At 38.3% G+C, this 72,089-nt stretch overlaps 1 protein-coding gene across 1 annotated transcript; it reads right to left on the minus strand.

Moving 5' to 3' along the window:
- Positions 1 to 8,356: 8,356 nt before the first annotated feature.
- On the minus strand, positions 8,357 to 45,038 carry Rab11fip2 (RAB11 family interacting protein 2). Its single transcript, XM_053743404.1, is given in 12 exon segments — positions 8,357 to 11,768; positions 17,162 to 17,206; positions 38,367 to 38,406; positions 38,409 to 38,459; positions 38,462 to 38,488; positions 38,491 to 38,694; positions 38,697 to 38,834; positions 39,542 to 39,683; positions 39,685 to 39,947; positions 39,950 to 39,984; positions 44,669 to 44,795; positions 44,798 to 45,038. Coding segments are annotated over 12 exon segments (1,527 nt in total). The 5' UTR covers positions 45,021 to 45,038; the 3' UTR covers positions 8,357 to 11,536.
- Between the last annotated feature and the right edge of the window lie 27,051 nt (positions 45,039 to 72,089).

The raw sequence follows: 72,089 nt of genomic DNA on the forward strand, positions 1-72,089 counted from the left end.
TCTTCAGAGTGTGCACAGTATTCAAATATTCCCAACGGATGGTCTCAAGTGCTACATATTATATAGCATTAAAGGAATAGCTTGGTAAACAAATGAGTCAAGGATTAAAATATTTTACAGCTTATAAATCATGAAAGATGCTCAATAACAGTACATTAATTTAAAAAAGTCTTCAAATATAAACATGAAAACATTAAATGTCACTATTGGATTAGTCAACTGTTCATGGCAAATGAATTATTTCTTTAAAAGAAGTGGATCTCATAGACTAGAACCTAAAATAATCAGGTCGATGGCTGGGTTCCCTTCTCCACCCAACTCCTGTGTCTTTCTCCGCCATTTTCCCCTCATTAATGCCACCTTAATAATTAGGAGAGGAAACGAAACTCATGAGCCAATTTTGTTCTCTTAAGATTATCTTCAATAAAATGCCCCAGACATGATTCCACCAATGAATAGAAACCCCTGACCTTCTCCCATGGGAGGTCCTGGCGTACACTTCCGTCACTTAATCTAAAGCACAATGACCTTCTCCTAATTGCTTGGTGTCTTCAATATCGGATGCAAGACCTACATTTTAAATTTCATTGTTCCATAGAAATGAGACCTCAACAGTCTTGACTGTGAAGAGAACATAAGCTCTTCATGAACCAGTCCTTTGACCCAAGAATGGCATAGCAAAGTTAGAAAGTGGCCACTGAGTGAAGCCTCCCGCCTCAGTCACAGGTGGCCTCACTTGGTAATTTAAGGTCCACTACACAGTGGCAGGCGCACACTCTTACCCCTGCCCTACCACACTGCACACGGGCTGCATCCGCAATTTCCTTCTCTACACTGTCACGTAAGCACCCTGTGAGACTGGGGAAGGGCCCGAGAATTCACTCTAATAAGTTCAGGAGCTGCTTGAGGGGCCAACACTTTGTGAGAGCCAGTGATCCAACTTTCTTTCCTGATCTAGCAGGGATCAAAAAGTCTGGCTGAATTCCTAAAGTACAGAATCAAAAAATCACATAGAAAATTCCAGAAAAAAAAAATCATGTTTTAAATTGCCCACTCTTCTGAGCAGTGTGATAAAAGCTCCCTCTAGTTCCTTTCATCCCTCTTGGGACATGAATCATCCTTGCCCAGGTGCCACCTGCCCCTCAGTCACATGGTAGCCATCTCAGTTATCAGACCAGCTGTCACAGTATTCTGGTGCTTGTGGTCAAGTAACCCATGTTTACATAACAATGGCCCCAAAGTGCAAGAGTGGTAATGCTGACAATCTTATTATAATGTATTGTTAACATGGTTTATTATAGATTATTATTGTTAATCCTTTACTTTGCCTAAATTATAAACTTTATCATAGATATGTATATGTATAGAGGGAAAGCATAGTAGGTAGTGTTAAGAACTGTCTGGAAAATCAGGCATCTACTAAGAGTCTTGGAACATATCCCCAGTGGATAAGAGGCCACTACATACCTAAGTCACAGGAATACTTCCATTTTCTATTGCTGAAAATTATCATATGCTGTATGCAGCACAATATTATGTACACTGATCTTTGCTTAATGATCTCTATACAATTTTTAACAAAAAAGTTAAGAGTGCCACCAATAAGACCTTGAAAAGTCACACCACAGAGAGTACGTCTGGGTTCCGGGATACCACTCCAGAATGCTCGAAACCCCAGGGCAGCAGGCCTCGGACCATACCTCTGGTTATCAGCACTGCTGTCTTTCTCCTAAGCAACAGCACAGCCAGGCTGAGGGATGGGCAACCCAGAGAAAGGCTTTTTCTTTTTTTAGTTAAAAAAAAATGTCTTTATTGTGTTAAAATGTTGAACATGAAATCTGCACATCTTGAATTTTAAGTGTACAAGGCAGTATCACTAACTGCAGACACAATGTGGCAGAGTGGCTCTCATCCTGTGGAACCAAAGTTCTACACCCAGAGCCTACTCACTCCATTTGCTCCCCTCCCAGGCACCCCAACCCGCCCCCATGACGTATGTGATGTTCCGTATCACACACGCGGCACACGCCACTCCACCAGCCCCGTTTCTGAGCAGACACGAGATCATTTCTGGCACAAGCACACAACACTGTACTCTGAATTGTTCTTACCCTCAGGACAGTGACAAAGATCATGGAGATGATGCCCGATGGTACATCAGAAATACTAAGAGACAGTCAGTTAATAGTGCCAGGGTTTGGTTTTTTAAAATGAATTAGCTGCCAACATTTGGAAATCACTTGACACAACAATCTGTGTTGTTTTAAGCTTCTCTAAGATGGGGTTAAGCGACCTGGCCTTGCATTCATTTCCACATGGCCACAGTGAGCAGCGGCTGGACGGTTGTTGCTCCCTTTTAGTGGGAACAAGTTCTGGATTGCCACTGTCCTGCAGTCCCTTCTTTACACCTGAGCTGTCCTCTCTCAATACCCGCACCTAATGCACCTGTTGGAGTCTGTAATCCCCCCCACCGAGGGTGGCAGCACAGTGCTCCCGTTGGCTACAACCTGCTGTCTCTTGTACTTTTATGTCACTCACCAGAGCGTAACAGAATGTGAGCTGATGTTAAGTAGCAGTAATCTTTACTGCTCTAATTTACACAAACATTTACAAACTTTGGTAGTCATGTCAGTAATAAGCCAGACTTCACAGTTCACAGCGATACACCAGATCTGAAACCCCAACAAAGGAACTCGATGTCTTGCTCCCAGCACAAATCCTTACTTCTCAGCAGGACCAACAAATGACGAAAACAGTGAACATTTTAAAATCGAATTTCAGGGTGCCAGTAGTGTAAGGAAAAAATAAAGCCCTTTTAGGTCATGTAATTAAGGCACATAAGAATCTTGCTTTGTAAGTGACAAAACAGCTGAAAGGGAAATGAGGAAAACAACTCCATTTGCAATAGCCTCAAAAAAAATAAAATAAAATACTTGGGAATCAATCAAACCAAAGAGGTAAAAGATCTCTACAATGAAAACTACAAAACATTGAAGAAAGAAATTGAGGAAGACCTTAGAAGATGGAAAGATCTCCCACGTTCTTGAATAGGCAGAATTAATATTGTCAAAATGGCCATACTACCAAAAGTGCTATACAGATTCAATGCAATTCCAATTAAAATCCCAATGATGTACCTTACAGAAATAGAGCAAGCAATCATGAAATTCATCTGGAAGAATAAGAAACCCAGAATAGCTAAAGCAATCCTTAGCAGGAAGAATGAAACAGGGGGTATCGCAATACCAGAACTTCAACTGTACTACAAAGCAATAGTAACAAAAATGGCATGGTATTGGCACCAAAATAGACAGGTAGATCAAAGGTACAGAATAGAGGACACGACACAAACTCAAATAAATACAATTTTCTCATACTAGAAAAAGGAGCCAAAAATATGCAATGAAGAAAAGATAGCCTCTTCAACAAATGGTGCTGGGAAAACTGGAAATCCATATGCAACAGAACTATAGTTTACAATGAAACTAAACCCCTATCTCTCACCCTGCACAAAACTCAACTCGCAATGGATCAAGGACCTTGAAATCAGACCAGAGACCCTGCATCTTATAGAAGAAAAAGTAGGTCCAAATCTTCACCTTGTTGGCTTAGGATCAGATTTCCTTAACAGGACTCCCACAGCACAAGAAATAAAAGGAAGAATCAATAACTGGGATAGATTCAAACTAAATAGCTTTCTCTCGGCAAAGCAAACTATCAGCAATGTGAAGAGAGAGCCGACAGAGTGGGAGAATATCATACTTCACTCATACTTCAGATAGAGCACTAATTTCCAGAATATATAAAGAACTCAAAAAACTCTACACCAAGAATACAAATAACCCAATCAACAAATGGGCTAAGGATATGAACAGACGCTTCACAGAAGATCTACAAGCAATCAACAAACATATGAAAAAATGTTCACCATCTTTAGCAATAAGAGAAATGCAAATCAAAACTACCTTAAGATTCCATCTCACCCCAATTAGAATGGCGATTATCAAGACTATAAGCGACAATAGGTGTTGGAGAGAATGTGGGGAAAAAGGTACACTCATACATTGCTGGTGGGGTTGCAAATTAGTGCAGCCACTCTGGAAAGCAGTGTGGAGATTCCTTAGAAAACTTGGAATGGACCCACCATTTAACCCAGCTATCCCACTCCTCAGCTTATACCCAAAGGACTTAAAATCAGCATAATACAGAGATACAGTCACATCAATGTTCATAGCTGCTCAATTCACAATAGCCAGACTGTGGAACCAACCTAGATGTCCTTCAACTGATGAATGCATAAAGAAACTGTGAGATATATATATATCTCACAATATATATATATATATATATATATATTCCATTATATATAATGGAATATTACTCAGCTATAAAGAATAATAAAATTATGGCATTTGCAGGCAAATGGATGAAATTGGAGAATATTATGCTAAGTGAGATAAGCCAATCTCAAAAATCCAAAGGACAAATGATCTCACTGATAAGTGGATGATGACACATAAAGCGGGGTGGGAGGGGGGCAAGAATGGAGGAAGGAGGGACTGTATAGTGGGAAAAGAGGGGTGGGAAGGGTGGGGGGGAAGGAAAAAATAACAGAATGAATCAAACATCATTACCCTATGTAAATGTATGATTACGCAAATGGTATGCTGTTACTCCATGTACAAACAGAAACAACATGTATCCCATTTGTTTACAATAAAAATAAATTTAAAAAAAAAAGAACCCCTCCCTCACAGAGAGACGTTGTGAATATCAATGCAACAAAATGGTTTACTAAGTGAGACCCAACATCTGAAAAGAAATAATTTTGTCTGGGTAAATTAAATTAGGGGATATATAATATATGCTTATTTTCTGGCTTGGGATCGATAATCATTTTTTCTGTCCAAATTGGGATCACGGCAACTTTTAATGATTTCTGTGTCACCACTAATGCTAGGACACTGTCACCACCCCAGAAGAGGTGCATAGTTACTCCACTCCCCTCTTCCAGTGCAGGGATAAGTCCCACGTGTTCACAGCACACAGGCAACAACTGTTTTTGGCCTCTATGCAGTTGGTTCTGTAGACAGAACCACACAATATGTGGCCTCCTTGTCTGGCTCCTTTCGCTTGGCGTGGTGTTGCCGAGGCCATTCCACATTACAGCACGCATGGGCACTTGGTTCCTTTTTATTCCCAATTAGCATTACAATGTCTTTTAATCTGGTCACCATTTGGTGATCATTTGGATCATTTTCAGCTTGGAAATTATGAATAATGTTGCTATGAATACTTGAATAATTATTTGTGTGGATATACATTTCTATTTCTCTTGGCCAATACCTAGTGTGGAATTGCTGGGTCAAATGGTAAATTAGGTTTGATTTTTAAAGAAACAGCTACACTGTTTTCCATGGTGGTCACATGCCCACCAGCAGCCTGGGAAGGTTCCAGTGTCTCCTCATCCTCATCATCTTTTTGAATATGAATATCCAATTTTCTTAGAAGCATTTTAAAAAAGATTACCCTTTTCCCCATTAGATTTGACAAAAATGAATTGATCATAAATACAAGTATTTATGTATTCTGTTTTGTTCCACTGTTCTATGCCTATCCTTACACAAGTTCCAAATCTTCATTACTATCACTTTATACTAAAATCCAAAATCAGGAGGCTTAAGTAGTATAATTTCATTCTTCTTTTTCTAAGATTGTTTGGACAATTCCACAACCATTTTATTTCCATGTAAGTTTTAAGATAATTCTTTTAACTGAAAAAATTAAAAATCCAATTGGAGTTTGATAGCACTCACACTGAATACATGGATTAATTTGGAGAAAACTGCATCTCAACAATGTTGAGTTCTCCAATCCATGAATATGGAATGTCTCTTCATTACATCTCCTTTAATTTCTTTTAAGTGTTTTATAATTTTCAGTGTACAATTCTGGCACTTCTTCAGTTAATTTATTCCTAGGCATTTTATTATTTTGATGCTATTAGAATGGAATTGTGTTCTGAAGTTCATTTCAATGCTAGTTTACAAAAATATAATTTTGTATACTGATCTTAAATAAAAAAAAGAATCTTGCTTTGTGAGTCTTTACTAGATAACCATAAAAGCATGAAGTCGTGTCACTGTGTACAGTATTTGAGGAGAAATGTAAGATGTTGGGTGTTTAGATGACAAGCCCATTGAAAAACAAACATTTCTTGAGACAGGAATGAAAATAAAACCTAGAATACATAAATACTTGTATTTATGATCAATTCATTTTTGTCAAATCTAATGGGGAAAAGGGTAATCTTTTTTAAAATGCTTCTAAGAAAATTGGATATTCATATTCAAAAAGATGATGAGGATGAGGAGACACTGGAACCTTCCCAGGCTGCTGGTGGGCATGTGACCACCATGGAAAACAGTGTAGCTGTTTCTTTAAAAATCAAACCTAATTTAAGAGAATAATATGTTCTATTCCCAGGTTACTCCAAATGTCTTTGTCTCAGCAGACCCAGAAAGAAGTGCGTATGCTGGGGATGGGTACAAAGGGGGACAATGTGGAGAAGATTCACTGGGGGTCCGGAGGGGTAGGCTCAATGGGCCCTCCAAAGTTGAGAGCAGTAAGAGAGCAGGAAAGCCTTCCAGTCTGCAGAAATGCTGTGCTCCAAACGTGTGTAACTTAGATCTGAAGTGACACGTGGGTCACGTGTCACCACCTACAACAGCACAGGTCACCCGTACGGTGCCATCCACACGGCACCTGCACACGCGTTCACACATCAGACCCATGTGGCCCTCTGATGGCCTCTCAGATGGACGGGCGTACTGGGATTGCTATTTTAAGGGGACTGGACATGTTGACCCCTGACCCTAGCTGGAGAATATGTGGTGAGAAATCAAAGGGTTTGCAGACCCCACTCCACTCTTTCTCCAGTACCATCGTTTGTTTGTTTGTTTTTCCATTTAACTTTCCTCCAAATCTTTTTATGTTCCTTACCTGGCGTAGGCCTGGGCCTACATGTAAATACTCAAATATCATTTTCCACCACACTGTAAGCACCACCCCTATGAGGACATGTCGGGTACGTAGAAGGCATTCACGTCTGTTGAAGAACGCTCACTCCCAGTTACTTAGAAACTCCTCCTCTGCACGTCTTTCCAGGGTGGTTTTCATAGGGGTGCACGTTTGCAGGTCTGAGAGAATACTGGCTACAATACCCCAGACAAGGTGCATCCAGCATTCACTAGCTGACAAGGAAGGCTGGGCACAGAGAGGCACAACTGTAATCCCAGCTACTCGGAGGCTGAGGCAGGAGGGTTGCGAGTTTGAGGCCAGCTTCAGCAACTCAGTGAGACCCTGTTTCAAAAATTAAAAGGGCTGGAGATGTAGCTCAGTGGTAGAGCACCCCTGGGTCCAATCCCCAGTACTGCAAAAAAAAATAAAAAAAAAAAAAAGACAAGGAGGACTCGTGCAAATGTATCACGGTAACACCATTTTACCTACAATAAGAAATTCTGACAAATGAATTGCGTTTTAAACATTTTAATCACCTACAATAAATCAACAATAATATATATATAAAAATTCTGATTCATGCAACAGATTACATAAATTATACAACTGCTGCGTTATACAATTTACATACTTCTGAGTTTGTACCTGCAAAAAATGTATGCAAGTTACTAGAGCATTTACTTAAGAAGGTAAGTGTAATACTCTCAGTTATAAATAATGCTTATATCATTCAAATACCTGCTAAATACAGACATTTCTAGATCTGCAGCATTTTTTTTGTACCTCAAAATACAAACCATCTGGAAGCTTCAGAGATTAATAGGCCCAAATGTATCATTCGTTAGATTTCAATTCCACTGTATCAGTGGATTTTTTACAGAGAAATAAATAAGATGGCAACTCTGTTTAATTCTGGAAAAGCTTCTACCCTTCTTATTAAATACATCGGAAATCCTTCATATGCAGATTAATTAGTTAAGGTGCTACTATTGCATATTAAATACTTTCAACAACTGCATCTGGATTATTAAAGTTCTGACTCTGTGAAGACAGGGGCTTCGATGTCTTGCCGGCGGCCCTCGCCTCCCCCGCGAGCCCGCGGTGTGATCCTTTCCGTCCTCCTCAAAGAGCTTGGTGAACCGGCGAGCGAGTATTTAACTCACCTGTGCAGGTGAGCCTACCAGATCTGTAAGACATGGTCCACGACATCAAAAACTTTCAGCTTGCTTTACAAATCCAAGGGTAGGAAGCTTTCTAAAAAGCCGCAGAGGAAAATAAAAGCTCTAGTGTGACAATTATTGTAGATACATTAAAAGACAGCAAGGTGGTTTTTTTAAAGATTTCCTTGTCAAGGAATAAGCACCCTTATAGGGGTGGTAGGCAGGGGGACACTGGGGTTAAGGGGGATGGTGAAGGAAGGATGTGAGGAAAGCAAGTCTGTCACTAATGAGCTGAGTCTCACTTAGGTTCCATTCGTGAAACCCTTTTAAATACAAGGCAACATTTTCACAGCTGGAAAATTACAACTAAATCTTGATTTACTGCCAAGAGCAAGAGATGTAGTTATGTAAAATCTATGGATAACACTACCCTCCATGGGAGGATGCAAGGCGAGGCTCAATACAGAAGACAGCAGCAAAAGCAGTACTCCAACACTTCTCGTAAATGAACTACACGATAAAGTATATACAATTCTCTAACAACCCTGGTACTCAGTAAGTGAAACTTGAAGCCCAAGTGGTAGGACATTTTGGTCAATATTTTCAAAGCTGTTTTGTAGAACTGGGAGGCAAAATGGTTGTAAAACAATACTGGTTTTAAAATAAGAGCAGATAGAGTTTAATAACAAAACAGACGTATATCAGCATAAGATAGACCAGATAACATCAATTCTGTAATTTTAAAAAATCCTCTTGTTGATGGAAGTGTTTTTGCACATGCACTTTTTAAGCATAAAAGCAGAAAGTAAAATCTGCTTATACATCTATTGTACTGTGCATTATTTAATGAGCACATGTATTTTGTTCCATTTCTAAGCTACTAATAAAATATATCATTAGAATGCTTAGAGTTACATTTTGGAAAAATAAACTAAAGTGATCTTTTGGCCTTTCCTTAGAATGCCAGAAAATTAAAACGACACTGTTTGCACTTCTGCTCAAACACAGGAAACACTGACAGGTTTACCTTGGAAACTCATTTTACTTTTTGTTTTTAGCTTGTTTTATTGATTGATTATGAAAATATGTAGTAAGTTTACATCTGGGTCATGAGTGAAAATTCATAAACAATGGAACAGAATATTTTCAGGCAGTGGTAAATGTAGATTTAGTTTTAAATACAACACATTAGATTTTAAAGATAAAATAATGATTCAGTTACAAACAACCACTCATGGACAATAAGTCTACTCTTAAATTTTAATAGAGGGAAAGAATGGCTCCTCAAAAATAAATTTCCTCATAAAAACAACAGCACTTCTTGAACCTACTTTTAAATGTGCCTTGCTTATGGAAAGCATATTGCCAATACAAAACTGGCATCTCGGTTCATTCCAGAATAAACAAATTTGGCAAAAGCATATCAGTTATCTGCAGGTATCTGTCATAATCTTGAAACACATGGATTTTGGTGTTTTGAAAAAATTAAGCAAGAGTTTCAACAATACTATCAGAAAAAACTGCTAAGAGCAATGTTTGTAACACTTAATAAATGTTACTTTTAAATGGCACCAAGATAAGATAATAATTACCAAGAACTCAAATGGAAAATAAAATCCTAGGTTATGAGGTTTATCAGAGAAATTTAATAATGAGTGGAGGGGAAAATTGATGGAAGCTATATTTCTTTCTTCATTTCCTAATTTTAGAAAAGTATAATTTTTGTATTGGGAAAAATTTTTACAATTTCAAAATGTATGTCCTTATAGGAAAATTAAAGAAACTCTGAAAATACAAATAACAAAGGGTTTTAGCTTATGAATATAAGCGTGGCTAAGTATTCTCTGATTCAAAATATTACAATAACAAAACTATTATGTCCTGCTTTTCCTTTAACTTTCGATGATGTCTTAACAGAGGTTAAGTATTAGAAAATGCCGTTCATTAAAGGGCTGGAGAATATTATCAGTCTCCATTTGGAGATGGACTTTCCATTTAATGACACAGATACTCTTTCATAGTATTGTAAATTTTTAAAGCGGAAAAGTTAAACAGAAGTTTAGCAACATTCTTATATCACTTTTTTCCACTTAAATTTCAGAATAGTTTGTACAAAAAATAGAGCTAAACCATGGAAGAAATCGACATTTTAGGGGAGTGGACTTAAAAAAGAACCCCTAATTTTGTGATAAATCAATTCTAGAGAGTGGATGTAGGTACTATGTAATGACATGCTAGTAAACATCTGCTCTAAAAATTCACTCCTTTCTAGTAAGTCTTATTTTGTTCAAAACCCAAAGACAACCATCTGTTCTATTATTGATGAAACTTGAAACCAAGTCTAATTCTTCATTCCTAGAAATTGGCCATTTCCTTGGTTATCAGGCACCGATGATACCTACTTTTTTCCCATTATTTTCAGATATAACTTCATAATATTTTCTGTGCTAATCATTTAAAGGCATGCAGGATTCAACAAAACAAATTGCATTAGCTTATCTTCTGCTTATACCTCAAACAAAACTCATGTTAGGTAAAAAAGCAAAGAAATTCATGCTGCTGTGAGGTTAATGAAGTTTCCTAAAATTGTCATTCTTTAAAAAAAGGACCTTAGACCACAATTTTGGAAAAAGAGCAAAAGTGTGATGCTGGGTCATATACAGCAGCTCACTCTGAAGCCAGGCTCACAGTCAAGAGCAATTTGAAGCAGGCCTGTCTAGAGGGACCATAGTGGTAGTAATGACGACTTGTCTTGCATCAATACAGCAAATGTACCATTTCCAACTCAGAAATTGGTATCCGTACCTTAGAGGCAACCAGTTGCTTTTCAATGTTCTAAAAACACATGTATATATGAGGTATATGCATGTATTTTATACACAAAGATACACGAACATATATTCATGTATGTATATAAAATATGAACTGACTTTTAGTAGTGTTTATAATGAGCTGTATTCATGAAGCTAAGTAAGTCTGTAAATTGACTTCTGAGAATCCAACCACAGTCTCCATCTGCTTAATGAAAAATTCTATTCCTGAGGAGTAACTCGTAGACTTGAGAAGATATTTCTTGGCCTATGGCAGATTAGTGGGCCAGGCACCAGCACCCAGGTGAATCCTACAGAACTGCTTATTCAATGAGAATCTGGCCCATGTTCACTTAAAGGTTGAAAGCATTTTGCTCACTTCCAAGGTCCCTCTTGATAGTCCATGCTAGTACTGAAAGGTACGACCATTTTTTCTCAATGGAGAGAGCATGCAATGAAACCTGATAGAGGGGCCTCTTCCATAACAGGTTTTTTCTTCATTTTTCTTCCTCTCTCTCTTTCAAATATAAATGCAGTAGACTGGCTTTACGAACTATTGGCGAACTTGCCAGCTTTCCTAGATGGTTCATATGGCACTCTGAGAATACTGGGCGTTTCCTCCATTACCCTGACTAGGAGGTTGTCAATGTAGTCCTCCAGTTCCCGGATATGGGTGTCTTTCCTCCGAAGGAGTTCTTTGTGTTTCACCAGCTCCTGTAGTACCTCTTCATAGGTCAGACTGCGGTACCCTGCAGTGGCATCAAAAGGATTGCTGTTCCTGGAACAGGATATACAGACTGTCACATTAGCAGGCAGAGTATTAGGGACAGACCTTTAGAATTACTTAGAACTTTGAGTTCTAATTTTTCAAACCCTGATGAAGTTTTCTTCCATCCTCACCTATAACTAATGTGCCAGTTCAAAGATTGGCCAGCCAGTTCTGAGGCAGGAACTAAAGGCAGATGCACCAAAGCCTGCTCTATAACTCTTATGCTGTAAATCCCTTTTCACACCGTGAACAATTCTTAACATAAGAGACTGACCAAATAATTGAAGACTGAATAAAGGAATGAAATGTTTTGTAATTTAGAATTTAAGTTAGTTGGTCTAACTAAAATAGGGTAACATGAAAGCACTCCAAGAATTAACTCAGAGGAACTATAAGAAGCCACTGAAAACTACCCATTTGGATATCAGTCCTCATCGAATTGCTTCCACTGAACTGTGGTTTAACATTACACCTTGGCTTTTTATTGAAGATGGTTACAAGCAGCAGCAACGTCAAATCTGCTTCTCCAATTTGCTGTGACGTGTTGAAGGCACTTGGAATTAAATCAATGAGCATCCTTATAAAAAGCTGCAAGGGAATAACTTCTGTTTTAATTTAGAGGCTGTCAGGGCCTCTCCTCCCCTGCATAACTGGTCTGTTTCCTTCTCTACAAACAATACCTATCTGATTTACCTCATTTCCCTTTTGCCTTACTTATTTCAGCTACAATCATGTTAATACGTAGGATTATTGTATCTGCATTCTCTCCCATTTTCATTGCTTATAAGCTTATTCTATTTATAAGTTAATTTTAATAAAAGAATAAACAAAAAGAAAGAAAAGGGTACTAATTAATTGCTTTTGTGTAAAGAATTCTAGTATTAATATGATGGCAAAAGCCAAAGAAAAATATTTCCCAGTAATCAGGTAAAGCACCTCAGAGAGACTCTGCCGGCAGAAATGCATCCTGGGCATTCCCAGCCGTGGAGTCTGCTAGGTCCATTAGGGAATGAGGTTCCAAGCCAGTGGCCACACAGAGGCATAGTGGAGCCAGGCTGGAAAATAAGGTATGAACTAGGGAGCAGGGAGCTGAAAATGGTCGGTCCCAACTACACCAAAGGTGTTAAAAGCTGTGATTAAGGATTTTTTAGACTCTTTGCTAAAGGAAATAAGAAACCAAGAGTTCTAAACAGAGACAGATGATGTGGTCGAAGCTATGTTCTAGGAAAATTAAAATTGGCAAAGTGGGTGAGATTGTTTGGAGGAGCTGAAAGTAGTTCCAGGGCTACTGAAATACTTAGTGACAAGAGTTAACAAAAATGAACAGAAAGACATCATAGGGAAAGGAGTTTAAATTCTATAAGCCGTATTTAAAGCAAGTTATTTTATTTTGGCATTAGAAACTGGGAAAAGATGCAAGTTTATTAATTAATATTATCTTTGTCCCTAAAAAACTTTCAAGTATTGATCTAAAACCACTGAAGGAAGAGGTTAAGTGTTTAAATTTTTACTCTTTTCTCTCTCAGATGAAGTCCACACACATGCTTATATAGTTACTAGTTTAATGGTCATAAGTAGTGTAAAGGTATATATCTTATTCTACATTTATACACATTTATTGTTCTAATTAGCTATACATGACAGTAGAATGCATCTGTGCATTTTGATAATCATACATAAATGAAGATATAATGTCTCATTTTTCTGATTGTACACACTGCAGGATCACATGGGTCATGTAGTCATACACATGAGGTAATAATGTCTATTTCACTCTACTATCCTTCCTACCCCACACCCCTTCCCCTCCCTTCACTCCCCTCTACCTAATCTAGAGTAACTATTCTTCCCTAGTGCACCTTCTTAATTACAGTCTCATAAAGCATTTACCATATTAAAGTTATCTACAGGAAAAATAATGAATCCCATAGAGATAAGTAGATGTGGATGTCTGTCAAACACTTGCTACTGTTTCTGCTCAAAGTAGGAACTCTGCATACACCTGAGGCAGAGTCAAGCGACGGCATCACTTTCCTTATCTGACCAAGGAGGAATCTCCAGGCCTTTTTCAACCTTAAAATTCTGTGCTCTACAGAATGAGTTTTCTGAACAGCATTTTTAAAGGTAATGAAGTTCATCTAATGTGATTTCAATTTTCTAATAGAACATTTACTGAAAATTAGGACTTTTGTTGAGAATAGCAGGGTTAATGACAATTAATACTAACATGAATGTTCCCTGATTGGTTGACTGCTTGTTTTTTTTCTTAATTTCACATAACAGACAGCATCTGCTGGAATCTCCTCTAATCTTAATGAAATTATACATACGTGAATTGCCTTCTCCAAACTAATTAAATGATGATATACAGCTAAAAATCATTTGCACTGTTATATTTAGTACTACATCAGTAATACTTAATGTAGTTAAAAATTTTAACATTTCCTCAGAAGCTGAGGATGAAAGACATGTCAAAAATTCCTCATTTTGACATAAGTAGTCTAAATTAATGCCATGACATAAATCAATCTAACAACTTAATCTCTCAAATAATCTATTATCTTAGAACACTGCTCAACACGTTTAGCATAATTGAGAAAACACAGATATATCATTTGTCTTATTGTTCCCCCTCACAGTGACCTAATACTAATAAATGGAAGATTTCCTGGAATACATTTCTATTTTTTCAGCTAATTTTTCCTTTTGTCCTTTTATGTGAAATTTATCCCAAATTTCAGCATCAAGTTTCTGGGCAGGAAACATCTTAGAAAACACATGTACCATAAACTATATTCTGGAAAAGAATATACAATAATTACAACAGTTTCAGGCTTAGTTCCAGATTTTATTCAATATGTGAAAACCATGTAAAACTTCTAATTTTAGGCATAAGATTCTTAAATTGACAGAGCTACTCAATGAATACATTTGCCCTTCTGTTTATTGATGTAACTCCAAGAAATAATAAAGATTAATATTAGCTAACATAAGCAATAGAAAAAGAAAATATTTTCTGTTTACAAATTACTTTGCTTAAAGAGGAGGAAAGCTCTCAGGCAACGTAAAGATTGCTTTTTTCAAAAGATACAGTTACTACTGGTCATGGAAAAACTTTCAAAAACCGAGAAATCTCCGAACCAGCAAGACCAAACACAGCACCTATACCAGCACTCCCAGGTACTACGTGTTTTTCCTGAGCACTCTAGACAGCACATATGTTGTTAAGATGTCTTCTTATTTTGAAATGTAATGTAAATTTTCCTTCTCTCCTCTCCTTCACAACCAATCCTTTCTCATTTCTACTCCACCACTGTTAAAAAGGTCCATAAGCAGATATAAGAAAACGGGGTTTAGGGTGGGAGAACAACAAATTATTACATGAAGTTTTTTAATTGGAATTTTAAATAACAGGGCTTGTGCATGAGATTCTGAATATTACTAGTGATCTATTTTTGCTTTACACATAATCTAGCCTTTTAAACCAGGAAATATACATTTCTTACAATATTTAAATTTAAACAAAAGCAAATTATCAGGACTCAAAATAACTGGAGATTTAAAGAAAGGTTGTCCTGGAAACCAAATATTGGTGGGGCGTAACTGACATCCAAGGCAACTACAGGAGAGGGAGGAGATGAAGGCCTGGCATTCTCTCATCATCTCATTATTGTTCTAATGAGGAACTTTGCTCTGGGAATATCATCTCAGCTACTTTCACATCTTTTGTCCTAGTCCCTTCATCTCCCTTTCAGTTCTTAATTAGGCCTTAAAGAGCTCACACTGCCCTTTCAACTGGCTACTGCTCCTGCTAAACACTGCGCTTTCACAGACAGGTGTTGGCACCAGCATAGACGACATACAAACTTAATTACAAAATACTACGTCCAGAAGGGGAAAAAATAACTTGGTGGATGGCTATTACTGGAGAACTTAATGTAAATTACTTCAAACATCTTATAATCTTCAACATAAAAATTGTTCAAATACTTTTCCTCAATAACCATCAGCGTGAGGATGAGCTTTCTCCTCTTAATTGTATCTTGCAGTAAATTAACAACACCTAGTAATCCTTTCACTGTCAGAATAGTTAGGATCCAGAGAAAATAATCACACATCAAGGATTCTTTTATCACCTTTAAATCCTTTAAACTAAAACAATTTTCACATTTTATTTCTTTAAAGAATTCTAAGGATGCTTTTACAGCAATAAATTACAAGATTTGGAAAAGTACATTTACAAGCACATAGAAATTGTAATTAAGGTGACTTAATAAACAATAGCTACACATTAAATCAATTTTTGATGTTGCATTTTGTTTGAGATTAAGTACTGCCTGATAGAATTCATTCTACTATCTGATCAAAGGCTGACTTCATATATTCTGACATTTCTTGCCAGACTGTCATATTTAAAGACTTGAGTATTTATGAAACATCAAAACTTACAATCATTTACATAAAACAGCAAAAACAATACAAGTCCTGTGTGTCTATAATTTTGTACAAATTTAAAGACAGACAACTGTACTTAAAATAGTTTATAAACTCTAACCCCACCTCAACCTCTTTAGGCTGGCTCATCACATCCTAAAAAATCCTGATATGTGATTGCTTAAAAAAAATTTCATATATACATCTGGATCACACACATTAAGGACAGATGGTGGAAACAGCAACCAACAGCCTCTTGAAATAAAAATCTATTCTGTTACTCAGTGAGAATTTAGTTTTTTACCAGAACATTTGCCACATTTTTGTAAAATAACGTGTTCTCCAGGTTAAGAGATTTAGAATTGACTGCAAATGCAATGGAATTATGGGATCTAACCCTGGGCTTCAGGTAACAGGAGGATGAACTTAAGATATCTGAACAATCCTTAGCTCATCATTGCTGACCCTGCAAGTATATTTGGTTTTGTTCTGACTAGGAAAATAAGTGTCCTATAGTATATGTGTCTTCAAATAACTTCCTGACTAACTGGGTCTCTTGCCAGGCTGCTTTTCCTATTGTTGAACTTTAACAAACAGCACTATTTTTTCTTCAATCCTTGTCCCAACAACACAAAAAACATCAGTCTTTGCTGTATGCTCTTATTTCATAAATATAATGCTGACTTTGACATACAGCTTTCATATTAATTTCAAAACAGCCTGTAAGCAAAATCTGTGCACTTTTAAATTGGCTCTATAACTGGAACTTTAATTGATCATATATAGAAGCCACATTCTCTAGATATAAAAGGCAAAGTTGAATTTCACTTTCTCATTTTCTTCCAAAATTACCACTCTGATCTGCAATACCTGGGCAGCTGAGGTATTCAAAGAGACAGAGACATTTTTACAAATCTGTGCCAGAGACGGGTTTGTCTCTTATAATTCTCTAACCCTCGGCAACTCACCGGGATTTCCTGAGGTCTTCATTGCTTGTCAGATTCATGTGAAAACTAAGTAATAAAACAAATATAAATGTTAGCAGTGTACCATAGTCCATATGGAGGAAACAAAAAAAAAAGAAAATTCTTAACCAACAATGCCACAAAAATTTCTGAAGTCCTTAGTAGATAAGTGAAGTTTAATCCAAGATGCAAAAGAAAGACAGTATTTACTAAACATTCTTAAAGTATCTATGATTTTAAACTCTGCAGAAAAATCCTTCAGTTATCAAAACTGAAGACCCATACTTCACACATGGAAATAAGTAGTTTCCACACATCTTTAAACAGTGATTTTATTTTTACTAGCTTTTACATTACTCATCTTATGTATACATATACACACTCACCTTAAGCCTTTAACCTTTAGAATTAACTAAATTTATAAGTTTAGAAAAATTGTAGAATAAAAGCGTTAATGCACTCTTTGTTTAAAATGCTAGTGGTATTAGAAAATTTAACTTTCCAAAGCATTACCCTATCAATGAGGATGAGTCCAGAGTGTAGGGACCATTTCTATCATTAATGTGATTTCTAAGTAGCTAGCTTTCAAAACCTAAAACTGAAATAGACCTAAAAACAAAACAGATTTCTTTCATACAGAGAATAAGAAAACATCACAGCTGAATGCTCTTTGAAACATGTCCATTAAGAAGGGAACTACAACCCAAAAGAAGTTCAACTTCAAAGACATCTGATGAGTAAATATTTCATCAGTGCTCTTCATGTTTAATTTTTACCCAGCACTTAAGAGTATTAGCCTTAGAATCCGCTACAAAGCATTACTGTCCTAGAAGTCTTTGCATTCCATGCACATTAAAAAAAAAAAAAAAAAAAAAAGACAACTGTAAGATAGATACTTTTCCATTATCTATATATTATCAGCAAAGTAACTGGAATTCTCTGAAGATTTAGGAAATTCGCTTCGGAACTTCTGATTGTGTGACAGAAATCGCAGACACTGGATTCCTGTCTGGAAAATAATTTTAACAACAGATACATACCCTATGCTGCAAAATCTACAAGGCACACATGAGTGTACAGCACATCAAGAGAATTCTCCCATAGCCAAGGTCTTATTTTGTTATGGCTAAGATCTGTGGTGCTTGCTTCTAAGAACTAGTTGTTGACCTTTTCTAGGTAGAGCTCCTGGGATAAATGTGGTCAGTAGCCCTGGACGACTCAGTAAACACGTGATTTAAATACCCACAGTGCATCATTCCAGGCTTAGGTGGCTGCCACATTTTCTCAATCCCTGTAGCTTACCACCTCTGTGGTGTTCTGCATGGTCCTGGACTGGTGTCACCAAACCAGAAAAGCCTCAAGTGCTGACAAAAAGAGTCACTGAAAAGAAAACAATGAAAAATCTGAAGACACCCCATAAGTCCACCTTGCCTAGAGGGCCACGGGAGCAGCTGCCGACACCTGTGACTTCCACCCTCTCCAACTTTCAATGCAAGCCAGTCAGCAGAAGGCCCCGTCCTCCCTCCAGGAAGCACAATGTGTCCGTCCCTCTCCATCTGACTGTGATATTCTCAAGGACAAGGTTATTTACACTCAGGTCTGACGTATACCAAGGTGCTCATGAGCAGAGAAGTGGCTGGGGGGCCCAGCACCAGGTGGTGTGAATTCAAACCCTGATTCCGCCCCTTACTTGCTGAGTGACTTTGTGCGAAATATGTACCTTTGTTTCAGTTCCTTCTTCAGTGAAATGGGAATGGCAAAAGAACCTGCCACATGAGACTACTGTGGAGATTAAACGATTTCATATGTAAATACTTAGAACAGTGACTAGTAGACAGGACATGTTCAATAAGTTACTTGGCTAATAAACATTACACAGCACTTAATCTGTGCCTGACAACATTTTAAGCACTTTATCAAAATTAACTCGGTTAATCTCCATGACCTTTAAAGGGGTCATATAGCCCATTTTGTCATTTCTTCCATATATTCATCTTTGTAAGGAAGCAAGTTGGGTTAGGCAATTTGTGTGTGATCCCTCCATCGATAACTGGTGGAGCTGTCTGGTTCTAAAATCTGTCCTCGTACACAGAGATTAGTTCCATTCTCTGTAGACAGATTTTCATGGGTACTGGCACACTGCTGCAGCCCTGAAAGCCACAAGACTGGACCAGGCAACAAACCTCAGTGTGAGAAACCACTTGGCCACGCGAGAGGCATGGGACGGCATTAAAAGTAATGTCCCTCTCACAGCCATTGATCAAGCAAGGCAGGATTTGAGAGTCCAAGGACAGGTTGGCAGGCTACAGGAGAAGACTCGAAGACATATGGCATGGCCTGGGGCTGCACGCCAGTGTGTCATAGTGGGACAGTGGAAGAGCAGAGGAGGAAGTTGCCCCTGGAGGGCTCTGAGCCCAAGAGAGGCTCTCGGGCCTGAGCCACTGAGCAAGAGGCGATTTCATACCAATGTGAACTTTCTCTCATAAATACTGTTTGAAGTGTCTCATGTTGGTGGCAAAAGCCATTCCACTGCATCCCTGAGAACAATGTTATGATAAACTTTCAATATGCGCCCTCAGGAAGAAATCACTGAACTAAGAAATAGAAATGCGGGTATTTTTATTTGTTGCAATAAGGGCTTTTAAGGCACAGGGCATTTTGGAACACAGTTTATCAAAATCACAAAATTAATAATAGTAATATTCAATCGCTTTCACTTATGGAACTAAATGAATCTCAATAACTTCCTGAAAAATGTCTGAGTATTCAGCTTAAAAGGCGCAACTGTGAGGGGAAGGGTGTGTGGGGCAGGGAGCCCCAGCCCCCTCCCATTGTACCTGAGCCTAAGAGGATCTGAGGTCCCCCAGCTGAGCACAGAGCAGGCCAGGGAGAGGGCCCTCCCTGAACTGGGCATTGTCTGAAATCCAAAGGCAGACCCCTCCCTCGGGGACAGCTTTGGGACGGCTTTGTACACACCAACGTGTCAAACCCATGAGAACGCTGTCACTCACGGCTGCCTTTTTTGATCTGTCCTTAAGGGGGAAAAAAGAGTTAACTGAACTGGATTGAATTAGCTTGGTGAAAATAAAATTGTCTCTATTTATCGAGTGTGGCACCAATTTGTGATATCTTTCTCTTGGACGGCTGTCCTCATGTCAGACAGATATCGAATAATACAGCCTGACTGCTCAGCTGAGCTGCTGACAGGCCAGGAAGTGGTGTTTCTAATCAGGTACTTGTTTATACTATAAGCTTAAGACGTGCTCACACGGAAAAAAGTCTAAATAAACTGAAACTTCAGAATGTAAGAAATTAATTTAGAAGTCCGGACTGAGAAGTCTGGAGGCAGCAGCAGATTTTAAAATAACTTTTAAAATGATAGAAATATTTCAAACTATAATTTAAAAAATTTTAAACCAGCAAAATGTTTAACCTTAACATTCTGAAGTTTTATGCAAGCCTGAAAAGTTTTACTTCGTATTGTCAAATTTTCAAGAATTTTTCCAAATAAACTAATTTAAACTTTTGAAATATTTTCAAATACTGTATTTCTAAGAATCATTGGTATATCTTCTATGTCACTTATTAATTTATCCCAAGGTTAAAATAAAGAATAAAGATATCTTGAAGTAAGTTGATGAGAAATTGAATTGTTCTCAATTTGTGCTATGAACCAGTCCTTCCGCATATAGGTTGGAAAATAAAACAACCTTTATCAAGTGGTAAAACTGATCACTTCAGCAATGGTCAGTTTTCTTGTTTTTGTTTTTTTCTTTTTTAAAAAACATACATATATTCTTTTATATCAAGAATAACTAGAAGGGAAAATACTAATCAGTGAAAAAGTATGAAGTGCTTATAAAGACAAAAAACCCACATAAGGATAAAGATCTATCAAAAATGGTTAACAGCTTTACAAAAAACAATGCAAGCTGTGTAACTTTCTGGCTCTAGAATTTTCAATATTAGAATGAGAAAGGTACACAAGCACACAGAAAGCTCTGTGGAAGACTTTCGACATCCAGTGTGACTACAGTATCACTGCACCTTCCATGTTAGCTTTCCAAACCCCGTTACTGCTGAAATCGTGGCATTTTAGCCTACAGCGTAACCCATTTTATTTTTAATAAGTGAATTTAAATTATTTGCAGACTCCAGAGGTGTGCCGCTTGGTGGGGAGGGGGTGGCAGGGGTACAGAGGAGCAGCTTCCTCCAACACAGGTCAGTTCCTTATTGTGTTTGGAAATAAGTCTAACTTTAAGCTATCAACACTGGTGATTTCAAAGCCATCGTCCTATTGATCTTGTCCTTTAGCTGAGTGGGCTCTAGAGACCCTAGGCGTCACTTCAGTAACAAAGGCAGGCGGAGGAGGTGTGTGCTGAGAACTGCAACACTGCAGGGACCCTAAGGAGTCTGGAAAGAAAGAGAAATGCCCCTGTAGCTCATCTCAACTTTGTGATGAATTACAGAACGATACTAGTTCTATGATTAGTACTTATGAGGCTATTTTATTTCCATTTACAGATGAGGAAATGGGCAGAGAAGTTAAGCAGCTTACCCAAGGTAACATAGTAATTAAGTGTCAGAGTCAAAATTCAAAGAAAGGCATCCGGCTCCACAGTCCAAGCTCTTTGGCCACGTACTTCTCCTCTTGCCTAGAGAGGCTCTAAGCTGTGTGGGCCTACTGTGAGCTCCCTGGTGGGTTTCCAGGAGTCAATGCATTTCCTGAGGATTCACCCAACCAGAAATGATTAAGAAAAATCTTAAATTCAGTCATTAAGACACAGAACCAAGGCTAAAAAAAAGGACTTGAAATAACCCTGCTTATTATTCTGCTTGTCCCTCCTGATCCATTCTGATCCCCACCCTGCACCCCAAGAGGCTGATCTCTGGACAGTGTACCACCCAGGCTCCCCTCTGGCTTCCTTGGAAACTGGAGCACCAAGAGAAGGGGAGGTGGGTGTGATATCCCTGGCCACGGTCCACACCTCCACTTCCTCAGTCCCTCCCCTGCCGGCCATGGACGCCTCTGCAGCTGTCCCGACACCTGAGCATGGCAGCACCTTCTAGGCACTGCTGGGCTCTGGAGCTAAACTATCCCTTCCTGACATTCCGAACCCTGACCACACCTCTCACCAAACTCTCTTCAACTATCCACTCTGATGTGTCCTTTGTTTCCTGCTAGGATTCTGATATAGGAATATACAACAAATGCCATAAATTATTCACTCATAATTTAGAATGATTGAAGACAAAGGATTATTCTGTTTCTCAGAAAGAAAGAATCATAAATAAGAACATGAATTATCTACACTTTCCTTTTTCCTTCAATTTCTGGCTTATGCTCCATATTTACTTACTTGAACATTTTTTTTCTTTTCAAAAAAAAAAACAGCCTCTTACTTTGTAAATGATAACATACTGCTAGCCACATAAAGAAGAAAGAGAGAGAGAGAGGGAGGGAGGGAGGGAAAAAAGGTGGAGACAGGGGAGGAGAGGGGAGGAGAGGGGAGGGGAGGGGAGGGGAGGGGAGGAGAGGAGAGGAGAGGAGAGGAGAGGACAGGAGAGGGAGAGGAGAGGAGAGGAGAGGGAGAAGAAAAAAGAGAAATGAAAACTTCCTGGCCTCCATTTAACACCTCTCATATCACAAGCTAGAGGACTTAATGCTCAAAATTATTTTTGATTTATGATTGTACTTTTAAGGACCCACTGTTCCTTAAAAGTTTTGAAGTGGTATGAATGAAGACACTTGGATCTGAACAATACCACCTCATAGTTACCCTGCCTTACAATTTATAATACATTTTCACAAATAATTTTTCTGAACATGTTTCCAAAGGAACAGTGGTCAATAAGGCAGGGTTCAGCAACTCCCTGTGAGATCTCTGCACTGAAATCCCACCTGCTCAAATCTCCCTCGTTCTCCCCTCCCTCCTAGGAGACCTCTCCTCCCACCTGGCCCCCAAGGCACGGGTATTGACTCACCTCCCACCAGAGCATACTTCTGGCCCATTACCCCTCGGATATCCCACTACTGGTCCTTTGCCAAACTCCAAGGCACCCTAGAAACCCTTCCTGGCTTTGTGACTTGGGCTCACTCACCTGAGCAATCTCTCTCACACCCCCAGCACTCATTTGCCAAAAAATACCTGCACCAGGACAGTCACTCGCTCTACCCAACCCCCTCAGCTCCATTTCATACAATGACTCCTCCTTCTAGTGGCCTAAACTTTCTGTTCCCAGCAACTCTTTTTCCCTGTCACCTTCTTCTCTGCACCCTCGACTTCCTAGGGTTGTTTTCAGGCCTTTCTCTCCACCCTGGTGATTCCATTCCCTCCACAACTTTGGCTGCAGCCACCACCTGCAGGGAGGACTACCAAATCTATTACAACTCTTCAACCATGCCTCTTCATCCTTTATGATACCACGTTTATAAATGTCTGGTGAAAGCCCCAGACTGGAAATCCCACCTGTACCTCTAAGTGAACGTGCCCCAAGTCAATCATCAACTTGTCTTCAGATCAGCTATTGGGTTTTCCTCTTCCTCCTGGAACAACTAAACTCCTGAGCACCCAAAGTAAAGCACTAGAGACACCCTGCAGCCCAGCTGCAGCTTGCCTGCTTCGTAAACCCACCCCCACTCAGCTGGGCCATGATCTCTCATCACCCCGCTGCTGCTTGGCACCCTTACCTTCCCATCACAAGACCCAACACCCCTCGTCTAGAGCAGCAACAGCCTCTTAACTCCCTGCCCTCCTCATCCTGTCTACCAGGCACTGCTGACCATGGCCTTCTCAACATCAAGCTAACCTCACTACTCAACTATCAAAAAACTTATGGCTTCTAACATCCTCTGGAATAATGACATGATTTTTTAGCCTGGTTTTCAAAGCCCTTTCTTCAGACCATACCAATTCATCTTTCCAGCTGACTGGCCGACACTTGGTGCCCAGGCACAGCCTACTTAACTGCTCAATGTTTCATACTCTAACATTTAAAAGACAGAAATGCCACCATGTCTTTCAAAAGAATTAAGAGTAACAGGGGGTTGAAGGAAATAAATATGAAAATGATTCATATGATGAGGATTCAAACATAAGGTACAAAAGGTGGCTTTCTCTGTATCTCCCTTCCAATCCCTTCTTACTGGACTCTGCTTAAAGGAAGGAACCAGATCTCATTAACCTTTCCATCCCAGCATCTGACACAACATCTACCCCATGGCAGATGTGCAATACACGAATGAATACCTTAATTCATTTAGGTAACAAAATTTTTACAGCAACTGGGATAACCGCTGAATGAGTAAATCAACAGGAGGTCCATTAAAGTTCAACCAACAAGATGTGAAGTTCCCCAAGAGCAAAAGAAACTTTTTCTGAACAACAAAGTTTACTTTTTCTATTTCTAAGAATATATTCATGGAATATTCTTCAGTTCTTTTAAGATAGGAAGAATTATTCTAATATTTACAACTGCCACTAAAAATTTAAATGTTTTCAAATTGAGGACTTCCAATAAAACCGATTCAACTAGCCAATTTATCCAGGACAACAAACAGGTTATGTATTCGACCACAAGACCAACTAATTTGAAATTCTTCTGGTAAATTCTAAAAACAGCATTTCTTATTTCATATTTTTATTCCATGAAGGTTACATGTTAAAGGAGTTTTTTAAAATGTTCTTTAATGATCCTCTTTTCAAAGCCCTAAAAAAGTAACGTGTCCAAAGAGAGACTGCACCAGTATGCTTATTAGCGCACTTCACCTAACTGAAATGCACAAGAGCAAATGGGGCTTAGAAGATGAGGGGAAACTCAGTCCTTTTCTTTTTTTTTTTTTTTTTCTCCTTCTTTCTTTTTAGGAAAAAAGCAAAGTACTCAGGACCAAATCAAATGAATGATATTATAGAGTAAAATACTCTATTCTCTCTCCTGGGACTGGGCACGCACATGAAACACTGATGACAAAACAGAACTAAGACATAAATGTCCATGGGGATTAACAGTAATTTCTTATTAACAGTCTCACGGGATATCTTTTATAAGATTTCAGAGGCAAGACAATTAAAACTTGTGGTCAGTGACACCAAAGAACCTGGACAGCAAATTCAGACCAGGCTGCTTTTCCATAATGAATAGTATATTATTGAAGAAAATCCCAAAACTGGAGGGTTTAAGAATGTCCATGAAATTAAGGCATGTTTCATCAAGAATATAATGTTCAATCAAGTTTAACTTACTACTTCCTCCTGGTGAAGAAAAGAAATAGTAATTATTTCAAGGAAAAAACAATTCACAAATCTCCAAACATAAGCCCTGTAGATCCTAAACTCCATTCCTTTACATCTAAGCCTCTCAAACTTTTTCCTCTTTAGTACCCCTAACTACATGACAAGAGTAAATCCAGGAACAAGCATAAGATTTCTTTGCTACCTGAACTTGAATTTAAAATTTCAGGTAAACTTTTGCCTCCTGTGTCTCTTAACGCAAACAGAATCTTTTGTACTGGGGCAGTTCTGTTATGCTCAGCCTGTTGCTCTGAGCAGACCCGAGCCTGCATCTGCCACAGATACTAATAATCATCATTTTTGTTTTGCTTTGTGATCAAGTCCATCTGATTTTCAAAGTGTAACGGCAGAATCAGGAAGAAGTGATGAGAACAGGTTCCAGCCTCTGACTAAAATCAGCAGAGTCCCCATCTGTCTATTGAGACCAACTCAGCAGTCTTGATCTGCTTTCCCCTGGGAGGAGAGGGTGAGGAAGGCCTAGGCAGAGGTGACTCCTTCATGAGGGTGAGGGTGAGGTGACCCTGGGTTTCTCTGGATCAGGTGAAAAAGGCTCGAGTGCCCGTAACACCCTTGGCCAAGACAACAGAAGGTTAACCTTTCTGTGTCTGAGAAAAAGCCATGTCCTAGAAAGGAAACTAGGGTGACCTCTGATCCCAGAGAGGCCTCAACTGTTCAATAACAACCTGCAGCAAGGGCCCTGGCCAGCAAGTACCCTGGCTCTGCAGAGCCTTCAAGGTGGGTATCCAAAGCGGCCAGACTTCTCAGGGCGCTCCCTGGAGTGAGGTGTAGGCTCCTGCACATACTTCATTTTGATAGCAGAGCTGCTGGCGACTGGGGGGCTTCCCACCATACGACACTCCATGCTGAGAAGCCCAGCCTATAAACATGCTTACCAGTTTAGAGCTGTTTCAACAGAGCTGTGGAATTTATGTGCAATGGAAAAGAATACATTTTTGTATGATAAAACACTCTCCAGGTCCCCAACAAATGAATAATAATCTTACTAGAAACTATAAATTATACTACACACATCTCTCAGTTTGTTCTAAATGTTTCTTCATAAAAAAACACAATAATATTCAAGAACAATTAAAACACAGGTCCCCACTAAGGCAAAGGTTGCAGCTTTGATATATCTGAATATCTATAATTCCTTCTGCCACAATAATTTCTCCATTGTCCTGATCCTGTAAGTTATATAATTAAAATTACTTTTCACGGCAACAAAGTTTAGTTCTCCATCTGCAGTAACACTTAGGAATGCACCTCACTGGCATCTTTGAGTTCATGTGTCTGTCCTATTCAGGTCCACATCAGGTATGCAACAGCAGTGTCCCTGTTCTGAATGTTCATAAAACAGAATTTCTTAGTATCATTCAAATGCCACAAACTCTTCATACTTTCTAAAGAATTAGGTGCAAATTCGGGTGTAAGAATTCCTGGGAATCCCTAAGACGTTCCATCCCCACTTGCTTTAGTTTTAGACAGGCTGGGTCCATGATAGGCCCTCAAAGCACTCAGCTTTTCCTTTCCCCCAAAGCCCTTCCTTCTCCACACAGATCCATCCTCTGTGATGCTGCACGTCTAGCCAGTCAAGAATGCCTAGGCTGTTGAAGTCTTCCCACCTACCTTCCTGGGACACTCATCTCATCCGCACTTACCTATGGAACTAATTACATAGTTTGTATCAGACACTCTGCCTTTTGCATCCTTTGTATCAAAGAATCAACAGAATTCTTACAAGGGAAAGGAGAGTAATACATAACCAAGGAAGGGCAAAAAATTTCAACCCTTATATCAAGTTTAAAAGCAAACAGTTTTATTTTAGAATGTCACCCTATACGTACTAAGGACAGCAGGCCTGAAGGAGATGACGTTATGAGCTCCTATCCACATCTGTAAGTACAAGAGATATTCCATAAGATAACTTGATGACAGTCCAAAAAGATTTAACATTCATTTTGGTCATGTATTTTTGTTAAGTAAGGAATACATGAGAATGACAGAACAGTAAAAATATAAAAATTACTTCAGGCACATTAAAGAACCTCGAGTTCAGAGACTGCTCAGGCTATTATACACTACTGGCGAAAAAGAAAAAAGAGAGTACTTTCAGGTATAAAGAAAAAAAGAATCCTCTCCAAATCTTGGTTAGAAGAAATATACCAGGCCAGGCACAGTGGGATGTGCCTGTAATCCCAGTAATCTGGAGGCTGAGACAGGAGGACTGCAGGTTTAAGGCCAGCCTTAACAATTTAGTGAGACTCTGCCTTAAAATAAAATAAAAAAAGGGCTGGGGATGGAGTCCAGTGGTAAAGCACCCCTGGATTATATTCCTAGTTAAAAAAAAAAAAAAGTTTCCCAAAGGGAACTCTGAAATGTTCTGAGGAATTTTCAGTATTATGCTGCACTTATTCTTCTTACTATGATAGTTTAAACTGTTTCTGAAGAAACTCTAAGGGTTTTTTTTAAAGTTGAGAATATATTATCACATGGAAAAATTCCACCCAATTTATTTAAAGCCATTGTTACATTGATGCTGAGTGAGAGGATGATAGCAAAAACCACCATTTTCAGACACACTATGTATCCAACACCACCCTCAGCACTTCTTATACATCCCATTATTTAATCTCCTCTCCACCAAGACTATTATCCCCATTTTACAGTTGAAAATACATATCTGTGAAAAGTAAGATCATACAGCTATTCCACAGAGTGTCAAACCCAGACTTGATTATACTCCCTTCAGAACATTCTTTTAGTCAATTTATACTTTCATGTAACATTGTAAAATCCTTCACTGGAAGAAATGAATGAAATATACTTGTGAATCCAAACTTAAATAATGTTTAGCATGATTTTCATTTTTAATAATTTTGGGTAATTAATTTCTTTGAACATGAAAAATCTTTGAGAAAACAAACATCCTATGCATCTGATAAACAAAATATGTGATTAACCTGAACAGCCCCATTCCCATACCAGGCTCCATAACAAAGAGTTCATTATATTTAATGTCGAACTGCTGCAGGGCACTTGCTAATTGGCTCCTTGGTTGCCTGCAGTAGCAAACATACTTCCTCAGGAACCTACCAGGCTGAGAATGACAGACGCAGATACTGCTCCATAACTCCAAGAGAACAAAAACGGTAAAATTACTCAGTGGTTAGTGAAGAGCTAATGATATAATAGTGCAGCTATTAATCAAATATTCCTTCAAAATGTATCAGACCATTTTTTAATAAGCTTTCTTGCTATTTTCTAAAACAGAGGTGTCTATCAATTCATTCCCCAACATATAAAATCATGCTCAATGGTCATGACCACGCTCAAAGGCCTCTTTCTCGAAGCACTTCCCAACCCCCAGGAGACTGAACTGCTTTTTCCTCTACCTTTCCACAGCAAACTTCACCTCCTTCTGCTCAGCACAGTTCACTCTGCATTGATCATGAGTCCTTCTTACCATCCCTCTCCACTGCTGGCACAGCTAGGAATTTAGTGCTCCATGAATCACACTGCAAACCTTTAGCCCAAGTGGAGCTCTACACACATTCGTTTAACCATAAAGAAAATGGGCAAGTTGAATTGTTTTACTCTAAGAAGGCCAAACTGATTCAAGTAATTGCTATTTAAGTGGTATTAGTACTTTGACCAGAGAGATTTCTAAGCTTAAAATAGCACATAAAAACATTTTTATTTGATACATATTTAACACATAATACATACTCTAATACTTATTTATAATTACATAGTAACCTTTGCGATTTTTGGCAGTACTGGAGATTGAACCCAAGGGTGCTTAAGCACTAAACCACATCCCCAACCCTTTATATTTTTTATATTGAGAAAGGGTCTCGCTAAATTTCCCAGACTGACCTTGAACTTGCCATCCTCCTGCCTCCACCTCCCAAGTCACGGGGATTATGCGTGAACCACTGCATACAGCTATAGTAACATATTTAATACAACAAATCAAAGAGGAATAATTCACCCTTAAAATGTAAGTCCAAGGACACAAATGTCAAATGTCTGGATCCTATTATTTTAGAAACCAATTGAATGCATATAAGGAAAACTTTTTTCATTATCAAATTAACTGCTTTTTTATAACACCAGCAACTATTTAAAACACTCTGGTCACAAGGTAACACTACAACCATAAATTAAATATACAGAAACACTATCTGTATTTCAAAATGTAAAACTTTGTCATTAAAAAAAAAGTGATTACAGCTGATGTGGTTCCAGTGTCCCACCTGGAGATGTTCTAAGCACAGAAGCAGGAGGCCCAGAGTGGTGGTGCCCACAGAGGTAAGGGCTACGCACAAAAGAGACACAAGTTGTTCCCTCAGTGAGAAACGACCAGGAGGAGTCTAATGGGGACAAGATTTGGTAAAGCCAAAACCACCGGAAAGAAATTCATGTAGTAATTAAATGCATAAATCCATAACTGTTATTGAATTTGGCATTCCTGTGTTCAAAAAACATATAGTTATGGTTTGAAAAACAAATTGTCAAGAACTGCTATTGTTTTGATACTAATTTGCTAGTCTCAACTCAAAACACATATTCCTGTTCTCTAACAAAAATGTACAATAAGACAGCACCTTGTGGGGGGGGAAAACGCACAAACCTCAAACCTTTTCATCAAACTAATATCTTATTCAAAGACTACAGACTTAACACTGTTGCACTAAATAATATGGGTTTTTTTCAAGTGCTACGTTTCATCAAATTTAAGACCCATCACTCAAAATAATTCTGATTGCTTCTTCCCCACCACCAAAACAACCCCACCCAGCCAAAAGCAGAATGGGCAACTCCTGTCTATTTTAGCCCAGAAATACTTCTCAAAGATGTTCCCTTCTTTTCCATCCTCCCTGCCAACTGACCTCCACCAACTAGGTTCTTCACTAGTTTCCTGTCACTCTCCTCCTCCCTGCTCTGCCAAGTACGATGTGCTTGCCAGGTTATCACATTAGTTCAATCACCACAACCCAACTTAAAAATGTCGATGGCTCCCCAGTGCCCACACAAAATCCAGTCCTTAGCATGAAATTAAGACCTAATATTTACACACCATCTCTTCTATAAGTTTAAGGAACAGGAATGATATCTTAATAGTCTAATTTCCTTTTATATGGTAAATACTCAAAAACAGCAATAATGAAAATATTATTTGATAATCAGAACTAAAATTCAGAAAAAATTATCCTGATAGACTTGGGTAGCCACATGCACCAAGAGACAATGGAAAAAACTATGAGATTCATAAGGGGTTTTAGGTTCTTCACTTTTAGAGTATAACATGTGTGGGAGGTTTTTGAACCAAAACTCAAGATTTATACCTCAGCAATATAAAATTGATATGGAAAATAACTCGATCAAATATTTGCCACTGGGAATACCATCAACTCTCAAACTGGATAGTATTATGAGAGCCTGATTGGAGGAACCAGGGCTAACATGTAAAAATCAAACTGGCACCAAGCATTCTCTCCTATGGCCTCGATCCTGATTATTTAAATGTTAATGGGGGAGCAAAGTTAGTCTAGAATAGGCATGTTCGCTAACAAGCCACAGATGAAAAACATACAATAAATGTTTAAAACAAATGAGCATCATACAATTTGTTTCTAATATATTTTTTCCTCAATATAGAGGTTCATTAATGGCAATTAACAAAGAATGTTAATCTACATTAACAAGCTCCACTGCTTGTTGGTTTTATAAACACATAATTCTCTCAAACTCTACATTAAACCAAAACGCTCACATATCGATTTACAAAAATCAGCACCCTGGGGTCATTGGAATATAATCTTAATACTTTCCTATCAGAAACCTCCAGAGGACTTACAGACTCTATCTTGTATTTGATCATATCCTAACAACCCATTCTCTTTAACTACTGGACTTGCTATGTGTTATCCTGTGTCCAGTGCCTAAGAGCTCGTTAATTACCTAAACTATATCTCCATAGGTCTTGTTAATTACCCGTCTCCTGTCTCAGAGGACCTTGTTAATAACTTGTACAGTCTCTCTAAAGAGGTCCTAACAACACATTAAAATTAAAGATGCTTTTCTTTTAGCACCTGTCAAGTGCTGTAAATTGAGAAATTTTCACATCAGTTTATTAACCTACAGTAGTTTTTGTGGGGTTTTTGGCTTGTTTTCTTCTCTCTACATAATTTCTCTATATCTCAATCTTTTCAATCTACCTGCTTAAAAAAAATAACTAACGAAGTTTGTATTTTTTGTTTTCAATTTTAAGATTATAAATATCAATTTGCATTAGTGAGTTAGTAAAAGGATGGCATGGTTAGTATCTGCAAATTAACCCATTGGGAGATGCACCAATTAATGAGACCTATATAATGAGTATTAGGATGACAAAAGGGTGAAAAAGTTTCAAGTAGTCTCTGGGGAATTAAACAGAAGTTCTAGTTAGTGTTATGGGAACTAATCACATCACATATTTCATGTTCGTGGCCACTGCTACATTGGAAACATTCTGCAAATCCCTGGACACTAATGGATTAATGGCTCTAAAAATCATCTCAAAAGTTTGTACTTTCTGTCTCATAAATGAGGCAAATTTTTGGCTGTGTAAAAGACTTACAGCCTACCGTGAACAACAGGCAAATTATCTTTATACAAATATGAATAAAAAGGAATTATTGCTATTAAAATAAACCTTATGCACAATAGGTTTATTTCATCAAAGACTGAGCTTTAAACTCTTTCAGGAAAAAAAAATTGTCCATAGGGGGCGTTTTAAAAGTGACGGTTTAAAATCTTTAGGATCATTTGTTTACCATTCTTCTTAAAATCAAAATGTAACCTTACACAAGTCCATTTATTCATGGGCATGTTATACAACTTTGTAATAATGGTTACCTGCTAATAGGCCTACTGTGATTTTTGATTTGTGAAAATTAAAAACACACTTAAATATGCATTCTGGAAGCCAATGTTTTATAGCTCCTAAGAAAAAGATGACACGATCATAGACAGGAGTTGACTAATTAAAAAAGGAAAAAAGAGAAGGAGGAAAAGAGGTCAACCTGACGTCAAAGGCACCTGTCACGTAAATTATAAAATAAGAGTGATAAGTATGAATCGTGATCTTAGTATTGCCATAAAAAATATTTGGCCTGTTCATCAGCTAAGGAGGAGGCAGGCTCTTACATACAGCAAATACTGCAAATGGAAATACATGCTTTAATAAAATCAATCATACCAGGAATAATAATAATATAAAACAAGCCAGTAAGTTATCCTAGAGCCACTGAGAATTTACTACCTGGTATTCATAACTGCAGTGAAGCTGAAAGTGACGAAGTAGGAGCACACCCTGTTTGGAAGTCACAAACAGACCTTTGTGCCCTAAGCAAAATTCTCTAAGTCTCTCCCATTGTTGCTGATTGGCTGCTCCACTAACCTCAAATTACATTAGCTTATCACAGAGTAGGCTTATATTATTGATTTTTTAAAATTTCAAAGTACATACGTAGCAATTTCTTCTGTATGCTAATGAAATGTCTTAACCAGGTGGTGTTCTGAACTTCCTCAGGGAGTCTGCAGCTCCTGAGAAAGCATACGCTGGAGCTCCTCTTCAGCTGACCATGGGCTGCACATCATTCATGGTAACTGATGCCCTGAATATTAAATAGATACTTCTGTCTGGTCTTTAATATCCACTCTAATTTAGGTGCTTTTTACCTATTCAACCAAATCTCCTACTCCTCTCTTTATCCATTTCAGCCAAGCTGACTTGTCTACTCAGTTAGGGTCTGTCTCGAGCAGTAAGCAAAGCTAGTAGGACCAAGTTGCCTGTTCTGTTCAAATACAAGTTTATTAGCACAACTCCTGATTCCCAGTCATCAAAGAACGTAATCAATACTTACCAAACGGTGATACAACTTAGATCAGCAAGTTTCAAATTTGATAATCTGCAGGAAATTTTTTAAATGTTGATTTTCCTTTCAGGGTCCACTCACTAAAGATTCTAATTCCCTCTGAGGTGAGATCCAACACACTGCAGTTAAAATATATATATGTATAATATATATATATATATATTCATTTTTAAAAAAAAAAATATATATATCTCACCAGGAAACCATGATGATGAGCACCAAGGACGTGTATTGACCTAGGTGCTGGGGACCTCTAATAAAGAAGATTCGGCATGACTGGTAGGAAGCTTCCACAGCTCAGTGGAGAAGACTATAACTAGACTCGAAATATTGCATAGCAGTTCTGATTTCCATAATAACAGAAATCAAGAAAAAGAAAACACCTGGTTACTACTCAGGAAAGCAGTAGAGTTCTCAGCTCAAGGACAGATGGGCTGATGGCACTCAGAGACAAGTTGAGTGTACCCCACAACTGAGCCCAGGAACGGAGATGACAAGACTTACCAGACCCTCAGGGTAGAAAGGTGTGCTAAAGAAATTAACTTACCGAGAAGAGCAGTGAGGAACAGTAAACATTAGGTGAGAAAAGTCTGAAATACAATAAGCCCTGAAATTCAGAAAGAAGAGTTCAGATTTGGGATTGCAAACCAGTAGATCTTAAGCATTTTTGATCTGGACTTTCTTAAACAGAACAAACGGTACTATGACTCATATACCCTGCTTAGTAGGGTGAATAATGTTAATTTCTGTAACAAATATATACAAAAATTTCAGCAACTTAATATTCAGAGAATTCTTCTTTCAGACAAAGTCCACCTGGTTGTTCCTGGTCCAGGGCCTTCAAACACACATGGGGTCCCTACTACTCCTATCTCACGGCTTTGCCTTCCTTAAAGACCCCTGCATTCAGCTAGTGCTGGGGCAGTACTCCATACCTATAAAAGGCCCAATAATAAATATTTGGGCTTCTCAGGCCATACTGACTCTGACACAACCGCTCAACTCTACCACTGTCACACAAAGAAGTCATACAAAGATGAGGGGAGCCGTGTGCCAACAAAACTTTATTTATAAAAACAGGCAGCACATCATGTTTGGTCACAAGCCTCATTTGTCAGCCCTGGTCTGGACATGTAGGGGACTGTGATTTTATCTCTTCCACTAGCTCTTTATAAGATAAACTTGGTCACTCATCCCTACCTAAGAGAAGGGTCTAAGCTATGTCCCAGCTTCAAGAAAAAAAAAAAAAAAAAAAAATTCGGTCTGGTATGTTAACCATTTCCACTTTTCAAATTATTTTTGAGAATTTGTCAAAAAATCAGTTGATGGTAAACAATTTTTTTTTAAAAGGTATAACAAACATACAAGCACATTGTTTTTACAAAATACATTCTGCAGATGCAAACAAGAGCTGCATTACAAGTTGTGGGGACAACTATGTAACAAATAAGCTGATAAGTCAGTTGATAAATGACAAAGGTAAAATTCGCTGATACATATGATGTTAACCTACTGTTGTTGTGTATCAGTAAAAGAATAGCAGCATTTTTGAAACACAAATGACTCAATACCAATAATAAGCTGATAAAACATTTCCTGAAATTTGTAAAACTTCCACATACACTCTCAACTACCTGCTGTAGTTCTGCAGATGCCCACTGTTCCACGGCCTCCAGACTTCTCAGTAGAGAGCTGACCTGGTGTCAAGGGCTCACACCATGCTATACAGTCAACTCAGTTCCATTTCCTTCTGGTTACGCAACTAAACTATTTCTGAACTGACTGCATGGCACCGGGACACATGTGAGCTCTAGCCAATGGGACATGTGGAGAAGTAATGCAGACCACCACCAGGCCTTACGAAGAAATGTTCCACCCGTGATCCTCCCTTCCCTTGCCCTGCTGCACTGATCCCGGAGGGCTTGTGATAAATGGTGGCATTCAAGAAGGAAAGGGCCTGAGAAACCGTGTGGTGCTGAATGACCGCATGGAGCAGAGCAGCCATGTTTTCCATCCCCATCTCCATGATCTGTTTTGTGACAAAAGTGAGCAACAGACTTTTACTGTGATAAACCACTGAGATCCCGCATTGTTTATTACAGCTAGGGGAACAATTCCAAGAATAGAAGCAAAGTGAAGGATGTTTTGTGATTTCTTTTTTTTTGCAGTACTGGGGACCGAACCCAGGGCCTTGTGCTTGCATGGCAAGCACTCTACCAACTGAGCCGTATCCCCAGCCCTATGATTTTCAATGTGATTTCTTCAGGCAGACTTCACTACATGAAGAAAGAAAAACTCTAACTTCTAGAAAAGAGTTCCTTAGTAATTTAAAATTGTTTGCATAAGAAAATTCTCTAGTTTTAATCATATTTACTTAAACAGCAATAATAGAGTTTCTCTGTTCCTGCCATCTCAGATGAACCAATCCCCTCACCAAAATCCAAATCCAGGTCCACAGCTGTATTCTCCTTTAGCTTTGCTCAGTGTTCTCACAAAGACTGGTCAGAAGGGTCCAAGAAACTCTGGTAAACAGTCTATTTAGCACTATTAGAAAAATAATGCACAGCATGTGTCCTCGTGATTTGAGTCTATAGCTTCAAAAGCAGTCTGGATCATTAACTCGAGAAATTTAAACTGTCCCACATATTGGAGGGATGATACTGGGAGGACAAACAGGATCCTGTACACTGCTATGTAAAGACCACACTATCTTGACAGTATTTGCCCAAATTCTACCCAAGACAAAGCTGCCTGCTGAAAATATGAACTGTACTCTTTCCCTGAGTCAACTTACATTCAACTCTTCTTTTTTACACTATTTATTAGAACTACCCCTTTATTGCAAATGTTTCACATTTACCACAAAGATAGCTTATGGCACAAAACAAAATCTCCCAGGATTTATACATTCTGTCCTTTCTGCCCTCATATCTGCCACCTCCTAGGTATGAAGAAGAAAAAGTCTTAAAATTTTAAATAATCTATTTTTACATACATGCAATCATTTTCTACATACATCATGAAACAGCTCTAATTTTTAATAGGCAGAGGAATAATGAAGTAACTCAACCAAAGTCTTAATATGCCAAAAGGCCACATGTACTTTTAAAGCTTAAGGCAATCCATGAGTGCAGACCAAGTCCAGGGCAATTAAAGATCTGAGTATACTTATTATTCAAATGCTGACATAATTTTAAAATATTATTTTCCTATCATTTCCCATTTTCTTGCTTTTCATTAACTTTAAAATTACCTAATTACTCAATCTCTAAGTTATCTTTTATCTTGCACAGTTGTTTTCAACAACGTTCTACAAAACAAAGTTTAGTAAAAGTGAAGAAAAAACTAATACATGTTCACTTACCCCTTAATGTAGGACTTAATGAAATATATGGATACTACACAAAATACCAAACTACACAAAATACCAATACAAAATATTTTAGAATAGCACTTCAAAACTCCAAACTTTACAAGAAAACATTGACACCAATGGTGAAAATTTATTTCTCTGGAGTACAGTCTATAACAAAACTGAATGATGCTTCTAAAACCACAGCAAATACCCATTTATTGATAAAACAAAAGAAATGTACACTTCCTTTCAAAAATTTTAAATACATGGCTTCTGATGCAATGGAAGATGCACAAGGGAGGGGAAGAGACAGCCTCCCAGGGAGACTGTCACACTACACTTGAGGCTTACAGTGGGACAAGCAAGGAACTACTCATGAATAAAATGACAGGCGATACAAAACATAAATACAAGTGGGGTATCCCTTACCCAAGATGCATTTGGAGCTTTCTGGATTGGGAATATTTGCAGACTTTGTAAGTTGAGTATTCCCAATCCAAAAATCCAAAATCTAAACTGTTTCAAAATCTAAAATTTCAAGAGTTCCATCTATTACACAACCATTAATGCTGAAGCCCACACTTCTTAAGCAAAAGCATTTTGATTTCAGGTTTTCTGACTGGGATGGCTCAACCTGTATTAGTCACCATTTAGGGTGTTCCCTATTTGGGGCTGGCTTTGTACTATGTACTTCACGTACTATTTTATCCTCACTGAATCCTATCGACTAGAGATTATTTTAGTGCTTCAAGATGAAAATGCTGATGTTTCTGGAGATCACAGCACCAAAAGCCAGGATTCCTAGCCAAATCTCTATGTTACACAGTACTGACTGAAGGAAAGAATTCCCTTACATGGCAAACATTCTACCATGCTCCTCAATGATAAATGAGATTTCATAAATTGATTTTATTCCTTGCTTGAGGTTTCTTATTTCTTCCATCATTCACAACTGCAAAATTCATTAATTGCATGTTAAATGCATATAGTTCCAAATTCTAAGGAATAAAAAAAAAAGTACCAGTATACACAAAATTGAAAACCTCAGAGTTTGACAGTCTGATCTTTATCATAATGATTATTCCTGTGATCATAAATCTTCATATAGATCCATTTTGTGTATTTATAATATCCACATGGGTCACCGAATTCCAATGAAATTCACGAAAAACTATTCCTAAACAACCATTTAGTAAGAATATTTATTAATCTATTTGAAATCATAATAGAAACATCAATACTTCAGTATTAATTCTTAAACAATAGACCATGTGCTGCTACTGGTCTACTAATCCTCTCTAGACAGCCCAGGCCTAATCCCTAGAAAACATGTAGGAATAAATTTCTGGCTTGCATTCACACCCGGGATTATTCACTCTCACCCTGTCTCATCAAAAGTCATACTGTTTCTCCAAAAAGTTTCAGTGAGTTTTGGCTTACATAAGTGCGAGCAGACTAGGGTAGGAATGAGAATCTTTTACCCTTTTTATCCTTCTAAGATAAAATGTTCAATTCCAAAGATGTATGCAAAATTACTTGGCTCTATAAGCAATTATAAAAAAAGAAAAAAAAGAAAATTTCCAAGTAAAATAAAAAGAATTTATTTTATAAATAGCACAATCTTCCCCATTCAAAGCTTACTTGAAGATGGCATTATATTTGAAGCCCTGAATTTGTTGTAAACGGATTAGTTGAGTCATAGTCAAAATAGTCCTGACGATTTTCATACATGCATTAGGTGACTTCAAGTCACAGGGCTATCAGATCCCCCATTGTTAAGTTTATCAGATCTTCTGCTATCTTTTTTCCCAGTTACTCTTTCAAATAAGCTAACTTTCTCCCTTTTCTCTCTTTTATTTTCTTTTCTTACTTCAACTGGTTTTGAAAATAAATTCATGCTGCTGTCCCATGATTCACTGCCTTTCCTCAAATGGATTTTTCTTCCTGGCAGTGTTGCGAATTTTGGGGTAATGAAGCAGTCACATTTGTAAATGGGTCATTTTGTCTTCCAAAAGACGATTCACCTTCACCCACAATGCTGTCAGGTTGGTTCATTTTAGAAGTATCAAAGCTTAATGCTCTTCTGTGTGGAGACTTAAGACTTCCTACAAACAATTTGTAGTTAGTACATAATCAGTGACACATTACATCACACTATTGACACATTCTATGTGCATTCTGCTGCTTTTAGAAGGAGTATAATGAGCTATTTAAGGTATTAACCTTAAAAATAATCAAGGAACACCAATCTTAAAATGGTAAGGTATAACATTCCAAAGTTAGGCTACTACAATTAGTGTCTTGTTAGACAACTAATAATTTACTTGGTTCAGAAACCATCACACAAACAACTATAATGTCAAAACTAGAGGACCCATGGGCATGATAATACTGGAAATTCTCAGTTATTTTTTCATCATTAGCATTAAATTTACTGTGTAACTTATATAAAGTTTTTTTTTTTTCCAAGAACCTTATGATGAAATTCAATGTTCATTTAGCTTCAGGCTTTCAGGCTTTCTAGACAGGAGAAACAACAATTAAAAAAAAAAAAAAAAAAAAAGCCAGGCCATAAAAAGAGACTGAAACTCATTTTATTATCACCTAATAAAATATATATAAATGCAGACAAACTCTGCTTTCAGTTACTTATCAAGGATACAGTAGGCACTCAATATTTGATAAATGACTATATTTATAAAATACTACCAAGAAACTGCAATTTAGTTTTTCACTTAAAAGAAGTTAAACTTAGAAACTACGAGAGTAGTTGAAGACCACTGAGGACACAATGCAAAGAAGGTACCACTACCATTTTCTGGAACAACTCCAAAGGACTCTATCTGGCGTCCAAGAAGATGCGTGTGACCTACAGCACCAGGCTTCAGTTTCTCAGTGGACATGTGGGATCCCGTTAAATCAGACATTGAATGTGCAGAAGAGAGTCGCTGAGGAACCCAAAAGAAAAGGCTTTTTTGGTTTGGATTTCATCTGTATTTCACCACTTGGAAACTCAGTACTGGCATCAGGCATGGGAGTGCTTGGAATGATTGCCGAAGATGTATCAGAAAAAGTCCCATCATTTTTTCTACCTTTCATCTTATCTTTTAATTTTGCAAAAGGAGATCTTGTTTTGTCCTTCATTGATAAGTCAAACATACTTGCTGTCATATTGTTCCTCATAAACTGAATATTGACCTTTATCTCACCCCTGTTTTGACTCTTTTTCCTTGTTTGGATTCTAACCTAAACCACCTTAAAGAGAAGAAAAAAAATGGGGTTGTAACATGTAATGAAGAAAGGCTATCAGACCTCGTTACACACAAGCAGTTCTTAGGTAAAGCTACTGCACACATCAAAGCATCCTGAGCACTGGATGAGAACCTGCTGGCCAGAGTATTTGTGGTTTCACTCATTGTTTCACTTTAAAAAATGGATCATTATTTCTGTGATGTGACATACACTGAAGGAACAGGTCTTTGACAAGTATAAGGTTTTCAGATAAGTTTTCTTCACAATTTGAAAATTACTCATCATGAAAAATTCTTATTGACAATAGCTAATATGTTTCCATATGAGATAAGTGTTACCAGTGGACTGAGAACATTTTGTAACATTAAAATACACTGAGGCAGAGACTTTGAACGAATCCACCAATTCAAATTATTTTTGAGTATCATAAAATAAGAAATATACTTTAATAACATTAATACTTTGCCCCACCCCAAAATATTACTCATGTCAAAGTATTATAAGAATTTTGTTAACACTTAAAACCACTACATAGTTTGCTAATCATTAAAATGCAAATGAAATAATGTAATTTAGATACATATAAAATGGATCAAAGTCTTTTCCTAAAGAAAATACACAAAATGAGTAAAACACAAGAGTGACAAATAATAAATCTTGCAAAATTTTTGAAAAGTTGAAATATTTCCTTTTAGAATCTATTTGCCTCACTTACTATTACTACTGTATAGTGTATTAGAGTATTACACTGCCCATTTTTAAATGTGTAGGAAGCAAGTTTATTTTGGTTTTGTCTATAGTATTTTTATTCCATAAGAATTCTCCAGGTTGTTGGTGTCACAAGTGGTCACTCTAGAGGGCAAACAGCCAGAAAACTGCAGATTCAAGTCGAGAAAAAAGCTCTATGATGTTTGCACATACTTAGCAATGAAGCATGATATCCATTCCTGCAGACAAGTTATTTAATATAGCTCTAATCAAGTGTAACAAATTTTCTTAGCTACAAAGGAACTCTGATCTAATTTTACATTAGTTCTTTCTCTCATTGTTACCAACAGGATTACCAAGGAAGACTGAATCAAGTGGGAGACTGGTTCACAGACCTTTCCAGGAAAGACAGACGTGACACACAACATACGCACCAGCTACAAGCATGTAGGATTTCCATGTGTATAATGAGTCAAAGCAAATCTGAGGAGAAATAAACCAATAACCCAAAAATGGAAAGTGGGGGAAAACAGTCAAAATTCATAGAATTTAGAAAGATCAAATAAATTCTCTGCTTTAACACACCTTATTTCATAGGTAAGGAAATCAAGGCTCCGAGAATGACACAATTTCCCAATGTCAGAACAAAGTCAAAAGGAAAAAAACGAAAGCTGATGAATAACATCTGCAGGAGAACAGAAGTTCTTCCTTACTCGAAGGATCACATGTGTTAATAAGGTTAAGCACATGGTGCCACATAGTACAGGGTGCTGCATTTAACCAGGAGATGGGACAGTCCCAAAGGAGGCAATGTAGATTCTTTATTGCTAGAGTGTAAGCTCTTTGAAGGCAGTTTGCCTTGCACTAAATAATACTCAATTTTTCATTTCCAGAATCACATTCTTAAAACCATCAACCCAACATTTGTTTTAAGCAGGAAATTCCGAAGACCTAGGTAAGCTTTAAAGAATAAATAAACTGTGTCTGAATAGCTATAAATACAGTATATTTTCCATCTCCCCACCAAGAATACTAATCTGCAAAGAACTCTAACAAATACACTAGTTTAGAAAGTAGTAATGACAAGAAATTTTAGTGGCTTTGTTTTGAAACTGATATAAGAGGGACAGCTTCAAGACTCAGTCCTGAGATGTTTGTTTCCCCACCCTATAAAAAGATAAAATGAAGACACAGCATTGGCGGTTCCCTGGATTAATGCTTAATTTTTTTTTCTCCCTCTAGAGTGCTGGATTTAAACTATATAACGACTCTGTTCAATTTTTAGTGGGCACAGGTCCATGTTCAAAAACCACCACACATGTGGGAACTATTCCCAAGCAATTGGTGCTGTGTGGTCAAAAATGGGACAAGGTTGGCAATAAGAGTGCCAGAGGCCAGGACGCAGGTGCACTGCAGAGACCCACACTAAAGTCCTAAAATCTGCATATGCTGGAATCATATCTAACTCTAGGGACTCAAATTGTTATTACTTTTTACCAGCATTTAAAAAAAAATCAACATCACCTTCTATTGTAAAAATCAATGGATATTACATAATAGCATCAACGATTTTACCATTCTATTATTAAACATTGTATTATTTCCTTAAATCTCATGCCAGAATCAACCCAGACACCCATTAAAGGTGCAGATACAGAAGTTCTCTTTCCACTCCTAGGATTTGGGCTTGGGCCCTTTTTCCCTTCTCCTTAAAAGAAATAAAATATTTTCAAGATATTAAAAATAAGTAAAATAATAGTCTTAAGCATCATGTTTCAACACAACTAGGAGACAAGACATAAATATTTGTCTTCAGTGTCAAAAAGTAAAAAGTATCACACCCATCGGTTTCATGGGACTTCTAAATCAGCTGGTAGTCTTCATCACTCATACCAGTTTTCCAAAAAGCATTTGGGAATATGCTGACAAGGTCTAGCAATCTGCAGAATATTAAATATCTTTCTTGCAATACACCGGTGGCTCAAATCTGTCTCTTACTGTGCCACATGTACAGCTGTGCTGGAAAAGGAAGCTATTAAATATATTAAAAATCTAGAATTATTACCAATAAACATACTTCATCAAATATGTGGTCCCCATTTAGCCACAAAGAAAATGTTAAGGGTTTCATAACATATGAAAATCGCTTTGAATGCAATAACATCACAAGCCCTGTTGATAACATTTCAAAGCATTTTTCCCAAAAAGTTCTAATCAATTTTATATAGACACTACAATATTAGGGTATTGCTCATAGCCACATTTATTGTAAATGTGACACTGCCAAAGACAGGAATAAAACAAGAAAAAACTTTAAAAAGCTATTTCGTCCTTAGAACTTTGGGTTCACACTTGGGCCTACTTTAACTTGAAAAATTTATGTTTCAGAGGCCTGCATTACATTATTCCTCAATAAAAGTACTGTTTAAGAACAGTAAGAAATTTGAAGTTACAATATACTTAAAAGTTTACATTCAAAACATTTTACGTAGTACATACTGGGTCACCCCAAAATGGCAATTTGAAACAAATTATTCAGTAATTACTCCCTTCTCATTTTCAATTTGAAGGAAACCGAATATAACTTTTTAATAAAGTATCAAGCAGTTTTCTATTTAAAATATTGATAGATATGTAACTCTGCACTTTTTAAAAAAAACTTTTTCTTCCTTTTAAAATATTCTCATCTCCTCAACTAGTTTAAATATTTACCATTTTTCCTCTTGCATTTCTAGTATTTTTTTTTCCTCGCTCTAGTCTTTTACCCCATATGTATTAAATCTTAGAAAAAGAACTGATTCAAAACAAAAAACTCCAATCAAGAGAAGTGCACAGACAGATATATTGGACAAAGCAAGGTATAGTTGTTTTAAAATATAAAAAATTAACATGAACTTAACATATTTTAAAAAGTTTTTTAAAGGGTAAATAAATTAGTTATGACTGGAAAAAAAAAAACCACAAAGGCTGTTTTGGAAATCTAAGTCCTCTTGTAAATTCAATCCAGTTTTCTCCCATTAATTAATTAATTCTTAATGTTCTCTCAGACTAAAATAATTTTAAGTTTAAGGATGGGGTGCATATATTTATTTATGAAAAACATACTACTTTTCAATTTAAGATATAATAGTCTGTCTTAATTTGTACTGTAATTTTTAAAATTGAACTATATCTAACTCAAGCATGAAAGTCACACTAAATAGGCCATGATTTTATTGAAAAAGTCATTAAATCTACATCACAAGAGTTTAATCACTGTCTCTAATCTTACAGCCATTAATATGATTTAAACACACTAGCTTTGCAGAACTAATTCTTAAATAATATAACAGCTTCACTATATTGCAAATTCAGAGGAAAATGTTAGTGGGTACAGGATTGAGATTTGTATGGATTTTTAAAATTTTATCTTTTAACAGCTTCATACTCTATCAACATGTAATGACCCTGAAAAGTGGGTGAGCTATAATAAAAGGCAACTGTGTTATAATGCTCAAATGAAATACCAAGTTTTAAATTTGATAATTCATCTTTTCAGAGTTCAACATACATATAAAGGTTACATTGGCAGATTTAATCTTCTGATTTTTCATTTCATGTACGTTCTAACGTTTAAACTAATAGAGTTACACCTGTATTAGTTTTAGTTGGTCAACAATGAGATCCAAGCTTCTCATAAAAAGTAAAATAATGTTAATTTTCTCAAATCATATTAATATTCTTAAAATTCAGTGCAAAATATTCAATCATTTAACAGATGTTTACCTTCAATAGAAATGAGAGAATGGACCATTAATCGCTCCATTTAAAGGATGTTTCATCACAAGGACTATTTTTACTTCAGTCATGCAAATAGGGTGCTTAAAACTGGCCATAGTTCAATCCAAAAACCAATGTTCCCCCCGACTCAATTTTCAAGATCAGAAAATCCATAAATAAGTTAAGCTCCCCCAAATTCAAAATAAATTACAAAACTTACTCTGTTTTCCTTCTTTGTTTGTCCTCAAAGATGTCATTGAGATTGATTGCCACCTGCCCTAAAAATTTATCCAGACCCACCAGGGACCTGTGCATAACTATGAGGAAAAGAATATATTTCTCTGGATTCCCTGCATTAGCAATCCAGGCAGCTCAAAGGAGGCCTCTTCCTTCCACACTGGCTCAAGGGTTTTTTCAGCTACTGAGGTGGAGTACTTCTCCTTGCCCAGCTGAATTATAGTGTATGTGTCATTGGTGCCACTTTTGCCTTTTGGCTTCAGATCTTTGGCTTGGAGCACTGTGACCTGCACGTGGGTCGGAAACCACTTTTGGGCTTGCTCGGACAGCATCATTCTGTCCTTTTTCTCTGCACCGGGTTCTGGAGCGCAGGCAGTGCCCCTCCCGCAGGGAGAGCCTAAGTCCTTAATCACTGCATCCTAAGGACACTCGACCGGGTCCGGCCGACTCGGGGCTGCCCAGCTACCCCAGGGCAGATGTCAGAGCGTCTCGCGAGGGCAGCCCGGGGGCACGGCTGCTTTGGGGGTCCCTTTCCTCGGGAGAAGCACAGGGGCCCACATCACCTGGCCGCTCCGTCCAGGCCTCCGCGCGGACGCGCGCGCCTCGCGTCGCCACCGTCCCGCGGCGCCCGCCCGGGGACGGCCCTGGGCGCGGCGGCTCCGGGGCCTGCGGGCAGGTGAGGCCTGGGCGCCCGGGGGCTGCGGAGGTGGGAGGCGCGCCCGGCCTCCCGCCTGCCTCCTGCGGCCAGGCCGCCTCCGCCTCCCCGCGCCTCCTGCCCGCCCCGCTCGCCCGCCGGCCGGCCCGGCTCCTCCTCCCGACCCCGGTAATACGAACCGCCGGCGGCTCGCGCGGCCTCGCTCCCTCTCGCAAACCTCTCCTCCCGCCTCCTCCCCCTCGCCTGGACTCCTCCTCCCGGGCGGGGGCGGGTCGCCCGAGGGCGAAGTGGGACGGGGCGGGGGACGCGGACGCCCCGGCGCCGGCGGGGCGCTGGGCGGGCCGCGAGCTGCAGGGCGGCGGGCGCGGGGCTTGGCCTGGCCGGGCCAGCGGCTCCTAGCACCGGGCGGGCGGCGGCCGCGGCACTTCCGGGTTCGCCTCCTCCATGTTGATCCTGGGAACGCGAGGGGCGGGGCCGGGCGGGGGCCGCGGGGTCAGGGGTCGGCGCCTCCCTGGTTGCCGTGGCGACCGGGGCGCGCGGCGAGGGATGCTGTGCCTGGGCGCTCCCGCTGTGTTCTCTGTGCTGCTTGGGCCTGGCCAGTGCCGGTGCTTGCGTGGTGCGGACCACAAAGGCCCACAGCAGGGCCCTGGAGAGATCTGGGAACCGTCCTAAGAGGACATCACCAGGCCCTGGAGACCGCCCGAGCTGGGGAGAGACCCAGTTTCAATCTTTGAGGGCGGGGAAATCTGTCCTTGCTCTACCCTGGATATCCAGGACTTGGCACAGAGCTGGAGCTCCCTGGTGGATCGAATCTGCCCTCTTCATTGTGCAAAACACAATTTGCTCCAACCCCTTAACCATCCTTTTTGAAAAGAGAGGAGCCCATCAACTTATTAAATCGACATACTCCACCCAGTCTTTGGGCGAAAGGAAGCAAATAGAAGGTTCCAAAACTAACACAGGTGTCAAGACCTGGGGAGGCACTGAGCTGGCATCAGAAGACCTGGTACTGTTCTGACCTTTACTACCGTCAATAGTAGTATGTGTGACCTTGGCTGCGTCACTTCCCCTCCCTGAACCTCGTTTTTATTTAAGTAGAACAGGTTTCCATAGTGTCTCGACCCCATCATGACTACTGAGACCAGTCAAAAGCACATACCCCCCGAACACTCATCACCAAGTGCAGGAACCTGGGTCTTGTGGAGACCATGCCCCAGTTTTGAAAGGGTTGACTGGGAGAAGTATTGTCATGTAATAGGTGAATTTTTCCTAATACAATGGCACATAGTTTTAAGGCTCAATTTGCCCTTTATGTTCTCTCTTACACAAAACACTTATTTACTGCCTTTATTTCTGTTCATGGCTTTCCAAGGAAATTCTAAGTTCTTTAGTCTACATTGTGTATCATGCCAAGCCCTTATAGAGCTTAGCATGCAATAAGCGTGCTAGCCAATTTATTGTATAACTTAGTGCCTTTGTTCCCATTACAGGGCTAATTTTGGGAGTAAAATAATATGATGGATGTGAATGCACTTTTTTCAACTTAAAATGGCCCCCACACGGGCAAGGTATCGTGTTTATTGTTTTCAGACCAGATTTAAAACTTCTCCAATCGAGGCAGAATTTTCCATCCCTGGGAGACAGCGCATGAAAAGGCCATGTGTGGAAAGCAGAACAGAATTATCGCACTGCGCATATAGCATCTGGATCCCAGAGTGGGCAGTTGTCAACTTTGAAGAAAAATATTCTTAGGGGTTTTTAAAGAGTGCATTGGAACCATCAGTGGTGGAATTTCACCAGAATCTCTAGGGAGAAATAATTTGACACCTGAAACTTACAAAAGCAAAATAAGCATCATGAAATCCAATTTAATTAAGTTTAGAAGTTTTATAAATTGCATTTTTAAAGACTTCAAGTCGCTATTAAATGCTGTAATTAAATAAACAATAGATGATTAATTATAATAGTGAATGTGTGTTTCTAAAGAGCTTAAATTGTTTGGTAAGCTTTATTAATGATTATAAACTTGTTTACAAGTATCATTTCACTCATCTCTGAAATATGGCCATCTCTGGGGTGGAAGCTGGCAGCCGTAGTTCACAGCAACACAATAACAGACTCCAACACAATTCAGAGAATACTCTCAAGGCAGGAAGAGCTAACCAAATGGAATTGCTAACCTTTCTTCCTGTAGCACCTAAATTTCTTTTGAATTTCCTAAAACATGGATAGAGTCAAAATAGTTTGGTCTTAATAGCTGTCAAGATCAGACATTATGACTTAATATTTTAAAGCCAAAAGAAGAGAATAGCATATTTCGTCCATGGGGGAAGCAAATAAACAAATCAAATGAGTTAAGTAAAACCTGGAATTACATTATAAAAGGGAAGTAACTTCTTAGTGTTCCTCTCATTTTATTATATTAAGAAAATAAAAAGTTGTCAGTTGGGTCAATTATATGGTTGACTCATAATGAAAAATAATGTCAATTACATAAGATCTGGAATCAAAGTGATCTGCCAAAATGTTTTACTAAGATAGATATGGACAGTAATTTTAAAAGGGTATGAAGGATTGCGTGCATAAGGACCACATACCAGAATTGAAGAGAGCCACATTTTTTTATTATTATCCTATTACTAATGATATGTCCGGAAATGTTTGGTACAATTCCAAAATCAAGGGCTTGGGAAAATAACATATTTTATGGGAGGAAAATGCTGAAAATTCTAATTTTAAACTGTTACAATTCTTGCTGCAATGAATAAGGATGATTTTACCAGAAAGTTGAAATGGTCAACATTATTCCCCAGGAGTGGAAGATTGCACAGATGAAAACATTTATTAAGTGCTGCACCTTTCAGTGAAGTCTCAGAAGGGAACTTACTCCAAGCATTGTGGAAGATATTCCCTTTGGACATTAGCATCTCTAAAATCATGTATTGCAAATCTATTTCAGGACAATTATGATGCTCTCAACATTTAAATAGCCCACGGAGTCAAGAGTGCTAGTGCTTCTATACACATTATGTAATGGGTATTAATTCTTTTCCAGATGGAAATGTAAAAACATAAGGTCAGTAAGAAAGCTTTCCCGAGGTATCATTACACCCTTCAGCTTTCAGGGACATACAAACACTTCAAATACATATACAACTGAAAAGAACATAAAATTCATATACACAGACACACGGCAGAGTTACACTGGAGGTAGATCAATGTCCGCAGAACCAGTCATAAACTAAAAATGTTTTTGACAAAATGATCTGAAATTGTAATAGCAATGAACTAGAGTTGAGAAGTTTTGGTGATTGTTTTGTTTTGTTTTCATCACTGGGCTGATGAATTTGTCTTCTGGGATTGGGATAGTCTGTGATGCATGAGAAGCAACATGGTATGCAGTGTACCGGGCTCGAGTCAGCAGCCTGTCTCTTAATCCCAGGTCTGCCTATTACTAGCTACGTCGTATCTTTGGGGAAGTAATTTTTCTTCTCTGGGCCATCTGTAAAACAAGAGTCTGTAATAGCAGCCGTCAGAGCATCCTCTAACATTTAATAATTCTAAGTAGTACATCCACAACACAAAGAAGCAAATTGCATTATAATTATCTAATTGAGTTTGGAAAATAAACTAAAGTAGATTTCCTTTTTATGTAACTTATTAATGAAGGATCCTCTAATTCAGGAAGAAAAAATATATGCTTCAAGATGTCCTAACAGTTCTCTCTACCAAATGAAAGTAATTAATGATCACAGAGAGGAAATAATATAACTTTTATTAATAGGCCCTGCATGAGGAAATTGATACCAACAGCTCAAGATTTGGAATAAATTACATGTAAGTGCAAGTGATTTTGAAAAGCCTTAAACTTTTTATTTGTAGCCATAAAGATAACCTCTATTTATATTATTTGTAGCTTTTTAAAACTATGAAGACATGCTGAGGAGAGTAAAAATTTAAGGAGTAGAATACATATTTGTACATAAGAATGTTTTGTGTGAACTTTTTTCATGGTATACTCTTATACAATTTTGTCATCCCAAAAAATCAATGCATATTAATGCATAAGACAGATATTGATCTGCTTTAACTGATGGTATTGATGAGATGAATAAGCCCCATTTGATCGCTTGTCCTTCCAAAGGACATTTAAGTTGTTTCTAATTTTTCAACTATTATAAGCAATGCAGTACAAACATATAATTTATGTCTCCTATGTACATGTGCAGAGATTTAGGGGGAATTAGCGTTGGTACTCAGACCCTTCCAACTCCAGAATTTTAAAAGTCCTTTTATTTTATTTACTGAGAAACAGAGATAATTGTTCTTGAGAGAAAAAATTTTGTGAATACTGAAATATTTGTCTCAAATTTCAATTGTCTCACCATCATGAGTCTTTTTGAAATCTTCCAGAACATTGGTACTTGCATAAATTTAGGAGAATCTTGTTACCTAAATAAATGATTTTCAGAGTTTCATAATCTCATCATTCTTATACTTTGTGAACATCAGTTAATTTTTATATATTTATTTATTTATTTTGAGACAAGATCCCTCTAAGTTGCTGAGGCCGGCCTCCAACTTGCAATCCTCCTGCTTCAACCTCATGGGTCACTGGGATTATAGGTGGCAGCACCACCATGCCCAGATCCTGTTAATTTTTTGTATAGAGTTAAAATCCAAAATGGGATTTTTTTTAAACAAATAATAAGCTATTTGAATTATATTTCTGGGATATTCTGGAATACATAATGTTTCTAGAATAAATGAAGTAAATGTTGATTTGGAAAGCATTTAACTGTCCAGCTGTTGGCAAAAACATTTGGTGGTGGTATTTCTCTCCACTACAGCAGATTTAGTGCTTTCTATTTGATCTATGTTAAACAAAGTAAGAACTTTTAAAGTATCTGTTAATCTTTGTTATAATTTGTCCTACTTGTTATATTTTATGTGTTGATATAAAGACTAGGGGAAACTCTTCTTGTTCCAGGGTCAAAATTTAGACCATTTTTTTCTAAAGCAATGTTCAACCAACCTGAACAATGTCTTATTTCATCTGAATATCTGATAATAAAAACATTTTTGGCTTATTTTTGCATCTTCTGAGTTAGGTTACTTTCAGAACACTTCATATTATAATATGGGGACGATGGTTGCAAACCTGTGTTATAAACACTTTCTAGCAATCGGAGTATTATGGATGACCTGCACAGCCAAAATTAAACAGAGGATTCTCTTTGGGCATTGCTCACATCAAGATGTGTCAGGACACTTGGAAAGAAGATCCTCCGTATTCTTTGAACAACTCTTGTACTTCAATTGGCTTTAAGCATTATCGGAGCCTTCTTGATGTGATGCCAGGGCCTAACACTGCTTTAGTGAAAGCACACAAGCAAAAAATAATTGACCCAATTTTGCCACTCAGATGAGCAGCACCCTGTACTGTGGTGTTTGGCATCCATAAAGGGCAGAGGGATTGAAATGTATTAATGAACCTTATACAGGGAAGAAAACTCCTCTAGGACAACCCTCGACTGTTCAAATCTCACAACCAAAGGACAAAATGCTAAAAGAGTGTCTCTTATGGAAATACGTTGGGTGTCCACAGCTCACACACCATCATGATCTGCCTTGAATATTTTCTGGAGAATAAAACAAAATAATGTATGTAAAAGACTTTTGTAAATGATAAAGAATTTTACAAATATGAAATTTTGTCATGATTTTAGGTTTATAACATATGCATATGTATGGACACTCACGCTTTTTCCCCCAAGCATCGATGGTTGCTTAAAATGAAATGAGTGGAACAGATTTAGAAGTAAGAAAATTCTAGTTCACCATCACTCGAACTATATTTATTGCGACTCAGCTTTATCAGGTAAGGCACTAATGAAGCACAAATAAGAAGCCAGTAGCTCCATAGGTAAATTCATGTGATGGGCCAAGAAGAGCAAAAAGAATATACTGTATTAACGCAAGCTAACTAGAAGTTTATTGTGGAAGTGCAAACCCAGTGCTTTCTTGGAAAAACATGCCTTAACAAGCTCCTGTGGTTATAAGGTTGATAATATCTTGATAATAACTTATGTGTTTCTCATTCCTAGTAATTGCCAATCCCCTTGTGAGTGCCCCCCTAGTTTCAGGAAGCAAGTAGGAGAGTCAGATGTAACCGCACCAGAAAGGGGAAACCAAAGTGCACCCAAGAATCACTTCTCACCTTTCCCACTTCAACACAGACAATAGGAGAAGAAATAATAAAAGTCAAAACGTATGCAGTAAATAAAGAATTTAGGAAGAATGCAGTTGATGGAAGAGCTAGACTAGGCCAAGATTTCACTGGCTGGGGAAAGAAAAAAGATAGGGGGGCTGGACAGGTGGAATGTCTCCGGAATCTTTCCATTCTCCACTCACCTTGTCAGACCTGAGACCTGGGCAAATTGATGATAGACTCCAGATGGATGTGGGCATCCAAATCTAGATGTCATGCGTACCTGGAAAGTGAGCAAAGTCCCAGAATTTCCTAACCCCATGCACCATGTTGACTTGGAGCAGCAACGGTAGCAGGATGGGGAGATAGTAGAAGCTAAGCAGAGAAGATCTGAGCAACCCCACTCCCCAGCCTTCTGCCATCAAAGAGGCACCAGACAACCTGTGAAAAGCTCGTCTCCCCCTGAAAAGTGTGAAAATGATCCAAAGAGGGCTGATAGAGCTAAAAGGTTGGCCAGTTTGGGATTGGGCAGATTTGGAGTACGAGGACCAAAGTGATTATCAGGGACAGACCATGGTTGGATCTCCACCATTACTTCATACAATAGTCAGAGACCTTCCTGGGCTTCTCCCGATGGCTTCAACACTAGTCCTGCCCTTAACCCTCACTTTTTGTCCTGAGGAGGACGGGAAGGAGGAAATTCTGAAACTGCATCTCTATTAATATTTATCTTTCAAATTCTGAAAGATTTAGTTGGTTCAAATACGACATTTTCTGGGTAAAGTTTGATAGGGGTAGCAATAGGGAAATCAAAATTGAGATTAAGTTAACCGATAGGAATATAGTTACATTTCTTTTCTATTGCCTGAGTGTGTGGCCTGAAATATACCTGCGATCATGGAGAACACGTTATAAGTGAAGTGGAGCAGTGGCCAGAGTCCAGGGATTTGGGGGACTTTCCGTGATGTCATGAGATGGTGGTAGGTCCTCTCTTCTGTCACTTTTTGATGGTACCTTAGAACTAAATGTTACAAATGCATTAACATAAACCTGAAGTGATGTTTCTAGTGAACCTTGTCCTAAGAATAAGCTTCGTGTGAAGTGAATGACAGCAAAAGGAAAAGTATCTGGGGTCTTGGTGACTTGTAACTATGGTGAAAATTGGTATGGTGATAATAATGCCTGCAAAATCAATGCCGATTTGGGATGCGCCAATAGAAATATATTCATGGAAGTACTCCAGCTCTCCTTGCCTCTCCCCCATGGCTACACTGGGTCAACTGTCTATGCTCCCATCTGGGGACAGTTCCTCTACCCAGAAAATGGGTCTCCTCCCTTGCTGTTCTCTCAAGGAGTTTGCGTTTGCCATGATCCCCTCTCCTTCCTGCATCTTCGATGAATTAATCTCATCAAAGTACAAATATTTTTCATATTTAAAAAAGAGCAGAAAAACATGCTTGATTTTACCTCCCCTGCAACTACTGCTGTTGGAGCAAAACCTCCTGAAAGCCTCCTCTGTAGTTGTTTTCTCTCCCATTTTCTCCTGCGCAGACTCTAGTCGGGATTTGGTCTTCACCAGAGTGCACCCACTTGTTCCCATGATCAGCGTTCAGTCTTCATCTTAATTGGTCAATTAGCAGCACTAGGTATTTTTCATCCATTGGTAAAATTGATGTTTAAATCTGTAAGGCAAAGACGTCTTAGAAGAACCCAAAGGTCCAGAGCCATGGCCCCGCTATTGTAATACGGGGTGTACTGTAGTTTAGTGTCATTATGACACATGGTGACAAGTAATGAAGACATAAACCAAGAGCTGGTGTACTCTGCTCATTTACTGTATTTCTTCCAATTATGTTTAAAGTATGTTTCATATTCATTCAGTGCAGCCAGCATCAAATTGATTAGGGAACTCAAATTAGTTGGTTCTCTAAAAAGCGTGATCACTAAAAAGAACTCTGATTTGACAGCTGTCACTGGAGACTGGAATCTTGGACTTTAGATATAAATATTTGTGTCCTCCGACCTGTCTCTGATCTAATAATATATATTAGAAACTATAATTCTATAAGCATAGCATATAACATATAAATATATACTATATGTAATTTCTATGCTTAGTATTATGTATTATTACAAATATATAAATATGTTGTATGCTACTGTTATAAATATAATTCAGAAATATATAATAATTACACAATGACACATGTATTATTATATGTTATATATAGGCTGTATATAATTAATATGTTTGATTTTATACATATGCCTATAATTACAGGTTCTTTGGCTGCAGGATTCACAGTAGTTAATTTGTTTAGAATGGTTTTGTTATATTGATAAATGTGGCACAAAATTAGAGACATGGAATTTCATATTTAAGCCTAGGGCCCAGTCCTGGTGACAGTGCGGGGGCCTCGGCAGCAGGGGCCCATGGCTGGGTTGGATGAGGGACCACTGGCATGCCTGGGGGCTTTCTGTCTCTCCCTGTGTCACTATCTGCTCACTGTCACTTGGTTCTCCCTATCATGCCTATTCCTGTTTTCCTCCTCGCCTTGATGTTCCCTTTTCTTGCCAGAATTCCTTGTGGCATTGACTTTCACTTTGTATTTCAACATCTGAAAGAGTTTCATGGGCCAAGTTCAACTTTTCTTCTTCTGGAGACTCCAGCTTCAGGACCTGTGACCGTGGCTGGTGAGGGAGGAGCAGATCTTCCAGGTAGCAGAGGAGTTTCCTCTAGGAGGAGAGGGAGGGGGCCAGCTACCTGGAACTGGGCTGCTGGTAGGCAGATGCAATGACTGATAAATACATCAACTTATTAAAATGCTGACATCGAAGGCTTTTGATGTGATTCAAATTTCAGAGTCAAGCTTCATTTAAGAACAAAAATGCATTCTACTGCTCAGTTAAATGAAATAAAGTGTTCAAATCATTAAGTATAAGCTCTTATAACATAGATGTTTATGATAGAAGCATATTACTCCGAGTATTTTTCTCTATATTTCACTAATGTTTATGGACTTTTTTTTCTTTCGATCGTGGGACTAATAATGACTTTGCAAATTATAATTGCTAATATTCTCTGGAGTAGAAGGCTTTTCAGATCACCTTCCAGCATTAATACCTATTTAAATTAAAAAAAAAAAACTGAGTTGCATTTGGAATTTCTGGTTTCTTCTGTTTGTCATGCAAATATTCAGTTCTGTTCTTTTTATGATAATATGAAATAAAGTAGTTTCTCATAGTAACATTGTAAATCATTTGCTTTCTATTACATGCAGCTGGTTTTGTTACTATAATGATTTTCTATGAGTGCATATTGCAGAACACATAAGATGCAATGTGATATTCCTTTATTCAGAATTTATATGCAATTATTATTTGCCCAGAAATAATGAGACAATTTGGAAATATAGTAATTTATTATAATACATTTCTTTTTAATATGTATCTACATTGAGGGGGAAAAAACCTAAATTTCTGAGAATGACATGCCAGCCATCTCTTTTTGTTATATAGACTAGAGTTTTCATCTCACTGAAAATTCAGAATCAAAATCAAAAACAGCTGAGGTAGTTACTCGGGTGCCTTCCTTCAGCTTATTCAAAAGAATATAGGATGAACGGTAAGAATTAAGTAAACCACAAATTATTTTGGAGTGTCTGGTTTGTATTATAAATAAATTTTTCACTGCTGGTTGTTTTTTCAAAAATATTGCCTGTATTTTTGATATTCATTCCTATGATCTAATGTAAACTATGTCCTACCAGTTTAATGTATTGTTAGTTCATGATTACATTTTTTATTATACTCATATGCTATAAATATTTCTCACTCTGCTCTTTGGATCTCCCCCAAATAACAATAGTCTTTAAGACATGCCATGGAAACTGATGAGAAATACCTCCTTTTGTATTGGTACGTATTGATTTCACACCTTCATTAGAATCTAACCACATCAACAATGAAGCATCTACTTTTAGGGGTAGATTTTAACAAGTATTTTAAGAGAGTAAATTAAAAGTTATTAAGAGGCAACAACAACAACAAAGAATCAAAATGGACTAGCACACTGGTTTCGACATGTCCTTCCTCATCTGTCTTTACTAGAATTTTAAAGGACTTGATACGTTTACATTAGTTTGTAGTTTTAATGAAATCATAGTAGCTAAGTTTTCAGCTTTGAAAGAGAAATATTTGTGAACTTTTTTAAGTATACTTAAAAGCAGACTTAACAACGTTCCCACATTTTTCTTCTTGATTACCAAGGCAGCATCACCTACACAATAAACTGCATGTAATGGGAAGACGGAAGATGACCAGTTACCGTCTTTGTGTCACGGTTTTAGCAGTGCTTTGGATTCCCACTGCAATGTTGTGTTCTTATTCTCATTTTCTTCTCCATAAAGGAGCCCAGAGTTCATAAGAGGAGGCAGATTGGCTGCCCTGCACCAAGAAGGGCTTTTGGAGGCAAGAGCTGGTGGATATCAATGACGGAGGCACCAGTGAGATGCTGTGTCCAGAGAAAGTCATACCTGCATCAACACAGGGGCCATCACAGGAGTGGAGAAAAGGACATGTGAAACCAGTCTGAGCAGCAGCAGGACAGAGTCCCTCCACAGTGACCCTTTCACCCATCCTTCCTCCTCCCTGGAGGGGGAGGGTTGAGGCATCTCACTCCTGTTTAAAGAGACGGAAGCTGCCTCCCCATTCCGAGGTCCTTGAACCACACACCTTGGGTGAGCTAAGGTCGAGTGAATGCTGTAAAGAGGATATAAGCTGAGCCCCCTAAGTCAAATAGGCATGCATTTTAATTTCGTGTGCCTTGACTATTTTGAACCCTGCTAGAGACACTGTTAAGGGATGTGTTGACCATTAATTCTCTTTAAAGTCCCTAGAGAGACCTGATCAAGCCAAGAGAAGTTTCTTAGATCTACTGCAATACGGGAGAACCATCTTGCCAGAGTCTTAGGGAGCCTCAGAGTGGAGATATTAGGAAAGAGAGCTGGGCCTGGGTTGGTGATTTAAGGAGGAATGAGGCAGAGACACTTGGTAAGATTTAGGGTGATTTGTGACATAATAGCTTTGGATAGATGCAAATTAAGGATAGGATCTTGAAGTGGATCCTTTTAGCAAGTTGCTAGTCTTGAACTGTTTGATTGAAAGCTTATCTTGCAGATATAACTCTTTTTCTGGACTGAACAGGTTATTTTTCTTGGACTCACTGTTGCTGAACATAGGGAGAGAAAATTGGTTAGTTCAAAATGATATTTTTTATTATACTTACATGGTATAAACATTTCTCACCTTTCTCTTTGGCTATCCCCCAAATAGCAGTTCTGGTCTTAGAATAGTTAGCACAGGGAAGATAACTGTAAGGTTTTTAATTCTTGAATGAGAAATATAGATTTTCCCCCCAAACAAATTCAAAAAGTAGTGATGGGAGAAAAACAATAGAACATCATGTTTATGTCCCCACTTCACTGAAGCTTTGAAATAAGTAAATTACATTATGCTATTGTCCTCACTTGAAATTGAAAGCTCAAAGAGATTAAAAATTTGTCCAAGATCACAAAAGGAACGAGCAGAGAAGCCAGAATTCAAACCCAGGTTTGTGTACGGATGATCTGCTGAGATAGTCACTGCCCCTTGGGTCACCTAGATTGTTCCGTCTGACTTTAAAAATCTTTGTTGTCATTGTTTCCTCACTTACCAGAGAAGGTAGGGCTTCGTCACTTTTCTTTGGTACAGTCTAACTTTTTTCATTTAGGACTTCAAACAAGAATCTGTCTTTGGCATGACAGGTGTTTGAATTTAATTACACACTACCTTCCACAGTTCTTTACTTCTGTCTCTTAAAAAAAAAAAAAAAAAAAAATTGAAAAAGGCCGGAAGTGCTTCTTACACTTCCTGTGTACCTGCCTTCCCAGAAGAGAAGCTCAGTGATGCATCTGAATTGAACTGAAATATTTATCATTCCTGCAGTAACAATAGTACCTCCACCACAGAGTCCTAGCTACTATTTAAGGCTCGGTTGCTCCACCAAATATTTGTTGTGAAGAATAAGTAAATATTTCCCAAAGTGTTCCAGTGAGCACATTACCACTGCAAACAATTTGACACTGACTTTTCTCTTACATTCAAGTATCAGGAACAAAGAAAAAAAAAAAGTCATGGTGCCTCAACTGTGTCAGAAATAGAGACTCCAGGAGCATTCGTGAAACCAAGACCAAATGGTTCTAAAACTGAGTGGATTTCGTTCACCATGTGTTGATCCAAGATGATTATTTCAGCCCCTGCCCAGTTGGACTAAACAGTAACCAGGAGATGGTGGAGGTGGTTTCCCATGTGAATAGAAAACAACAAAAAATATCTCTTATATCACAGGGTGTGGTGCTGGTGGGTGAGGGCTGGGGAAGGGGGAGGGGCATTTGTTTCCTGAGAACATTCTCTATAGACCATGGTGGCCTTTCTGTATTTCCTTACCTGTCCTTCCTCACCTCTATGGACCACCTTTGTACTGCCTTTCTTTAGGGTTGCCACAAAGAGTCACATAAGTTAACATGTTAGCGCCTGGGAACCTCATACAGTGTTATTTGCAAAAGGTCCCACATACAAAGAGATCCTCAGAGCTACTGCCATTTAATCAAAATTACTTGCTTTCCACAAGATCCCAATTGTTAAAAGATGGAGAAAATGAATCTGAAGTAGTCATGCTTGTTGAGTGTTCTCGGTGGTTTGTCTTGAAGATGAGTGAGACAAAGATAGATGGATTCTACTGTTACCATTTTCTGGTGGGGATCAAGGGATACTTTCTTTAAGAAGGCAGAGGCAGATGGAGGTGGCTTTTAACCATTAGCATTGGAACCACCTGCCCTATTAAAAATACCAGTATAGTTGGGATGTACGTATTTCAGACTGGAAGATAGCATTTGTCCTGTACCTCCAGGGAAGACCAACTTACAGAGTGGAATAGAAAACAGCGTGGTTACCTTTGATATGAGTGCTTTGATCTGAAAATTATACATTTTATTTTTGTTGTTGTTGAAACTGAAGCAGCTTGGAATTCTTTAGTAAATACCTTTAATTATCCATTTTACTCTGTTTACGAACTTACTGTCAAATATGCAGGGAATTCAGAAAATACCCAGTTTCACCTGGGGATAATTTTCAAAACTTTGAGGCTGTAGCTGAAATAACTTCTTCATGGACTGGCAAGGGGAGCTTGTGCCCCTGCTCCTGACAGGGAATTTTGAACTTTCCCTTCCATACCACTTATTATTTCTTCCTTCATCTTTCTCTTGTTCATCTACCCTCTACTTCCTGTGTTGCTTACTGTGTTGCTATTTCCAGTTCAGAAAGTTCTGAGTTGTGTAGACAAAACATTAATGTTTGATTAAAAGTTTCCATTTTTATCCAAGATAACATTCAAATTATTGCCTCTGATATTATTATAGTTTCTTTCTTATATACTTACCTCTGTTGGGGCTACTGTTTCTAAAACTATACCCTTTCTGTTAAAAAAAAAATGAACTAAAATGTTCTAAGTGGATTTTGAATGAGTAAGAAATTTTTATTGCAAAACCCTCCACAAGGCCACATAAATGTCACAACCTTCTTTTCAGGTGAGATAGCCAAGGTTGCCTACATACAGAAGCTCTGCAGAGAGTTTCCTCTAATCATTTAATGGCTAAAACAGAAGGAATACCTGGATTGTGAAGAATGTCACCTACCTACCCTCAGCTCTTATCTCTGTTTGGTGTTCTGGGAGTTGGTCGCCTGCTTGATAACAGTTCTCACCCTGTCCTTGTGACCTAACCTTCCAGTATCAGGTCCCTGTTGTATGCCTTCAAGGTGCCCACTCCCTCCTTTTATCTTCTTGTCTTGACCTTGGTTCATTAACCCCATTAACTGGGGCTACACAAACCTCCAGCAGAGGCCAGCCGCACCCCTGAGGCGCGAAGCTGCGTCCCCAGATGGCCGCTGGCCCAGCTAACTGGGAACAGATACCTTCCCTGTGTTAGCATCTTCCCTTAGGGAGCCGGAGTGAAGTTCATGTAGGTTAAAGCGTTACATTTGTAAATTTGTAAAGGATCAAGTTGTGAAAAGAAGGGCAATCTTGTTCTTTGAGATTTTATTAGCCAGTAAATGCAATATGATACATTTATAGGAGGGAAGACCCAGATTCTCTGCACTTCATTGAGCCCGAAAGATGGGTTTTATTTCGTGGAGTTTATGGAATGCCTGCTAGGTACGCTTTTACAAGGCACTACGTGGATGCGAGGTAATCATAAAGTAAAAATGGGCAATGGGTACCTTCAAGTCTAAGTATAATTCATATAAACGTTTACCCCCATCAGATGCGAAGACCCAAAGCCATATGCTTTTAATTTGGGGTTTAATTTTTAAGCTTTTAGTTTGCTCTTTTGAATTATGATTAACTTTTTAAAGAAAAGGTTGCTTACTGTTTTCCACAAAGCTGGTACCATAATAAAATGCACCAACTTCTTCTATCAGCAAACACTCCTATCAGCACAAAGTGACGTGAGGTAATATTAAAAAGTCCTTGACGGCAACCAAGTAAATTGGAATTGTATAGGGAACTACTTACAGCTTGTTATCATTCTGCTAAGAAAATAGAGCCACTGGAATCTTCCATACAGGGAAGCCAAACATGACAGAAAAGTCTTCCCAAACGATGTCCAAATCCTAAGCTGTATCCTCACACATGTCTTCTATTTCTTGTTAGATCTTGGACTTGAAAAATAAACCTTCTGAGAAGGAAAAGGAAGAACTTTTAGGTCTGGATTGAGAATAACCGAGGCCAGCTAGAGAGTATCAATAGCAGGGATAGAGACTTTTTAGACGATAGTCAGATGGATGGATAGGTCAATAGACAGACAGACAGATAGGTGTTTTCCCTTGATTTTGCATCTCTTTTTTACATTTATCACAAGCCAGAAAATTGACTGACTCAGTTAGCAAGCAGTTTGCAAGGAAGTCCCTTAACTTTAGGTGACTGGTTTAAAACAATATTTATTCATTTTTTATTATTGAATTTTTCTTTTTTTTTTTTCATTTACAACAGCAAAGAAATATGGGGTGCCAGTTATTCATTTCTATTCCCCCTGTGCATTCTGGGTGCAGAGGAGACGAACCAAGTTACACAGCGAGGCAGGACCATCTCTCTACACCCTCTGTCCTCCTGCTCCATCCACCAAAGGTACACGTGACCGAGAGCTGGATGTGCTACTCTCAGCCTTGGCGACCTGTGTATGTGTTTATGCACATCTTGTTCACATAAGTAAGATCATAACTTATCTGTTGTTCTTCAGCTTTTTTCACTCAATTTTCCACGGAGCTCTATTTAAGCAAGTACACACACGTCAGCTTCATTCTTTTTATTGGCTCTTAGAATTTCATAGTATGGGAATGTCAAGTTCCAGTTTTCTATTATAGTATATTTATTTCCAGTGTTTCACTGTTATAAAATGCTACGATAAATATCCCTGTGTGTTACTTTAAAAAAGGAAAGAAGAACTTCTTTAGGGTAGTTTCCCAGAAATAGAAACGCTGGGTCAAATGGTAAGCCTTTTAAAAATGTTGTAGGTTGTACTGCACTTCCTTCCAAAGAGCTTGTTTTTCTTTTCATTAAATGGTTGAGTGCCCATTTTCTCACATTCTTGAAAGATCTTGACATGCATGATTTTAAAAATATTTTCCCAATGTGTGAGTGAATGTTTATATGTCATTGTCTTGATTTTATTTAATTAATTATAAAGGCAATTGTGTATTTATCTTCTGTTATGTTCCTTCAGAATTGCATTTTCTATCTTTTGTCTATTTTTCTTCAGAGTGCTTCCTTTCTGTTGTAGTAATGTGTTGCAGCTTTTTTTGTTGTTGTTTTTTCGTATTTTGGATATTCTCTTTGAATATGTTGCAAATATCTTCTCCCAGTCAGTTGCTTTGATTTTTTTTTTAGCTTTTTAAAATTTCTTAATCCTATTTTAGCATGTAAAATTTATTGAATTTTCAAGAAATCATCCAGCTAATATATTATTTAAGTCTATATTATATAAGTAATTTTAAAACATAAACTTGAGCTTATAAAAATGCCTGTTAAAGTTTTTTCCTCTTTACTTCAATGTTTCCCTCTCTGTTGAAACACTAGCCCACATTATCATCACTTTCACTTTTTAATTATGTCTACATTTTCTTTAGTTGTTGATGGACCTTTAATTTTTATTCATTTATTCGTATGCAGTACTGAGAATAGAACCCAGCGCCTCACACATGCTAGGCAAGTGCTCCACCACTGAGCTTCAACTGCAGCCCAAAAGTGTGTTCACTTTTGACATGTAAAAAGATACCCTCCAAATGAAGTGTTTTATGTTAGCACTTGTAGCAGACAGACTCCAAGGAGACCCCCAATAAGCCCTGCTGTCTGGTGCCCTCCTGTTATGTAAACAGGAACTTTGAATTTCATTTAACCATTAGAATATGGCAAAGGTGATGGATATCACTCCCATGATCCTCTCACATGATGTGAGATTCCATCTTACTGACTCTGGCTCATACTGCTCTTGAAAAAGTAAGCCACATGTTTCCACCTGCCTGTGGTGGTGAGGCAAGATGGTGGCCTCAGGGAACCAATAGCCTCTCTCAACACAACCACAAGGGGTAAATTGTGTCAATAACCTGAATGAGCTTGGAAGCTGATTTTTCCTCATCTAAGTCTTCAGACAAGAGCCCAAATCAGCCAACACCTTACCTGTCCTTTAGCATTCTTTTTTTTTTTTTTTTTCTTTCCCTGAGGTGCAGGGGATTCGAACTGTGGCCCTTATGCATGCTAGGCGAGCACTCTACCAAATGAGCTATTTCTTCAGCACCTTGTGGCATTCTTAACAGAGGACCAAGCTAGGCTCTGCTGACTCCTGGACCACAGAAACTCAATGACAGTAAGTATGTGTAGTTTTTGAAGCTGCTAAGCTTGTAATAGTTTCTTTTGCAGCAATGAATAATTACTACAGTACTTGGATTTGTAAGATACCTAGACATCTTTAAGGGGGAAAATGGCAAAGACTAGAGAATGGAATTATTAGTTCTTTGGCTCTCTAAATAATCATATTAGAAAAAATGTGCTGTAAAGTACTGTGGGAAATGTGCTGTAGTAAATGTTTTTTTTCCAGTTCTATGTTACAATAGGTTCAAGATTTTCCTATTGTATCACTGGTTTACCAGAGGAAGCTACTTGAAGTGCAGGGAGCTAACAGACTTCACTTTAGAATTCCTAGAAATAGATTGGGTAACATGCCAAACATCATTCATGACAAGTATAATTATTGTTACTTCCCCTGTGTGGACCCAGAAGCAACTATTGCCACCACATGGGAACCTGCAGACTCATAGCTATTTATAAGTTCCATGACCAAAGGTGTGACAATAGGAAGTGAGAAAGCAAAACCTTCTGATCAATGGACTTCTCCTTCACAACCTTTCTGGTTTTTGTTTGTTTGTTTGTTTGTTTGTTTTGTTTTTCCTCTAGTTCTTGGTAGTGTCTTTTCTTTCACATTCTCCTTCCATTTCTTTCTTCTTTCTTGTTTTTTTTCTCTCATCATTTAGATGATCCATATTTGAGATACTATTTTTTTTTTTTAAAAAGAAATGTGTTGGCTTTAAGGATTCAGCTTTTAAAACTATCATATCAAATAGGTCTTTGGTCAGACTTGATATTTTCTCTGATTCAGCATGGAAAAATGTTCCATTGCTAAGCTACTCAAAGACAGCAATGAGTGACTTCGTTTCCTCTGTAGTATGAAGATCCCCTTGAGACATGTGATCTGTCCCTTTAAACTTTCCTGTGGACAGAGCATGTTTATTTCGAGCTTAGCAGGTTTGCCTTCTCCATCCTTCACTCTTGTCAATCTTGACACAAGGCTCCTTTTCAATGGAAAGGTCTAGCTGGCGACTTTCATGCCACTTGACATCTCGATTCTCACCTTTTCCAGCCTTGCCTGTGTTTATAGGTGTCAGAATAAATTTCCAGCTCATTTTCCAAACTTCACACAGCACTTTTCACCTTCTACCTTGTGCTATTATTTCTGTACCTGTCTTATCTTTGGTTTTTGGAGGGAGGAATCTCATGACACCTGGCACTATGCTTTGCAGAGAATAAACCCTGAATAACTAACAAAATGAATGAACAATTATTTTTTAATGCTTTAAAGACATTTGATCTGGTAGTTCTTGGATTTGGGATTTCATAGACTGATCAAATTAGAAGGAAAGAAAAGAAGGAGGGGAATTTCAAATTGCCAGTTTCTCTTTTGCCAAGTAATTTCAAACAATCACTTATGTCTGTGATAGAACATTATACATATACATGTATATACAATCATAGAACACATATAAAAACAAAGCAGGGTTTATAAATAAAGCCAAAGGACACAGTGTCAGAACAAAAGATTGGTCCTCTCCGAAATAAATTGATTGACACTAAAATGACTCATGAACTTCATTATCTTTGCTTTCCTCATTCAGCGGCAGACTTCATGTAGTACTAATATAATGTGTGTTTTAGAACTCACTGAGCTGTCTGACCTTTCACTCAGTGCAAGTGTCCTCTTTAAACCACCTTGGACAAGGTCTGCCTGCTGCACATCAGCTTCCTGACCCTTGCATGTGATTAGCAATGGGTGGGGAAGTTAACCTCAGCAGGAGACCCTCCCAAAGTTCTGCCTTTCTGGTGCTTAGAAAAAGGCAAATATGTAAGAGAAAAATAAATGGACTCTTCTGCATTGGAGTATACACTAAGCCAAGGTACTTCTGAAAGCGGAGGCTTTCTTGCATTCCTGGTGTCTCCATCTTCTACTTCCTGGCAGAGGGCAGCCGGGTTGGAAGAGTGACTCAGTATCTTAAAGGTGGTGTCTACCAGTTCCTGACAGCCACGCTCACCCAAACGTGGAAAAGATTATTCAGATGACTTCAAAAATAATCCCTTTTATGTATTTAACTTCACATTCTGAAATAATTTAAGAATCACAAGAAGTTCCAAAAAATAGAGAATTCCCATACCTCCTTCACCTAGTTTTCCTCAGTGATAAGGTTTTGTAAAATCTCATGAAAATCAAAGGGAGGTCAGTAGAGTAGAAGAAAGGGACCACAGGGAGGACGGAGGGCAGAGAGCTGGGGTGGTGCTTTCTGCCAGGCCACCCTTAGAATTACCCAGAGCACATGCAGCCGATCAGAGATCGTGGAAATGGAGGAAGGAAATACACCCATCCCAGAGACAAAGTTGAGAGCAGAGAATTGTACCAGAACCTTCCACATAGGACTTGTTTAGGGTTATTCCAAATTTTGTGGGGCCTAAATCCTATTAGGTGAATATTTATTTAGAAGTTTAAGTAAATGAAAATTAAGTTCTAATAATTCACCGCAAATATGCCTCCCATCTAATCTTAAACTAAATATTTTGACAAGATAGGTCCATTAATTTGTATACTTCTTTAAAATTATAAATACCCACTAGAGTAATTAAATTAAGCAGACACAACTGTGCATGCTGTGAATTAGTTACCATCGGCCTCTCTGGATCATTCGCCAGATTGGGCGAAGGATAAGAGGTCATTATCAACTACCAGATATGAAGTCCTCGTAGGTTGTAGAGAATCCCAGGCTACAAACACTACAGTCTTCTCATTGGGGACAGGAGAAACCGGGACCAAAATATGGAAGTGAAAGAAACCTTTGCCTATTTCACAGATTTGACAGTAGTTGATCTTCTTTTTAAGGAGGTATAGAGGTAAAATGCTAAATGTGGGCCTTTTCCACACACTGGGATGTATCTGTGTCAGGTGTTCATCCAGGGAGCATGGCTTTGGACTAGGAATGGGGCATTACAAGCTACTCAGGGTGCCAGTGTCCGTGTGATAAACAGGATGCTTGTAAATACACTGTGCCTTTTTAGGAATTATGTGAAAGAGAGTGCATATCAAAGACAAAGCCTGCCATGCAGCAGGTCCGCACTAAGTGGTGGGAACGACCATCTTCATTCCCTTCCCATGATCTCACTCGGTGCCCGAGAACACTGTGAAGTCATGCTCATTAGGCTCATTTTCACAGAGGTGGACACAAGGCAAGCAAACAGGGAAACCTTTCCATTAGATCACAGAGCGAGGGAGAGTCTACTTCAGTCTTTCAATTCTAGTTTTTGACTCTTTACCCTGGACACAGGCCTCTCCTTCATTCAGAAGTCGCCATGCTTGATTTTCCTCACTGATAGAATTTTCTTAATTTTCATCCCAGATTCTCATTCTGTCCACCTTCAGAGAACACTGTTATGGGTCTGCATACTTAGGTGCTGGGAATGCAAACAGGGCGTTGAGGTCCCTGCCTTCCACAATTCCCAGCTAAGGAACAGGAGCGACACCGGGGGAACTAACCAAACGCAAGGAAAGGGACACAATGACATAGACACAAGGAGAAAGCAATTGATTCTGAGGGACACTTTTACACTTGAAATGGCATCGCAGCTGGTCCTTGAAAGAAGAAGAAGATTAAGGAGAAAAGGCGTCAAGCAGAGGAAACACGGGGAGTAAACTCGGAGAGTCATGAGCAGGCCGCGCAGGCGTGGTCAGCGCTTCTCCACATCAGAGGACTCCGGGAGGGAACGTACTGGAAAGTCCGGTCCGGGAGAGGCGTTGGCTTCCTGGCTGCAGAGTGGGGAGAAGCAGTTGGAAGCCATCAAAGGATTTGAAGCAGGGATGTGGTATAACCACATTTTCCCCCTAAAAATAAAGACCACTCTGGTGTTAGTGTGGAGAATGGATTTTTAAAGGGTGAGAGACTTGAAACTGGAAGATCACTAACAGGCAGACTTTCACAATGGCCTCTTCCCTCCAGGAAATAAACCCATCTACCTCCTGGTGAGGTTCAAATTAGGAATAAAAGGGTGGATTCTTTTTTCGTATGACAAAACTCAAGATGAAAGTAGAGATTCATTGCTCTAACTAGTGCTTTAATTGAGGTTTCGTGTGGGAAGGACACCCTAAAACCTGGGAGTAACTGAAATTTGATTTTTTTTTTCAATTAGATAACTTTTTTCTGGGATCTTTTGTAATCAAATATCTTCATGGGTACTTGGGAGGAAAGACCCAATAAATGCTGCATGAAAATATAATGAAATTAATCATTTTTTGTAATGTAAATAGCACTTCTCTTTTGTGTTGAAAGAATGATTATTTTTAAGTGGAAGGAAAAAAAAAAAAAACCCAGAATTTAAATTCTTCGGTTTGCCCTAGAAAGCCCCACTACCACCTTTCCGCTGCATGGTTACTTGAGTTTTCTTGTATTTATTTGCTTCTGCCTCTCCGACTAAGTCACATAAAAACACCTACTTCGAATATCTAGCATTAATGACTTAATTTGACAATTTGTAGATGGTATTCTTCTATTACCCTTTAGGACCTCAATAATTAGTTTTTCTTTAGTGTGGTATTAAAGCATTAAAGGTCATAAATTCCACAGTCACCTGTATCCATTTATTGCTAATTTATTATAGAACATATCATAAAACTTTCCTTGACATATAGGCCTCTTCATAACTATAAATCTCTTTTCAACTGTTTAGATAACTTATGCCTAAGTTCAAGAAGAGACCTCTAGGAGCAAATATTTAAAACATCTATTTATTACACATTAATGGTGTAGGATAGATAACCGTGTGAAGCCACTGTGAAGTATTCATTTACATTCAGTGTATTTATCACTTCAAACCCTGATAAAGATAAATTTGTTTTCAAGAGGGAAAATGTTAAATGTCAAGTCGCTGTTTTACTAAGTGCTTTGAAATGTCCAGCTGAATAAAGTCATCTTTTTAGTTAGCATACAATGCAAAAAAAAAAAAAAAAAAAAAAAAACAGTTTCCACTGAGATTAAATTTGTCACTAGAAATCTTGTCCTCTTTGGTTTTAACTATGGAGATCATGTGCTATAAAAGACTCAGTTACCAAGTACATGAATCTTTACTGCTTCAACTTCTATGTGAATGTATATTTGTTACATACATATTCAAAGAGAGGGGGGGGGGAGAAAATTCACTTGCTGGAAAACCAATTTGTCAAATGAGCAATTTACTGAAATCAAATTGCTTACATTAACTTTGTCTGATACTATCTGTAATCATGATGCATGAGATATTTGCAACATTCTCAGGGAGTTTTTCTTTTTCCAAAGCCTTGATTTGGCTTTAATTTTTCAGCAGCCACGGGTGGTCCAGCCAAACCGGGTTTACTTTCCTCTGACTCTGGGCAATCAAAATATCTTGTATATTTCAAATTACAAATGCAATTGTATCAAATATCTTGTGATTTATAAACAATGGGATGAGATTTTCTTTTCAGCAGACTAGCAGCCCAACCTTCTGCAGTTTTCTTAATTCACCAATTAGTTAACCAAACTAATGCAACAGGAACATTTTGCATGCATTTTTAAGCATTTGAGAAATGCTCAGTATTTCAAATATTAAATGTACATGAAATTGACATCTAACTGAAGTGTACCAACGAGTTCACTGTAGAAGGCCAGGGTGAAAGGAATATGGCTGAACTAAAATGGAACTATAATCAAAACTTGGAGAAGCTGTTCCACAATTGAGCCAGATGATTTGTTGAAATCTTGCTATCTAGAAGGGGCCTCTGAAGGGCATGCTCTGAGTGCAACAGTGAAGCAAAGATGCAGAATGGATTATTACACTGTATTTACAGTGAATAGAACCTCAAATTAGAAATATGATTAACATCACTAGAGAATTATGCAAGAAAGAGTAAAATGTTGTGAATTCCTAAAAAAATGCTAAAAGGTGCATGAAGTCAGACAGCATCAAATGTTTAACTGGAAAGATACAAGAGCCACCACATTGCAAATTAAATTGGGGCCTCATGGATACAAAGAACAAGGTGGAATTGCTTTCTGACTTGGAAAATTGTGAAATCATCCTAAAAAGTGCTAAAAGATCTGTCAAAAGGTAGAATTGGAAGTGTATACATCAGTGAATTTTAGTGTATTCAGATATGCTAAAATCTTCTCTACGTTTCCTGTTCTAGACTTCCACATAAATGGAATTATGTGATATGTAATCTTTGGGGACTTACTTCTCTCACTTAGCACGTTTTCAAAGTTCATCCATGTTGGACCATGCATTAGTATCTCATTCATTTTCTGGCTTCTTTGGGGATTTTTTTCCCCTTTATCTCTTTGTTCTCTTGCTGTTTGAATATGATATTGTACGGGTAGTTTTCTTTCGGTTATTATTTTTGTGAAAATTCTGCTCAGTCTTCTCTAAACAACCTGGATCTTTAGCTTGATGTCTGACATTACTTTGTGGGAAATTTGCAGTCATTATTTGCTTTAAATATTTCAGTTTCTTCTCCTCCTGGTTTTCTCTTTACACATATTCACACCTCTGATTATTGTCCCCCAGTCCTTGGATCTTCTGTTCCATTCTTTTCCCTTGCTTTGCCATTTTGGAAGTTCTACTGACATATCCTCAAGCTCTGAGATTTTCCTCAGCTGTGTTCAGTCAAGCTATGAGCCCATCGAAGGCATTCTTCACTTCCATTACAGTGTTTTGATCTCTAGCATTTCTTCTTGAGTCCTCAGAATTTCCACCTTACTGCTTACATTGTCCATTTGTTCTTAGATGCCATCTACTTTTCCCGTTGAAGCCCTTAGCATATCTCGCAGTTCTTTGAAATTCTCAGACTGTGGAATCTAATATTCCTGCTTTGTCTGAGTCTGGGTATGATGTTTGCTCTGTCTCTGTCGACTATCATGTTTGTTTTATTTTGTCTCCAGTTTACCTTGTAATTTTTTGGTTGAAAGACAAAGATGATACACTAGGTCAAAGGAACTGCAGTAAATATGCCTTCAGTGATGTGATGGTAAGGAACGGGGGCCAGTTGAAGGTTCTATAGGAGCATGACTAACTTGGTCTTTTTAGTGAGCCTAGGCCCCTGGGCTGTGAATTTCACAGGTGCTTCCTGTCCCTTCCCTGCCCCTATGGGTGCCATAGAAGGGCCTAGATCTGATGTTTCTTGCTCTTCTTGTGGAGGACTAGAGGGAGCATTTCTGCTCATCCTGGTGGGTGGGTCTTGAGGGCAGGCCTTGCTGAAAAGAACAGAAGGCTCTCGAATATTCCAAGTGTTAACCTTCGCTCCTTCTGCCAGAAGCTCTGGTCTTCGCTGTTAGATCATTGGCATAACTACTGGAGGTAAAATCCACAGAAGAGTGAGGCACCCCTTAAGCCTAGCCCCCTGGAGTTCCTAGGTGTTGCACTTGCCACCCTGGACCCTGATGACCTGTCAATTACAGCTTAGGTCTTCCTACTCTAGTACTGGCTCCGGTGGAGCTTTCTGCTCTTGAGTTTCTGCTCCAGTGAGTTGTGATTTTCTGCAGCTTCCTTCTCTCTCTCCAATTTCAGTTTGTCATGACCTCAGTTATCTAACAGGTCTAAGAAGAGCTGTTGATTTTCCATTTGTTTGGCTTTTACCTGTTAGAATGACAGGATGGCTTCCAAGCTTTTTCTGTGCTGGGCAGAAACTGCAAGCTCCATGGTTAGCTTTTATGGCTGTTGTATGGATAATATTTCACATTTTGTTTATTCTTTAGTCAATAGACAAATACTGGAGTTGCTTCCATCTTTAAACCATTTTGAATATTGCTGCTATAAACATTCAAGTATAAATTTCTGTGTGGACATCTGTTTTCATTTCTCTCGGGTATACAGAGTGGAATTGCTCATTCATATTAATCATCTGAGGCTCTACCTGTCGATTTTCCTAAGTGACCGTGCCATTTTATCTTCCGATGAGTAGTGCTGGAGGATTCCCATCTCTGCTCATCCTCGTCCACACTCACAATCATTAAACTTTTTGGTTCTTAATGTAATTTTAAGAAAAATTTTAATTGTGTAAAACTCACACAGCATATATTTTACTATATTAGCCCTCTTAAAGTGTTGCGTTCTGTAGTGCTACGTACGTTAATATTGTTGTGCAGCCAACCTCCAGAACTATGCATCTTGCAACTCTTAAGACTCTATGCCCTTTAACCCTCCGTTTCCCGGCATCCCTACCCCTGGCAACCATGGTTTTACTTTCTCTCTCTTTGACTGTTACTGCTCTGAGACACCTCCTTTAAGCAGGATCCTACAGCATTTGCCTTTTGTGACTGGTTTTTTCACTTAGCTCAATGTCCTCAACATCCCTCGTGTGCAGCATGCGTCAGCATTTCCTTCCTTTTTAAGGCTGAATCATAATTTGCTGCCTGTGAAGGTCACGTTCTGCTCATCCACTCACCCCTCAGTGGACACGTGGATTGCTTTCACCTTTTCACTGTTGTGAACAATGTTGGTACAGGTGTGGGTGTACGAAGGTCCCTTTAAAATCCTGCTTTCAGCTCTCCTGGATATATACCCAGAAGTGCAATGGGTCGGTCACGTTCTATTTTTCACGTTCAGAGGAAGGGACATCTCTTTTCCAAAGCCACTGCACCATTTTACATTCCCACCAGCAGGGGTTCCAGTTTCTCCACATCCTTGCCAACACTTGTTGTTTTCTGTTTGTTTGTTTTGATAATCCTAATGGGTGTGAGGTGATATCTCATTGTGGTTTTGATCAGTGTTTCCCTAAGGATTAGTAAAGTGGATCTCACCTCCATATTTTGAAGCCCAGGACATTTAAATGGTAAAACAAGTTTCAGTGAGATTCATCAGGCTCCTTAGCAAAAAATCTAGCCCTCATCCAGGCCAAAAGCTCTGTGAACAGTGACCTACAGTAACTGGGATGGTTAACAGGCTTTTGTAGGTAAGACTCGTTTAGCTCTGGGAAGATTTAGAATTAAGCATGGAAAGGATTGTGATAATTAAACTTGAAGTATTAATATTTGAGGTTTAAGAAGAAAGCTGTTCATATTTTGCTATTTTATGAACTTGATATTATTAAAATGACAGATTTTTGGCATGTGTGCATGTGGGTGGTATGGGGGTACCCTACCACTGAGCTACCTTCCCAGTCCTTTTTATTTAGTTGCTTTACTTTGAGACCAGCTGAGGATGGTCTTGAACTTTCAGTTCTCTCCCCTCAGCCTCCCAAGTCGTTGGGATTAAAGGTGTGCAACTCTGAGCTTGGCTAAAATGAAAGTCTTGTAACTTCCTTTGATATTTTATAATTATATGATTTTTATTTAGAGCAATGCACTTGTACAGATTTACTCAGGGTTGTTTTTATTTTAAAATTGAAAGTTCTACCTCCCAGACACTCTTCAGTTTGGAATGTTTAATCATTTTATTTAGAATTCAGACTTTAAATTGAGCTCTTACTAGACTCGCATTCAATGTTGGACCATTTACGACAATTTAAATGTCACTGTGTCTTTAATATGCTAGATTTATAAAAGTTACTTAAGTATACCCTGTGGTTTCTAGAGTTCAGATAACTGAAGTACTTGAAAATAAAACTAGAATACATTAACTTTATAGGC

This window comes from Sciurus carolinensis, chromosome 5 (genome assembly GCF_902686445.1).
Source record: "Sciurus carolinensis chromosome 5, mSciCar1.2, whole genome shotgun sequence".
Lineage (NCBI taxonomy): Eukaryota > Metazoa > Chordata > Mammalia > Rodentia > Sciuridae > Sciurus > Sciurus carolinensis.